General features: G+C 38.8%; 1 protein-coding gene, 1 long non-coding RNA gene and 1 pseudogene across 2 annotated transcripts; 2 read left to right on the top strand and 1 right to left on the bottom strand.

Annotated features, from left to right (window-relative positions):
- Positions 1-2,555: 2,555 nt before the first annotated feature.
- preb (prolactin regulatory element binding) lies at positions 2,556-25,293 on the top strand. Its single transcript, XM_067449340.1, has 10 exons — positions 2,556-2,714; positions 8,066-8,227; positions 10,424-10,619; positions 13,171-13,418; positions 13,494-13,574; positions 13,704-13,831; positions 17,538-17,711; positions 17,799-17,871; positions 22,101-22,260; positions 24,697-25,293. Exons 2-10 carry the CDS (start codon positions 8,093-8,095, stop codon positions 24,789-24,791), a joined length of 1,290 nt encoding a protein of 429 aa, XP_067305441.1. The 5' UTR covers positions 2,556-2,714; positions 8,066-8,092; the 3' UTR covers positions 24,792-25,293.
- A 20,927-nt stretch (positions 25,294-46,220) lies between these two features.
- Positions 46,221-47,021, top strand: LOC137083891 (uncharacterized). The gene is made up of 3 exons (XR_010906651.1): positions 46,221-46,283; positions 46,388-46,558; positions 46,792-47,021. It is a non-coding gene; the product is annotated as an uncharacterized lncRNA (long non-coding RNA).
- An 8,780-nt stretch (positions 47,022-55,801) lies between these two features.
- On the bottom strand, positions 55,802-55,918 carry LOC137083993 (5S ribosomal RNA; annotated as a pseudogene).
- Between the last annotated feature and the right edge of the window lie 2,159 nt (positions 55,919-58,077).

The following is a 58,077-nucleotide window of genomic DNA, read 5'->3' as shown; positions in this document are numbered from 1 at the left end:
TTCCCTGTGAATATCCTGAAAGCGCAGGAGTCACCGCGCTGTGCACTTGAAGACTGTTTGCAGTAATTAATATATATATTCCCAGGCTCTTGTTGCTAAGTACACAAAGAGAACCCGGGGAGACAGGGAGCATGGTAATTATTAAATTCGCTTTGCCTCCGAGGTTCATATGGGAACAATTATGAAATACTTCATTATACGTGTGGAAGTTTGGGACTTCAGCTTCAGGGAAAAGCAGAGTGAAGACACTGACCTCTTAGCACCTTGTTTAGTCATTTTCAATACAAGCATTGTCCGATTCATGCTAAAAGCTCTTTGTTTACTGCAGTGTGATCCAGTGCAAAACGCTTCCTCTGAGGGAGATCGGGGGGTTAATAGAGTAACATTGTGCTTCTGGACATTTCTTAAATGTTGATTGCTGTGCCACAGTTTCCCAGAAAAACACCATTTTGTTTTGTTTTGTAATGGCAATCAAACTCATCAGTCTTGCACTTTTTACAGCTGATAATTACAGTTGAATTAAAGCTTGAGGAGTAACTTTGAGAATGGGGCAAAGCAGAAAAATAAATAAATAAATAAAGCATATGTTCAATGTAGTATCATCGGTAGCATACTTTTACTTCCAAATATTCAATATATACAATAATATTATGAATTAATATTGTGTTGGTCCCCCATTTGCTGCCAAAACAGCCCTGACCCATCGAGGCATGGACTCCACTAGACCCCTGAAGGTGTGCTGTGGTATCTGGCACCAAGATGTTAGCAGCAGATCCTTTAAGTCCTGTAAGTTGTGAGGTGGGGCCTCCACGGATCGGAATTGTTTGTTCAGCTCACCCCACAGATGTTCGACTGGATTGAGATCTGGGGATTCTGGAGGCCAACTCAACAAATCAAACTCATTGCTATGCTCCTCAAACCATTGAACCTCCTCAAACCTCAAACCTGAACCTTAAACTCGTTGTTGTGCTCCTCAAACCATTCCTGAACCATTTTTACTTTTTGGCAGGACCATTATCCTGGTGAAAGAGCCACAGCCAACAGGGGAATACCGTTTCCATGAAAGGCTGTACATGGTCTGCAACAATGCTTAGGTAGGTGGTACGTGTCAAAGTAACATCCACATGGATGGAGGACCCAAGGATTCCCAGCAGAACATTGCCTGAAGCATCACACTGCCTCCCCACGTAAGAGACGCATAGGCACCTGACTGTCCACGCCATGTAAAAGAAACCGTGTTTAATCAGACTAGGCCACCTTCTGATGCTTACGCCCCACTGTTGGCACTGTTGGCGGTGGACAGGGGTCAGCATGGGCACCCTGACTTGTTGCAAACTGTGTATTCTGACACCTTTCTATAAGAACCAGCATTACCTTCTTGAGCAATTTGAGCTCCAGTAGCTCATCTGTTTGATCAGACCACACGGCCCAGCCTTCACTCCCCAAGTGCATCAATGAACCTTGGCCGCCCATGACCCTGTGGCCGGTTCTCCACTGTTCCTTCCTTGGAGCACTTTTGATCGATACTGACCACTGCAGACCGGGAACAGCCCACAAGAGCTGCAGTTTTGGAGATGCTCTGACCCAGTCGTCTAGTCGTCACAATTTGGCCCTTGTCAAACTCACTCAAATCCTTACGCTTGCCCTTTTTTTCTGCTTCTAACACATCAAGTTTGAGGACAAAATGTTCACTTGCTGCCTAATATATCCCACCGACTAACAGGAGCCGTGATGAAGAGATCATCAGTGTTATTCACCTCACCTGTCCTACCCACCCACACACACACACCCACACACACACACACACACACACACACACACACACACACACACACACACACACACACACACCACACACACACACACACACACACACACACACACACACACACACACACACACACACACACACACACACACACACACACACACACACACACACACACACACACACACACACACAGGATATAGCTATTTATATATAATTGCTTCAGTGAAATCAATTAATTGTGATTAATCACATCTAACATAAAAGTTTGTATTTATTTTATGTATATTATCTGTTTGTGACATCACATCCACATCAGATTCACACACACACGGAGGTAAATAAATGCTAGGCCTACATTTGCAAAAAATATAAACTCACTAAAAGTAACACATAATGCATGTTATGTAGGCCAAAACTTTACACTTGTAGCACTTTATGCTACAAATACATTCTTTAAATTTGTTTATATATATATATATATATATATATATATATATATATATATATATATATATATATATATATATATATATATATATATTAGGCTATTATTTACTTAAACAAAATGTAATTAATGATTTATTTTAATTTAATTACATATAATTGTTATAAAACTCAATTTCTGTAGGCCTATTTAACCCATCCAAAATTGTACTAGAGTTTTTAGAGCTTGGTTAAATCTGTGCAGGCCTAAGTTTACTCCACCCTGACTTCTCATGCATTTTTACTACATGTATTACGGTCGCCCGTGCGTCACAATATGCGCGCGAGACGCAGGCGCGTAGGATATGACGCTGTGCTGACGTGTATCTAGGAAAACACAGGAAGTGGATGGTGGTTCTTTGACAAATGTTGTGAAAGATCCAGTGGGAAAAGTCAGTGGCATGTCCACTAAACATTGGAGTATCTGGAGTAAGAGACTGGAGTGCGTTGGCAGACTCAGGTGCGCAGACTTTAACACCAACACTGACGCTTTAACGGACATCTGCTGCGACGCGCGCGTTTCTCGCGAGATAGACTGACAGATAGCGAACAAAGACACCATACAGAGAGATTTATGGAAGTTTTAAATCTATATAGTGTTAAACGTGTAGGTTGACAGGTAATGCGACTGTCAAAATGAGCTGAAGAGATTAAGAAGCAGATCAAGGTCCTGCGGTGAATGAAAACACAGAGTTGAAGTGTTTATATTGATGAATAACTTCATATAACCTTAGTGAAGTATGAACTCTAATATGTTAATAAGGCTCTGTGGTCTGGTTCATTCCTGTTGTGAGGTAACTTCTACTCTGTAAACTAGAATATTTCACCCTGGACCACAAAATCAGTCATAAGGGTCAATTGTTTTGAAATCACATGAAAGCTTAATAAATAAGCTTTCCAGTGATGTATGGTTTGTTAGGCAATATTTGCCTGAGTTGAAGTTAAAGTACAAATGAAGTAATTGACAATGCATATTTCTACTAATAATACATTTTTGATATATTTTTCTAAATGTCTTCATGGGACATGATCTTTACTTAATATCCTATATATATATATATATATATATATATATATATATATATATATATATATATATATATATATATATATATATATATATATATATATATATATTTTGACATAAAAGACAAATGGATAACTTGTTGGCTATTACCACAAATATATTCGTGAGACTTGTGACCTCAGTGGTCACATATATCAAATATCTGTTGTAATTAACGGAAATCTGTCTTTAAAACTATACAATGCTTTTAGAAAAAGCTCTGAATGAAACTGTATAGGTTTCAGCTTTATTAGTATTTGCGCATGATTAAAAGCAGTAACAGGATGGAAACACAGAGCTAAAGTAGGCCATTGATCTTTGCTCATGAATTTTTTAATAGGGATGCATGATATATCGGCCAACATATCGGCATTGGACGATATATGTTCGTTTTTATATCTTATCGTTATCTGCCCGATAAGAAAATTGGGCTGATATCTTAAAGCCGATAAATAATGTATTGTTTCCTTCAGCTGAGACCCTTCAGATGCACTGTTCACCATGATGGTTTTGAATAGCTTGAAATATTATTGAGATTACTTTGAATAGGAAGATACAGTTCAGTGCAACTTTTACTGAACAAATCTGTCATATCGGCGACATAACATTGTAATGAGGACATCATAATTATGTGCTTGGGACATGGATATTAATGAGGAGAGTTTTCTTTTTGTAACCAGGCTCTGAAAAATTATATAAAAATTTGGATTTAGGTCTATCGATCAATATATCGGTTATCGGCAATACTAAGTACAAAGAATTATCGGTTTTGAGTTTTAATATCGTTGCATCCCTATTTTTTTTATGTCTTTGGAAAATTTGATATTAATTTCTGAGCTTTTATCAAACATAATGAAATATTTTAGTTACGCCAGCTAAAAACAAAACAAACATCACAGAATTCATCAAATCCATTGTTAATACCTGATGATTTAGCACTTTGAGATTTTGTTTAATATAAAGTGCATTATAAATAAAATGTATTATTATTATTATTATTATTATGATGTTCCGTCTTCCCACCAAAATTGTCACTTTCTGCAGTGTAATTGAATTGAAGTTTGTTGAAGGGATATTATTATACAGATTAAGCTTATGATCGGAAGAATGCACTTTGTATTTTCTGAAAACTGTAGTATACACTAAAATTGCTTGCTATTCTTCAGCATATAAATAAAAACTGTATGCATAATTCCACAAACAGGATTTGTTTCAAACATTGGTATCTCAGTGACATTGTCACGTAATCACATTACAGTATGTAGCATACTGTATGAGTGAAGTCCAGTTATCATCTCAGAAAAAAATGCTTATTTTTATTGTTAATCTACTCTTATGCAAGCTAGTGTTGTCACAATACTGGAATTTCCAAATACGAAACCTTGAAAAATATTCGATATCATTTTCCATACCACAGGGTACAAAGGGTACCACTTTTTTTTAACAAAAAAGTCAAATAAACAGTAATAAAACAGCAGCAGCAGATGTATTAGGCTACTGTCACTTTAAGAGCGTGTGCACGGAGCCAATGTGCTGTACATATATTGTCTCTCAACAATTAATGTTACAAAACTAACTGTATTTATCTGACAACTCTGCAAGACAGGCATTTTAACATTATTTTGTGTGTATTTGGCCATTAATGCACAATAACATGAACAATGAGTCAATAATGGTACTCGTGAGCTGTTTGAGAGGCAGCTTTATGTTTGCACTGATGCATGTGCTTATGGTGTGAGCATGAAGCTGCGGGTTGTAACGGTACTCGTATTCGTAACGAACCGTTTTGGTACAGAACTTCAGGTACGGTTCAAATGTACCGAACAGTTGCGAATGCAATCTTTAACAGGTAGCAGTCGGCTTGTTTTAGGCGCCGAACAGACTTCAATCCGAGTTCCCACACGAACATATTAAGTATTCAGTCCATTTTATCACGAAATTCAAACGATAAATTCTGTTTTGACAATTTCTTCAATATATAGTGAATTCTTTAATGTGACGTGACGGATCACTGTAGGCTAAAGACGTCAGTTCGAGTGGTGGTGTTGTGTGCGAGGGAACGCGATTATCTCTTCATAAATAATGAACATGAATTAATATCTTGAGGTATGTTGAGAATACAATACAAAAACTGCTTATGTGAACTTTACATGTTTACAATGTGTTATATGAGTTATTATATTATTATATTATATCTTAAAAAAGTTACAGTAATGTGCAAGTAAAGGCTCCATATAAATGGTTTGCAGCATTATATTTAAGAAACTTTTAGCTATAATTGAATTAATAAAAAGAAGAATTTTTTTTTTGGGTAAAACTGCTGTACCGAACCGTGATTTAAAAGCAGAGACGCAGTATAAATACTGCAGAATGGTAGTATTGCAATCGTTTCAGATATTTCGGTATCAATACATATCGAGATTTCTATTTTTATCAATACTATTCGTATAATGTAAACTGAGATCTGAGGATCACTTCCTAATGATGGATTGAATTGAGCGCATTGCACGGTGAGATGAAGTTTTCTATGAATTGTGCTGATTTATACTGCTTATTTAGGAAAATGCACACATGCAGAAAATTTGCACTGTGCACAGTATACTTCTAGCAGAAATAATATAGACAGGGATATCGATGAATACTGATACCAATTAAAGCTAGCGATGTATCAGCCGATAAAGGCAAGCATTTCACTGTCAGCCATCGGCCGATTGTTTAAAAACAGCCGATGATCATTGACCTTATCCTGTCAATTAAAGACGGGGAGGAAAAACATGTTCATACTGTGTGTGTGAAGAGAACTTTTTGTAAATGTTGAATTTAGGGCAAGTTAATGAGATAACACATTAATAGTTAAAATTGTGAAGTTAAAGCAGGCTCTGTTTGACCCTATGAATCACCCATAGTTCCAGTCAGGGTTGCCAGGTCCAAAGTTTTTCCCTACATCAAACATTATTTGTAGTGCGCATCCCATCCAATAATAACAAAGAGTTTGTACCTTTTTTTCTGTCCAATTTATCACGAAATTTTGATGCCCTTAAATGTGATGTGACGTGAGAGATTGCTGTAGCGCCTCAGTGGTTTTCCTTTGCTACAAGTAATAACATGCATGAATATCAAACAATATGATCAAAAAATACAGTAAAACTTACCGAAATGAATCATGTCTCATTTAGTCCCTCAATGATCAGTGTTTCAACCGAGGAAAGAAGTTAATATTTACTGTTAATTATATACACCGATCAAGCATAGCATTATGACTTGTGAGGGGAATAACACTGATGATCTCTTCATCACGGCTCCTGTTAGTCGGTGGGATATATTAGGCAGCAAGTGAACATTTTGTCCTCAAATTTGATGTGTTAGAAGCAGGAAAAAAGGGCAAGCGTAAGGATTTGAGTGAGTTTGACAAGGGCCAGATTGTGACGGCTAGACGACTGGGTCAGAGCATCTCCAAAACTGCAGCTCTTGTGGGCTGTTCCCGGTCTGCAGTGGTCAGTCTCCATCAAAAGTGCTCCAAGGAAGGAACAGCGGAGAACCGGCCACAGGGTCAGGGCGGCCAAGGCTCAATGACGTATATGGGGAGCGAAAGCTGGCCCGTGTGGTCCGATCAAACAGACGAGCTACTGGAGCTCAAATTGCCCTAGAAGTTAATGCTTGTACTGATAGAAAGGTGTCAAAAAGGCGAGCTGGTGGAGGCAGTGTGATGCTTCGGGCAATGTTCTGCTGAGAAACCTTGGGTCCTTATCCATTTGGATGTTACTTTGACACGTACCACCTACCTAAGCAAAAAAAAAGGATGTACTTTCAGACCATGTACATCCTTTCATTGAAACGGTATTCCCTGGTGTCTGTAGCTCTTTCAGCATGATAATGCTCCTACCACAAAGCACAATTGGTTCAGGAATTGTTTGAGGAGCACAACAACGAGTTTGAGGTGTTGATTTGGCCTCCAAATTCCCCAGTCAAGCATCTGTGGGGTGAGCTGAACAAACAAGTCCGTTCCATGGAGGCCCCACCTCACAACTTACAGGACTTAAAGGATCTGCTGCTAACATCTTGGTGCCAGATACCGCAGCACACCTTCAGGGGTCTAGTGGAGTCCATGCCTCGACGGGTCAGGACTCAGGGCTGTTTTGGAAGCAAATATTGGACCAAACCAATATTAGGGAGGGGGTCATAATATTATGGCTGATTGGTAATGTATGTTAGAATGAATTTCTAACCAAAGACCGTTGTTTATTAAAAATACATTGTATGCAACTGAGTTGCATACAAACATCTCAGGTTTTTATTATTATTATTAAAAATAAATGAAAAAATAACAGTTGTATAAAATAGTTTGGGCTGTTAATTTTAACCACTAATATTACAGTCATGTTATTTTTCGGTATTGGTATCGGCAGATGTTATGAATCGGCTATCGGTAGTATCTGTGAATCTCTAATTATAACAATACCAATCATATACGTGTTTTGTTTGAAACATTTTGATTAGAGAAAGAAGAACAAGAGGAAACACCTGTAATATTTCCTATTAAAATGTCAATGGCAAAAATGTCAGCATTAACTCAAACCACTCTTCATTTCATGCGATGACTATAACTCACTAATATGATATAATCAATAGAAAATGTGTTTAATGGTTTATCCAAATATCAAGAGATGTATGCGGTTCTGCAGAACTTTATCACAGCAGCTTGGCTTGGTTTAGTGGGTTTGTAACAATCAGTAATTTACTTTCAGACCAGAGTCCAGAGATCACGAAGCAGCATGGGTAAACGAAGAGCGCCTGAGCTGTACCGAGCCCCCTTCCCGCTCTATACTGTTAAAGTCGACCCCAAGACGGGACTGGTCATCACAGCTGGAGGAGGAGGCGCGTCCAAGACCGGCATCAAGAATGGAGTGGTACTGTCTTTTAGCATTCATGCACATTTTACAATCATTCAAGACTCATTCAAGAGCTGTTATCTTGATAAAAGGAGGTTGCAAAAAGTATTTAATAAAAGGGCACCAATAATTGTTGCCAATGTGTTTTGGAGAAAAAAATTTATAAAGTGATTTTTTCCCCCCAATTTCAATTCTTTTACTTCAATGAAAGATTCAATTTTTGTCATTTAGGGCTGAAGGACAAAACAATGTAGATTATTTTTTTTACAGCCATATTTGATCATATTTACCAGGGATGCCAAAAATTGACCACCACTGTACACAAGTCAACAAAATATATAACTGTTTTAGGGTGCTTTCACACCTACCTTGTTTGGTCCGGATTTTCGGACTTTTCGGTTTGGTACGACCCAAAATTACAGGTGTGAAACCTCCCCCGGACCACGGTCCGGACCAAACAGACGAAATTTAGTCAGACGAAAAGAGGTAGTCTCGGTCCGGACCAAACAGAACAAAGGTTCGGTTCGTTTCTTGTGTGAAAGCATTTTCTGTATAGTTCGGACTTTCAGGACATTTACAGGAAGTTCTGGTGTAGGATTAGTGAAAAAACAGATTAAACTCACAGCACATGCAGTGATGGAGCGTGCAGCATTTTAAACAAAACCGCTTGGGTAGTCAGCTCGCGTGAACAGCGTGCTCTGCTTGACTAGGCAATATATATATATATTTCTAATGTCTGAGACAAGTAGCCTGTGCTGAGTTTCGGTTTATTTATGAGACCGCTCCAGTTCATGTGCAACGCAAATGATCGCTCCGTCACGGGATGTCTGCTATATTATTCATTAAAGCTTATTTATTAAATTCAGGCAAATGATGAAACATTTATTAAAATTAAGATACAATTTATACAAAGCTTTCTACAAAGCAAAACTTAATGAAGTGGTCAAAATTATTTCTGACTCGATGTCTTTGACATATATTGCACATCTGTGCACGTTTCATAATCAATATAGCCTAGATGAAATTTAAAAATAACATTATAATATTTAAACATAACTATAAAACAAAATGCGTTATTTGGCTAAAAAGCCGGTCTTCTCCTCCTTTCCTGTCAGCGCCGATCAAATGTTTGCACAACGAGGACGTTCATTTGGTGAATTTGCCTCAAGTATTGTTGGTGCTGCAGATAGTAATGCCATAATATTAAGAGTATTGGCAACGATATGCGTCTGTTCATTCATTCTTGTCAAAGTTAGCCGCTGAATTGACAACACACTGACATCAGACGCACGTCCACTAACAAACCAATCCATGTTAAGATGCAGCCCACATAGATGATGACGACAGGACGCCAGAAACCAAAACGAACCAAATGTCCAAACACAAACTTTGGTTTGGACCTTGGTGCGGACTTTCAGGTGTGAAAACGCCCTTAGTGTTTTTTTGATATTTTATTCTAAAAATCTTACATATTGTGCCTTTTAACAAGTTGTTTAAACGTTCATGTCATGGACTGAAGCAACTTTACTTGATTAACTATCCATCCATGTTTTTTTTATAATGTTCAGTTGTATCAATAGTGATCCATCAGTGATCCATCAGGCTTTTTATTTGTTCATCTCTCAATCATCATTATATTGCATTGCATTGATGTAATAAATGATTGATCATTGATGTAATAAAAACTATAGAGCTTTGATCATAAAAGTAAACATTTAAATATACTAAGACATTTTATTGGCAGATATAGAGTGATATTGATATGATTTATATGCATTTTATGTAAATAGTCACTATATACGTTTAGAAAAATCTCATTGATTTACATTACGAATTTCACCTTACTTTAAATGTCAGCCTTTGTACCAAATTGCATATTTTTGCTGTTTTTTGGGTTTTGGGTGTGAGCTTCATTCTCTTTTATATCATACTATATGAGCCATAAAACCCTATTCTTTATATTACTTATTTATTTGTCTCTTTGTCTAAAGGACAGCCCTTAGGACATGTAAGGTATTATTATAAGGGTATAAAGTAGAATTATGCATGTTCTGTTTTTTAGAGAGAAAAAGGGCTTGTTTGGCTTTAAATGTTTATAATGATTATCTGTTTTATAGAAAAACAATATAGGGTTGACAAAGATTTTATCAAAAAGCGCTGCTGTTTGGATTATGTATTTAATTGTTGGTGTTTATTGTTGCTGTTTCATTGCAGCATTTCCTGAGTCTGGAGATGGTTGGCGGTGTGCACAGCGCCACCTTGCTGCACACTCACGAGACGGACACACGAGCCACCATGAACATGTGTCTGGGTGGGGATGTGATCGCTGCGGGACAGGATGGCAGCTGCAGCTTAATGAAGTTCAGTCAGGATCTGGCCAAACAGGCAAAGAAACCTGCAGCTAAAGGGGGTCAGTAGAGGCCAAATCCAAACATTGATGGGACTACTTTGATGATGTTTTTATTAGCTTTCTGAAAATGGACAGTAAAGTGTGCATAGACTGCATATGCTCTGGGACTAAAATATAAAATATCTTAAACTGTGTTCTGAAGATGAACGGAGGTCTTATGGGTGAGGAGGACCGACATTAGGAGTCATTAAAGGTAGGGTAGGACGGACTGATCTAAAACACTTTTGTCCAAATTTGTTTAAACTTTCTTTATATGTCAATACATAATTAAAATGTAAGTTCTCTGAAAAGGAGAGTAGGCTATAAAAATCGAGTGACTAGACTTTTTAATCTGCAATAAACACTGCTCATTATTTTAGTTCGGGACGAAACAAGTGATTGGCTGGGGCGACTGTCACTCTCTCTCGCTACCATGGCGACCACCGCTTTCGCTACAGGATCTGCCCACATGCGCGCGCTCGTTTGATTTGAGCAGTTCAAGAGGCGAAATAATGGCAGAGAAAGAGCATTCAAAATTCACAGTGCAGGGTTTTTCAGTCAGCGAAGGCAAACAATGCAAAAAAGGAAGACAGTACGATAAAAGGCAATGCACAGAAAGTCTTTGGATGAACAAAGAAATCAAACGCGAGTAAAAATGACTCAATGCTGGCTTTATTTCTGCTGGACAGGTCATCTTTCATTTTGATTATTCATTTTTTTGGTTTATGTTTTCATGAAGCATGTATCACTAGCACATGAAGCTGCCTAATATAGCTAACATAGCATTACTTAGCATAAAGTTACAATGTTAGACACTTAGCCATTAGTAGAGATGATAAATACTCAATATGCTTAGCTCAAGTTGATCGCTGTTGTGTTGAATTGCGCAAAATTTAACTTTAGATAACAAAATGCATGTGTAAAAGCTAGTACACTGCATCCAGGAACTGTTTTTTAGAAGTAAGTTAGCTTTAGCTACTACTAATCAACAATGCTTTCATCATGGAAACTCTTACATGCAAAACACAGTATATGTTATGAATCTTAAACAAAATTCATCTTCATCACAGTATAACTGATGTTATTGAAAAAACATGATGCTACCCGTTTTCTTTGCCTTATAAATATAACTAGCTCGTTACCAAATCAAACAGAAATATATATTAAACTTTACCAGTATCGGTATTCTAGCTTGATAGTGAGGACTAAAAGACATCTTATTTGTTTATATTTATACTGATAAAGTTCGATTTTTTTTTTTTATTACATGTGATTCTGACATGATGTCACTACATGCACTCTGCTCATCTGAGGTAAATAATGCGTCTTCCGGCTGATTGGTCAGTGAGGCGCGTTCATGTATTTTGGGGGCGTGGCTTTGGAAAGAGCCCAGAAGGGAGAAGGTGGAGTGAATGGAAATAATGAGCTGGCTTTAAATCGTGAGAGGTCTACAGACACTTTTTAGTAGTGTCTACTACAATTTTAATACTTTCTTTTTCAGAGTACTTATATTTTAATTATGTATTGATATATAAAGAAAGTTTAAACAAGTTTGGAAAAAAAGTTTTTTAACCAATTCCTACCTACCCTACCTTTAATAACATAAATTTCATTTTTGGGTGAACTAACCCTTTAAGGATTACAGAGGCCATTGTGCTCTTATGAACTTTAAGTGCAGCAGAATGTTTTTGTAACCTTGGCCAGATCTGTGCATTGCCACAGTTCTGTCTCTGAGCTCTTCAGGCAGTTCTTTTGACCTCATGATTCTCATTTGCTCTGACATGCACTGTGAGCTGTAAGGTCTTATATAGACAGGTGTGTGGCTTTCCTAATCAAGTCCAATCAGTATAATCAAACACAGCTGGACTCAAATGAAGCTGTAGAACTGTAGATCCATCTTAACTCAGACAGTACCTGAGTTAAGGGGGTGATAAATTGAGAAATCAACTTTCCATTGAGTTTTTGATATAATGGCAATGGTAATATAAGATTATCCTCTAAGTTTCAGAGCTGAAAACTTTCAGCTAAAAGCATTAATTTCTCTCTTTAAAAAAATAAATCTTACCACAAATGTTTGAATAGTATTTATGTTTACACAAATTGTTTTCCACAAAAATATGAAGTAGCAAATACTTTTCAACATTGATAATAAGACCTATTATTATTAATTGAACACCAATAGTAATTAATAATAACTGAGAACTAAGGATCATGTGACACTGAAGACTGGAGTAATGATGCTGAAAATACAACTTTGATCACAGAAATAAATTGCAGTTTAAATGTATTAAATTAAAAACGTGTTAAACAATGTTAAATGTACATTATATTAAAATGTAATATTTCACAATATTACAGTTTTACTGTATTTTGATTAAATAAATGCAGCCTTGATGAGCAAAAGAGTTTAAAAACTAAAAAAAGTAGTGTTTTATACACTTTTAACAGGTACTGTAAAAAAACATTACAATGTGAAAACGTGTCATCATTACAGTCTGTGGAAGAGGTCCATAGGCATGTATACCTATTTTCATGAATCTGATGTACCTTTTACCATGGCACTTGTTAACAGGAGCTGGAGATAAAGGTGCAGCCAGGAAGAGAGGGGGGAAAGGCCAGAATGGAGATGGAGGAGGAGATGGAGGAGGAGGAGACGTACCCCAGATGAAGCAGGAGTCTCCTCTGATCTCAGTGGAGGATGCTGGTGCGGTTCAGGGAGACCTCAGCCCACAGGACCCCTGCGTGAAGTGTGTGCGCTTCAGCGCTGACCTCAGACTTCTGCTGAGCGGAGGGGCCGACGGCTACGTCAGAGTGTGGGAGGTCAGCTTCTCCCATGAGTCTGTGCACTTTTCCCCAAACACTGTCCTCGTCTTAACACCTTTCCTGTCTTTGCAGTTCCCCTCTTTGAAAGAGAAGTGGAACTTCAAAGCTCACAATGATGAACTGGAGGATATAGACATCAGTCCTGATAAAAAGGTAGCTTGTGTGTTCTGTGAAGATTTCTATTAAAGCAATTGATAAACGCTTCTCTATTGTGAATATAGTGCTGATATTGGCTATGTTATGATGTCTTCAAATGTGGTTCTGTTCTCTTTGTTAATCTAGCACATTGTAACGGTTGGCCGTGATTTCGCGTGCAGCGTGTGGAGCGGCGATCAGCTGGCCGTGGGTTTGTGTTGGCATGAAAGCATGCCTCACATCACAGAGAAGACGTACCGCTACAAGGCATGCAGGCAAGTTGTGCACACTGACTGACAGCTGCCGCTTTCCATGAATAGGCTAAAAAAAATAGGGCTTGAGTCATTTTTGACTAACTGGAGTGCTGAGTGACCTGGCAAAAACTGGCATCGAGATCTAGAGTGAATGAATTAGGCATTTATATAGCGCTTTCAAATGTACTATTGTACACCCAAAGCGCTTCACACTCATGTCAGGGGTCTCTCCTCAACCACCACCAGTGTGCAGCATCCACTTGGATGATGCGACGGCAGCCACAGTACAACGGCGCCAGTGCGCTCACCACACACCAGCGATAGGTGGAGAGGAGAGAGGGTGATAGAGCCAATTCAGTGGATGGGGATTATTAGGAGGCCATGATTGGTAAGGGCCAATCGAGGGAATTTGGCCAGGACACCGGGGTTACACCCCTACTCTTTTACGAGAAGTGCCATGGGATTTTTAATGACCACAGAGAGTCAGGACCTCGACTAGGGCTGTTACGATTGCTTAATTCGATTCAAGTAAAAACTCTTTGATTACAATTAGTGGTGAACGATTAATCTCATTTGCTATAATATCCCAAAATGATAAAACACGATTTTTTTTAACGGAGAAGGCTGCGATTACTCAATTACTGCAGTCACGTGACACGAGTACAGCTGTCATTTCTGAGGAAGCATCAATTTGGCACACTATACGCAACAGAACATTTTATTTTTAATCTATCTAATATTTTGTTGTCATACTATACAATAGAGGTGGGAGAAAATATCCTCTCTAATGATTCTGGATCAATTCTGAGCTTAGTTTTTAACCCCAGATGTGCAATGGACACTCACACTCACTCACAACACTCGAATTACTCAAACCTTTCATAAAGTTTGGAAAGGTTGAAACTAATTGCAAGGACATTTGCATGCTTCATTGCGCAGGATATGCACTGCGAGTGTGAAAAACGTGCACTTTGCTTGATGTTATGCGTGTGGTGCGCAGGTATTTTCCTTACAAATGCTCTATGAAGGCATGGTTTCTTTGTCTTTTGCAATGCAGTGGACCGGTATATTAAAAATATTGAACTCACTGACAGAGCCGCTTTCTATTTCAAATACTGACGTGCGCTTTGTGAAGAGCGCATGCGTTTGTGAGAGACTTGGTGTAAGTGGTTAAATGTCCTTGCATCTCAAAATGCTTTCACCGCGCAAAATGTATATGTAGAGAGTAGGGCTGGGCGATATGACGAAATATATCGTCTGGACGATAGAAAATGTCTATCGTTTTATATAAGGCTCTATCGCTTACGCCACGATAAGGCGTTTATGTCAGAATTTTACGTCAAGATGCACCTCACGCCACGGCATGCCCATGCAATACATAAACGCGCTCCCTCTGTCTCTCTCTCGCTCTCTCACTCACACACACACACGCGCTGCAGCCTCCCTTCCACTCACGTCACTTTTTTAAAATCCCCCACAGCGCGAAACACGAGTCCCGCAAACGCGCCGCAGAGGAGCTTGTTTGTAATCAGAGGACAAATGGCTCCTTAGTTTCGAAATGGTTTGGGTACAAGGTGATCGCGTTGAAAATAAAGGCGTTTGTCCAGCCTTAGAAGCTCATTTGAATCATTGCCGCGGCTCATTTAAGAAAATGACAGCTCCGAAGAGACGCCGCTTTAGTTTGAGGTAGTGCTAACAATAATAAAGAAAGACGATCAACACCTTATGTGTTACCACTGAAATGAAGATGTAATATATTTCCAAATCAAGCCCATCTTAAGCGAAATGCACGCTTCATACTGTCGTCTGCTCTGGCTCTAACCTCGAGTGTTTACTTTTTGCAAACCTTGTGAGCGTGCAAACCCAAACGCTGTGACCTCGCGCCAAATGTTTTTATTGGTTTATTAAGTACAAACAGGCGAGTTATGAAAAATTGAGTGCGAGGGATATGTTCAATCACACAAAAAGATTTTGGAATGAGACGGCCACCTGTAGTAGTGTTTAGTCCACTGTATAATAGCCTAATTTAGAGATCACTTTTTTATTTATTTTAACCGACAACTTTGATCGGTTAACGTATACGGTCAGCCATCGGTCAAACGTTCATCGGTAAACATCCCTAGGCAGGTGTTAACTTTACTAACAGTCTTGCTTTAAAAAAAGGTTCTAAATAAAATAAAAATGTAGTCCATACTACCTTTATTTGTTTTGTATATCATTTCAAACTGCATTTCCACATTGCAATTTTGTATAGACTATTCATAAACTGAATTAATAGAAAGGTTGCTATATCGTTATGTATATCGTTATCGGGATATCAAATGAGCTATATCGGGATATGAAATTTTGGCCATATCGCCCAGCCCTAGTAGAGAGTTATGTCAAGACTTAAAGGATTAAACAGACTGGACAAACCACATCTAATAATTCAAAAGAGATCTGTACATTAGTGTGAATGCAGCTTATTAGATCTCCCACGGTCTATAATATCATCAGTCATAATCAAACCGCTGTAAAGATGATTGGAAACTGTCAGATAAACAGATTACTCTAAAATACTAAAAGCACTCTTTGTTTATTGCTCGTAATATGTTTTTTTTGTTCCTCTTTATTATTTACTAGCTTCTGTTTTAAAGCTATGGCCGGCGACTGACCGGTCGCTGGTTCTCCGCTGTTCCTTCCTGCAGACCGGGAACAGCCCACAAGAGCTGCAGTTTTGGAGATGCTCTGACCCAGTCGCCTAGTCGTCACAATTTGGCCCTTGTCAAACTCGCTCAAATCCTTACGCTTGCCCATTTCTCCTGCTTCTAACACATCAACTTTGAGGACAAAATGTTTACTTGCTGCCTAATATATCCCACCGACTAACAGATGCAGTGATGAATAGATAATCAGTGTTATTCACTTCACCGGCCGGTCATAATGTTATGCCTGATCGTTGTGTATATGCAGTATCTGGAAACACACGCCAATATGTTTGAACCCTCGCTCTGAGTTTGCATGCTTTGATGTCCACATATTTCTATTGAAGGAATCACAGTGGCTTTAGCAATTCTATCACAAAGAAGTGGCCAAATATTAAAGATTGAGTGAATATTTGAATTAAATGTCTTCTGGCCAAAATCAAACAAGGATTTGATCATGTTGTGTGTGTAACAACAAGCACAAGGTGTTGGCGCCCTCTGCAGTCCTGTTATAATACATGATGTACATGATGATTGTTTATATTGTGTATTTTAACAGTGTTGTTCTATGAAACCATATGATTACTTGCTTTTGATACTTTATTTGAACCAAATATTATTGCCTCATTGTTATTATATATGTATTTTAAAGCATTTTAAAGGCTTAGGTCTGTTTTTATTATCACACACAAAAATCTGATTACTCGATTACCAAAATAATCATTAGTGACAGGCCTGGATTATGTACTTCTGAATATAGTTGCTCATTTCGTGACCATCAGACATGTCTAAAAGTGAGTTTTGATTGACTAACTAGTAGATCTGTGCTGACTCGGGCCACGGACAGTTTCAGGTGGTTCAGTCTGTTCATTCAAAAGAACCGATTAGTTCCCGAACTGGACATCACTAGTGCTGTATAAAAAAGTAATGGGATACCAAAATGTGCCCTATTTGTGGAAAGGGCCAGCTAGTAGCAAAACAAGAAGCTGTCTGATTCGCTGATGTTTTGTCATTGTGTTTTTTGCTCACTTGTTTAAATACAGGTTTGCAAAAGTAGAGGACCAGAAAGATGCTTTAAGACTCTATACGTTCCAAATCCCTCACAAACGGGAGCGCAAACCCCCACAATGCTACATCACCAAATGGGACGGACGCTCTTTCCTGCCGCTGCTCACGAAGCCTTGTGGAAATGAAGTTATATCTTGTCTTACAGTGAGGTAGAGGCAATATCTCTGGATCTCTTATGCATTAATTTATGTTACGGTGAATTGTAATGCGTTTCATGGTTGTGTGTTGTTCTTCAGTGACTCAGGAACATTTCTTGGTCTTGGAACTGTGACGGGATCTGTGGCCATCTATATAGCGTTTTCCCTGCAGGTACAGACAGCAGAATCATGTGCCATATCACCAATCAGTTACATACAATCACTGTGTTTCAAAACCTGTTGAGCTGCTTTCATAGGCAGCATTTTAAAGGTGCCCTGTGTAAAAATTGAGGTAAAAATATCCAAAAAATGACCTACACCCATCAAAAGAATGAGAAGAGAGGGGCGATGATGTCATTAAAAAAATGTCAAGTTATAGTGCTGCAGAGATATCAACCTTAATTAGCAGTAGCATTACTAGCCCCGGCCCGACAGGCGTCGTAATACCAGTCTCGGCCATGGGAGGCGGTATGCGGGCAACATATCCACCAGCCAACCTGCAATACACGAATAACTCACACAGCTTGTGGGCGTACTTAAACCTGATGTCAATCGTGTGGAAAGTACAGCTCACTACTTCATTTCAGTTCAGGGAAGAGAGCAGACGGATGGCCGAAGTCCTTGGCCCCTTAAATGTTTCTGATATGATAAATATAGCTGTTTTTACCTGACCGGAAAAAGCGGAAGTGTGCGCGCCCGGCGACTGTGTCCCGTCCCGTCATAATAAAAGTCCCGGTACTCGCGAGCCGTTTAGAATAAGCGCCCTCCAATGGACGAAAAGTTGCCTAGTGCACCTTTAAGACGGTACAGGCATAATTATGCTGTATTTTAAAAACTTAAAAAACTATAATATTCTGAATTATTAGTATAATATAAAATAGATATTTTCTGTGTGTACATATTGTAAAATGTTATTTTATTCCTGTGATCAAAGCTGAATGTTCAGCATCATTACTCCAGTCTTCAGTGATCCTTCAGAAATCATACTATTATGATGATTTGCTGCTCAAGAAACATTTATGATAATTATCAATGCTGAAAATCGATTCATACTGTGGATACTGTGACGCATATTTATTAGGATCGGGGTTATTATAACTAACTGAAACCACAACCATAAAAAACAAAAAAATATGTTGCTTTAAATAAAATAGACATTAACTAAAATAAAATAATAGATACATATAGATTAGGAAACATTTCTAATTTTTATTAAGTTTAACTTGATGTATTAAAATAACTACAACTACAACTAAACATAAAAATAAAAGTAATAAAAACTATAGACATATTTAACAAAAAACTTTTAAAGATGACAGAAAAAACACACAAAAAATACTAAAACGAACTAAAATAAAAACGGTCCAAATATTAATAAAAAACTATAAATATTATCTGATTGATGCTAAATTGATCAGGGTTATTTGATGAATAGACATTTCAAAAGAACAGCATTTAGTATTATTTATTTGAGATAGAAATCTTTTGCAACTTAATGCGAATTAATGTAACCTTGCTGAATAAAAGTATTATATTTAATATAAAAGTATTTATATTATTTAGAATTGGTAACACTTTACAATACATTTTCATTAGTTAACATTATTTAATGCATTAGTTAACATGAATTAGCCATGAACAACACCTTTATTCAGCATTAGTTATTCTTAATCGTTAAAAATCCAACTGTTCATGGTTTGTTCATGTTAGTTCACAGTAATGTTAAAGGTGCCCTAGAATGTTAAATTGTTCTCTGATATCTACATAGAGGGCATGTGGCTTATTTAAGGGCAAAAATTGTCCAGATACAGTTTTACAGGTCCATTTACAACCCTATAAATTGTCCCTAGGATGTAATGCTCTGTTTTTGACCTTATTTGGAAGAGTCATGAATATTAATGTTGAGCTCTGCTCTGATTGGCTTATTTCAGCCGCTCACAGCAGTTCAGTAAAGCGGCTCGTGAGTCCTGACAGAACACAGACCGACTAAATGACATTAAGCAAAACATCACAAACATTTTGATTTTGAAACAGCTTACTTGTTTATTTGGTGTTTTCAGATCATTCACGCGCGAGAAAGAGATCGAGTTCGTGTGGTTGCCAAATTTCAGTCACTTAAATCCCCCAAACAGAGCTTTTCTGTGAAAAGAACTCATATACTCTCCGGTTTTTACCTAAACATGTCCAATCTGGCAACCATATGCACGCGAGAACCAAAACACCAATAAACAAGTAAGCTGCATTTATTCAATCTCCATTTGAGATGTTCTGCTTAAAGTGTCATTCAGTCTACATTTTAGACTGGTCTTTTTTCGTCAACGATACTGCATGTTCATATAACGTTAGTCACAATGTAGGCTACACAGTGACTTTGATGTAGCCTAATCTGAAATACAAATAGGCAAAACATCATAGGAAACACCATACTTCAGTTCTCAAAAATATAAATATATAACTCATATTTTCACAAAATGAATAGCCTTGTCAAATGACAATCGTTTTAACTTATGGTGGAAAAGGTGACGTTTGCTAAAAGGATCAAGTGAACGATCTGTAAGCAACGTATCTACGGTTGTATTTTGTAATACAAAATAATATTACCCTTTGTCATTAGACACACTATTTAGTTTTGTATGGTACTTGGAGTTTCCTGTTGTTACTGTACTAGCATCTTGCGTCATCTAGACCAGTGGTTCTCAAACCTGTCCTGGGGACCCCTCACCACTGCACATTTTGCATGTCTCCCTCATCAGACACCCAATTCAAATCTTAGAGTCTCTACTAATGAGCTGATGATTTGAATCAGGTGTGTTTGATGAGGGAGACATGCAAAATGTGTACTGGTTGGGGGTCCCCAGGACAGGTTTGAGAACCACTGATCTAGACAATGCCGTCTCTAAAAAACCTTCAATTTTATCAGAAATTTTTTAAACAGTCAATAAGTGGATAAATCCGCTACTTACTGCTTGCAGAAATAGTCGCCCCTTTCTTCAGTTTAAGACGCTGAGCAAAGCTTTCTTGAAATGGGCAGAACAAACAAACGATCTTGAATTAAATTGTTGTGGTAGCGGATTCGGATTATAAACATCAACCATGACTGTTGACATTTTTTATCTGTGGGAAGGGTAGAAAAGTCCTCACGTATAAATGATTCCCAGCGCTTGCGTCACGGTTGGGTTTATGTTGAGAAGCACTTTTTTTTCAATGGTGTTTTTGATTTACGAGATTTACATAAGAAGTAGGAGGCAATGGTGTACTGAACTCTTATTATTTCACTATGGCAAGATTAATTCACTTTTTCATTCTAGGGCACCGTTAATGTTAGCAAGATTTGAATAATCCATTAGTAAAAGTTGAAATTAACAAAACTAAATAAATAGTGCAGTTCATTCTTAGTTCATGTTAACTAATGAACCTTATTGTAAAGTGTTACCAAAAAATCTTACTGAACTCAAACTTTCAAACAGAAGTGAAGATGAAAAGCTATCTTAATCTAAAATAGTTTCCCTCAATATTTGTGTGTAATTATTACCCAGGTATCTTTTGGAACTTTTAGTCTGATGCACAAAGCTGTTGCCTATTTAAATAATTTCAGCTCATTTACCTTTGAGATTCTTCCTCCCTCTTAGGATGCTGACTTGGTAGTTAGCTGCCTATTTACACAGTAGACAACAAGGCAGCTCACTAGGGGCCAGATTTACCAAACGGCAAATTAGCGTAAGAGCGCTATTCCATAAATGTGCCGATGGGAGTGTAAAGTTCAGCATGTGATCTACTGACAGCATGCAAATTAATGAACACAGACGCAGCCGGATCATTTCCATAATGACCAACACAATCTACCAGTGTCTACTCGTGCTTTTCTTTGGTGGTAAATAATGGCACTAACACCAGATAATTGACGAGCGCAAACCTTAGTAAATCACCTCACATGATTCATCTAAATCAGGGGTGTCCAATCCTGCTCCTGGAGGGCCACTGTCCTGTAGAGTTTAGCTCTAACCCCAATTAAACACACCTGTACCAGCTAATTAAAGTCTTATTAGGCATTCTAGACACTTAAGCAGTGTGTTGAGGCAAGCTGGAGCTAAACTCTGCAGGACAGTGGCCCTCCAGGACCGACTTTGGACACCCCTGATCTAAATACTCTCCTGACATCAATCTTTCTCCTGAAAGGGAAACTCCTACAAATACATATGCAATAAGATGATCCACAAAAATAACCCTGTGCATGTCTTTTTAGAGCTCATTTATCACTGCGTGTCTTTAGTAAATCCTGACAGTAATTTATAATGCAAAAAGAGGGTCTGAGCTGGAGCAAGTTATTAGTAAATCTGGCCCTAAGTATTGAGTCAGAGCCAGCATTTAACCACTGACCTTCTCTTCTGATTGACCCTCCAGAAACTGTACTACATCCAGGAATCCCATGGCATTGTTGTCACAGACCTGACGTTCTTACCTGACACTCCTAAAAGTAAAGCCATAAAGGGGGACAATGAAGTGGTCATGTTGAGTGTAGCTGTCGACAGCCGCTGTCAGATGCATGCGGTGTCCAACCGAAGTAAGTATGGCGTGATCACGCTTAAAGTCGCACAAAAGTGCTATGTAGCAAATCTCAACAGCTCGTATTGTCACAAAATGTCAACTATGCTATCGCCCAGCTCTGATCTGATCTGCTAAGTGCAACTAAAAGGCATTAAGATGTTATTAACATTAACATTGTGATTTTCTGTAAAGCTTTGAAACCGGCCACTTTACTAGGTACACCAATCAACTGCTCGTTAATGCTAATACATAATCAGCCAATCACACTACAGCAACCTTAATGCATTTTGCAGCCAAATTGAGGCTACAATCCACACAAGCTCACCAAAATTGGACAAAAGAAGATTGGAAATTCGCCTGGTCTGATGAGTCTCGATTTCTGCTCATTCTCAAGTCAGAATTTGGTGTAAACCACATGAATGCATGGATCAATCATGACTTGTATCAGCGCCTCAGGCTGCTGGTGGTGTAATGCTGTGTGGGATACTTTCTTGACACACTTTGGGCTCCTTATAACCAATTGAGCATTGTTTAAGCGCCCCGGTCTACCTGAGTATTGTTGCTGACCATGTCCATCTTTTATTTACCACGGTGTACCATCTTCTGATGGCTACTGGATAACGCCATGTCTCATGGCTCAGATCATCTCAAACTGGTGTCTTGAGCATAACACTGATTTCCCTAAACTCAAATGGCCTCCAGAGTCACCTAATCTGGAACGGGAGGTTCACATCATAGGCCCTGTTTACACCTGGTGTTAAGATGCGTTTTGTTTGATCGGATCACGAGTGGACGAGGGAGACATTCTTGTTTACGCCTAATGTTTTAATCCGTCTCTCTTGTCCACTTTCAACCACTTCTGTCCTGATTTCTTCAAGGGGAGGGTTTATGGGTGGTAATTGTATGGGCTTTTTCAGATCTTTTAATCAAATGGAGGAAATAAGCTCACACAATTAACATATAAACGCCTGGAGACAACAGAAAAACCACAGAGCAACAGCTTTAGTTTCTGCTCTGACAGACACAAGACCAGCCGAACACTGAGTGAGTGTGTGTTTGGCCCCATTTACACTGCATGGTTCTAGTGAGCAAATTCCGATTTTTTCCTCTCATGTGGCTCAGATCGGATATGAACGTGTAAGCAATAAAAAAACGCATGAATTCTGATATCCTAAAATCAGATTCAGGCCTCACTCATATGTGGTAATAAATCCGATATGATTTGGATACGTGTGCATTAGCGTCTGCCATGTAAGTGGTCAAATCGGATATTCCCCAGTAAATGCGAGTCGTACGTCATTGAAAAAAGGACGGAGGCGAATGACGTCAACTCAGGTGGACACAAACTGATATCCAGTGTTGCCAAGTTCACGGTTTTCATGCGGAATTGGGCTACTTTAACAGTTTTAAGTTGCAATTGGGCGGGTTTTGTTGTGAAAATCTGGCAACCCCGTCAAGGGTTCTCCTCTTTTTCTCCGCCTTGAGAGAAATGTTTTGCCGACTTTAAAGATATGTGGAACAGTGCAGACAGCAAAACATTGTGCAATCATTTTGTCTGCGTCCATTGCATATCGCGCTGTTTTACTTCCTTTCACCGGTTAAGAACGTCTTGGGCTGTTTTGCCAGTGTACAGTGTAAATGCAAATATCGGACACGGGTCGCTTTTGAAAAGATGATGTAAGCGGGTCGTCAAAAAAATCGGATATAGTCACCAAATCGGGAATTGTGCATCAAGACCTGCAGTGTAAATGCAGCCTTAGAAATCAGGAATGGTGAGAGAACATTGAGCTTGGTACAAATTTGGTTTAAACTAAACTTGGGTCTCCAGCCAACAAAGTTTAAATCCCGTCTGGCTAGAGTGCTTCCCATAATGTTTATGCATTAGGTCAGTAGGCAGAGGTGGGCGTCTTTTGTGGCTGTTTGAACACAGTCAACCACATGAGCGTTGACACTACGAAAGCAATCAAATGTGTTTTCCATTACCTCTGGAAGTGGTCGAAAGTGGACAAGCTCAAAACATTTTAGACCCCGTTTACACCTGTATTTAGCGTCGTCCACTTGTGATTAGATCGACATCTTAATACCAGGGCTGATGTGCAGCCGACAAGTCTAGCAACTGTGATGCTGTCATGACAAAATTGACCAAATGTCTTCAGCATCTTCTTGAATCTGTGCCATGAAGAATAAATGCAGTTCAGAAGGCAAAAGTGGGTCCAACCTGGTATTAGCAAGGTGTAGCTAGTAAATTGGCTAGTGAATGTATGTGTATTGTGTAAAGCACTATTACAGATCAATCAGACTTGACTTAATTATTCACAATTTTTACACCGCTCTCGTGAATACTGGTCAGTTGAGCAATTGGTAATTTGTATGACATTTATCTTGTATCATTTAAATGTTTTTTGTATATTGTTAAACAGCATTATGTGTAAATAATGCTGTTATATTTCAGGATCGTTCCCGCTATGGCTGGTGCTGTTCTTCTGTGGTCTGATGGTGGTCGGAGTCATTCTGCTCCTGCAGTCGCTCTTCCCAGGATTCATCTAGTGTTGCGTAGGAACATTTTACATGCTAAAGTGACTTGAAAACGAACCTGGATTTTGTTCTAATCAATTGGAAATAATAATGGAAATGGGAATGACAGTGTTTAGCATCATGTCTTAACTGAAGTATCATCTCTGGAGTGTGAATTTGAGCTCTGAATTCTTATGAATCAGACTTGATGAAGAATTTGGGCATTACCTGAAGTTTGAGAGAGAGAGAGAGAAAAAAAGGATAATTCACGATCATTTAAAACTGGCTGGAAACAGGACTGGATTTCCTCGTAAGGACATCTCCTGCTCCACCAGCACATGTCAAGAATGCCTTTAATGCAATGGAGAGAAAAAAAAGATATATAAACGCAGGGAATTTCAACAGTGAATTATTTTAAATATTTAAAACATGTAAAAAATATAAATATACATCTGAAAACAAATGCTGTTGCAAGCTCTGTCCAATTATTTATGACCAACGAGATTCCAGAATTAAAAGTAACTGTTATACCGACTGATTCAGCATCCCATTTTACTTTCATAATGTGAAATATTTCAGATTAAAACATGATATTTAGGGGGGAATACAAATGATAAAGGAATTGACTGGTTTGTGAAAAGCGGGTGCTATGTCATGTGTAGTGGGTTTGTGATATCATGCACATAGAAAAGTCCTCAGAAACTGAGCAAAGTATATTTTTTTGGAGTAATGTGGGCCAATGAATCATTCAGGATGACCAGGAACATGTACAGTAGTGTCCAAAAGTGATGTCTGGAGGGGATGTTTGTTCTTAATGACCCACCAATTTTGATTAAACCATCAGAAAATGAGAAAATGTTATTATTATGAGGGTAGAACAAAAGACTTGTTTAAGGTATTTATCTGACAAGATTATTTGGCAAAATAAAAGGCAAACTACAGCTATGAATAAAATGCATAGAAACACAAAAAGCATACAGTGACTACAACATAATTAGTTATTAATATTTAATAGGTTCTGTTTTATGTTTGCATGTGTTCACCATTTCTTTGTTTGACAGCCTGGACAAAATCCACATGTCAGCAAACAAATAAAACAATCGTCTACAAGCACAACTATGCAGTATGCTTACAAAAATCTTTAAACACATGCCTAATAATATTTGAATAAAGGCTGTATATGTCATTTTTCCTGGGCTGGACATCACTTTTGGCCACTACTGTAGTAGATCATTCAGATTTGAAGTGATTGTTGTGTTTATTCACGCCACTAGGGGACGCCGTGGCATTTTATTTTGAACTGTTGTTCTCGAATGGTTTTGCTCCAGGACTGGGGCATTCAGCAGTGAGTCTACAACATTATTGAATATATGGACTGAAATAAACAAAGTCTCCCTTAAATCTGACACTAACATGTAATTAATACAATAAAAATGCTGTAGTTTGATTTGAGGCACAGCCTTGAAAGTAATAAAACAAACACAAAGATTGGAAGTCAAAAAGCCTATGTTGATTTCATCCAAACAGTTATTTGGTGAGTGTTATTTTATTTTTTGTATTTAAGGATTGTTTTCCCCTGTTGTCTTCAGTGACATCGGTGTTTAGTAAGTTTTAGAGACCCTTGTGAAACAGAAATGCTTTATTTGATTGAATATGCACTTGTGTACTTTAGTTTTAGTTTAGTTTTAAGCATGTTATTTACAAAACAGAACTTGCAGATAATATAGTATCAGTGAAATAAATAAAAGGCCACTTAAGCTTACTTAAAGAGAGTACACTTCCATAACTTTAAGTACACTTTTAAAAACATATTACACCTTTTAATTCATTTTTAAATCATTACACTTATTTTTGATATGCTGAGTAACATACTAAAGCACATGTAAATAACTTGATTTTAATTGTAACTGTTGTGTGTTCTTTGATATATCATTAAAAGTTAAACTATTTTGTATAAATCTTTCCAAATGTGCAATTACAAATATACTGGATTACATGACATACAGGTTTTAATGTAGATGTATATTTTAGTTTATAGCTTGTCAGTACACTCAGCAGTAAAATATAGCCATATTTCATTTGACAATAAGTATAAAGGTGAATACTCTTGGTAAATATGAGCAAAATGACTGAACATTTGTTTCTGCCATTTCTCCTCATAGTCTTTCATTCGAAATATTCACGAAAATCGAACCTTTAAGGTCATACAGTTCATAAAACAAAAAAATATATGTGCTCCACAATTATTGGCACCCCTTCATTTAATACTTTTAACCTCCCTTTGTCAAAATAACAGCTCTGGATCATCTCTTCAAATACGTAATAGGGTCGATGAACACATGGCAGGAGATCAGAGACCCTTCCTCCATCCAGAAGATCTCCAGATCCTTCAGATTCAGAGCTCTATGTGCTGTTCTTTAGCTCATCCCACAGGTTGATGGTTTTGGTCAGAGGAGTGCTACATCCATGGCAAAACCTATTTTGAGATGTGCTTTTGATCTTTGTCCTGCTGGAAGATCCAGCCACGGCCCAGTTTTAGCTTCCTGAATGGTCAGTCAGGTGTTGATTTAATATCTGCTGGTACTTTGAGTTTATGAGACCGTGGATCCTAACCCTTGTTCTGGGTCTTTGGGAGAAAATAAGCCACACCGTATTAAATTTCCACCACCATACTTGAGGTACATTTCTACATGACTGCACCCACCTCTGGTGGTTTTCCAATAAGCTTTATTTCAGTCTCATCTGACCATAAACCCCAATCCCACTGAAAGTCCCAGTAATGGAGGTGCATGAGATTGCCATTTGATGTCACTAAAGGCTTTTTTATTGCAACCTTTCCAAACAAGTTGTGGTTATATAGAAGAGGTCTGAGGAGCTAATAAAGACAAGTATATTGTTATTATTACAGGTATCTCCAGCTGAGTTAAACTTCTTAATTATTACCTAGATAGTGGAAATGTGTATTCCAACAATTAAACTATTACCGTATAGCCATTTTAAGATTTGTGCATCTCAACAACCTTTTGTCACACATCATTACTGTATTCTCGGCTCTTTCTCATAGTGATGGATGCAGAGGTGGACAGCAACTCAGTACATTTACTTGAGTACACTTTTTGAGTATCTGTACTCTACTTGAGTATTATTTTTTCTGGAAATGTATTACTTTAAAGGGTTACTTCAGCGATTAGCATATTCTATCAGTAGAAACCCTGGAGTATATTCGAATGATCATGCTCCCCCCTCTCAGATCCCCCTGAGACGAGAGATTTATGCATTTTATTTCTGGAAAAATTACTCCGGTATACGATGTATATTTGCGTCTTCGGTAAAATGTTTGGCCAGACGCTAAAGACTACAGCCAGCAGAGGGAGCTATTTCCGCATGTTTTCAACTCGCACATGGGGGATGGGGTCGCACTCAGAGCTTAGCTCACAGCCTCAGGCAATTAAATTCAAATTCAAGGCTCTAGTTCTCGCCTACAAAACAACCACTGGCTCTTCACCAATATACCTAAACTCACTTGTTCAGACTTACACACCCTCCAGAAGCTTGCGTTCTGCGAGCGAGCGGCGCCTCGTGGTTCCATCCCAAAGAGGCATGAAATCGCTCTCACGGACATTTTCCTGGACCGTTCCCACCTGGTGGAATGACCTGCCGATCTCAATTCGTGCTGCCGAGTCTGTAGCCATTTTTAAAAAACATCTTAAGACACATCTTTTCCAATTGCACCTGACCAATACAGAATAGCACTTACTGATCACCACAGCAACGCCCAAAAGCGCACACTCCTGGATCATATCTACGTCTCTCATCCGGATTTGTGCCTTCAGGCGGGTATGTTACATAGTTATCATAACTATCAGAATCCAGTGTACTGTATTTTGCGTACGTGAGTCTTTGTTGTTGATGGCTATTGCTGCGCGTTTAGCTAGAATGCCATACAAAACCAACCCATTGGGCCACTGAATCCGCATTAACGACAACAGCTGGGGCATCAGCCTTAGACCTAATGGGTTGTTATCATAGCTATCAAAATCTAGTGTTCTGTATTTGCGTACGTGAGTTTTTGTTGTAGATGGCTATTAAAAAAAAAGAAAAAAAAGTGTATTGTGCTAATTAATTGAGATTTCTTACAGCTCTTACAGGTTTTTGGCCTTGTTTGTTTCGTTGCTTCTATTGCTCTCCCCTTTTTTGTAAGTCGCTTTGGATAAAAGCGTCTGCTAAATGATTAAATGTAAATGTAAATTAATGGAAACGGTGCAGCTGGCGGAGCAAAGTGAGTGTTTTAACTTCTCAAGTTAATTCTTATGAAAGTTAATCTTCCAAAGGCATGAACGGAAAACACGCCAGACTGAACGTGCGCTGAGAACTACTGCCGCGAGCGTGGACACATTTATCTCAGCTCTCATCACGAGAGCTCATTCAGCTCATCACGAGAGCTCATTCAGCTCATCACGTAATCTTACTCCTGCTGCGTTTGGGACACTTCCTCAGCGGCTAAATCACAAAATATTGAACAGACATGTTCAGTTTTAATTGTAGTGTCTGTTCTCTAACTGAACTGATTTTATGAAGATGAACGCGGTGGTGGGAAAGTAAAAGGGATTCATTAGCGGTGGCTGTGGGAGTGGCCTCACAGGGCAGCGAAGCATTCTGGGAATTGTAGTATTTCATCCCCATGAGACAAAAATACATTTTCTGTCTTTTCTCAGTATAGAAATTCAAATTCAAAAATAATTTCACATTCCTACTACATTAATGTCCCAGTTTAAATACAGATTCATCTTCCCAGTGCTGAAGTACCCCTTTAACTTCACCTACATTTGAATTACAAATATACTTTTTACTCGACTGCATTTCTATCAAAGTCGAAAGTAGTTTCTGTATCAGCCCTGAAAGTCAGTGGATGATTTAACCTTTCAGTAATAACTCTTGTAGGATCATATGAAGTGTCCCAACACTGGTCAGTTTATAGCAAATTGGAAGAAGGTTCCTCGGCACAGTGTGAGCACCCGTGGCCATACTTAGAACGTTTTTTTCAGTTTTCTGAAAAGATTAAAGATTAGTTTAGTTGGCGTACACTTGTTGCATCGCTCATAAAATGTTCAAAAGTGTAAATATATGGGAGAAAAAGAAACAGTTGGGAGAATATCTGGTGTATTGGATCCTTGCATTCGGCCTTAAAGTGACAGCAGCTTTGTAAAGAGCTTTGTAACTTTTATATAAGTATTTAAATGAGTTTAAGGTAGTCGTATGCTAGTACGTCAGATGGAGCGTCACTGACTGCCTTAAACCATCATGATGGCATAATGTGCATTTATACAACAATGCAATGCATTGACAAGAGAAAATTACTTTTGATACTTAAGTACTTTAAAAAAACAAATACTTCTGTACTTTTACTGTACTTTCCTCACTTGTAGCAGAGTAATATTTGACCCGTAGTACTTTTACTCAAGTAATAGAGTTATGTACTTTATCCTCCTCTGAATGGATGACTATTATGTGCATGCGTCTTTAAATGCAGTAGCTGTACGGTTGGTGACTGTGATTTTGCGGGTCAGACCTAGATCAGCACCCTTGTTGGATGTCACATCACCCAGATCTCACGTTTAGGGTCAGGCTGGTCTTGAGGCTTCAACAGCATTTATATTAAGTGCTGATTTTTGGATGGTTGAGTTTTAAGGGTTAGGACTGTTTCTGTCACAGGAATGTTGAAGACCTTTCAGAAACATATGGACACTTGGCTTTGCATGATGGGGAACATTTGGAACGGAAACAAAAAGAAAGAACGGAAAAACTACACAGCAAAGAAAGGTATAAGAGACAGGAGAAACGAGTACAACAAAACAAGGGACAAATTGATTGCAATCACAAGAACCGAGTCGGCATACATAAACATTTCAATAACGGGGATAGAGAGTAAACAGATGCGTCTTTAATTGAGTTTTAAACTTGAGAAGAGATGGAATTCCACAGAGATGTTGGGAGAGTGAATTCCAGCCTGTAAAGGTCGTAGCCCTGCTAGACGCACCACCCAAGATGAACTTGGCAACCACTAAGAAACGCAGCGAAGGACTGAAGATGAATCACATCAGATAAACTGCGGCATTAGACCATAAAGGGCTTTAAATGGTCATTAGAGTGTATTTGCCATAATCAACCTGGTGCCAGCGGAGTGGAGAAGCCTATGGGAGGTTTATCTTTTTATTAAGGAGTGGTCACATTAGCGACATTTCAGCAAGATTTGAAATTCACGTGACATGAGCAAAATCTTTTTCACCCTCTCGTGAAACTCCTAAACGTATGGAAGCAAAAGTCTGCCACATAAGGAAACAACAAAATCTTGGTAAATCATAATTATGACATACAAAGTAAAACAAAGACATGCAAAGTTATATTTATGAGATGAAAAGTGGAAATTGTGACATTTAAAGAAATTATGACAGTCATAATCAGGACATGAAGAGCTGAAATTGAAAAAAAATAAAATAAAAATTATGACATGCTAATTCATATTTATGAGATGATAAAGTCAAAATTATGACTATACTAAGTTGACACAAGTTGAAATTATAACCAAAAATAGAATTTTTTACATACTAAATGTTTTTTTTTTTGTTTTTTTACATTTTCATAATGGTCATTATGGCTAAAGTTGAAATTTGTCAACTGACATAAAAAGTTTACAAATTTGTATTTTATTATATAAAAATTATTACAAAAAGTCCTAATAATAATTTATAAATTAAAAATGTTTTGACAAAAAGTTGAAATTGAGATGAAGCTGAAATTCTGACTTACAAATGTGTCAGTTACGAGATGAAAATATGAAAATGACAATAATGACATACTAAGTACAGAATTTTTATAATTATGAAATGAAAAGTTAAAATTGACAAAGTTCAATTTATGACATACTAATTCATATTTGAGATTTAAAACTAAATTATGACATACTGAGTATATTAATATAATATTTTGTTTATGACAAAAAGTTAAAATTAGGATATGAAGTCAAAATTATGACATTCCAAGTCAATTATGACATGAAAAAATGAAATGAGATCTTCTAAGAGTCTTCAAAGTAAAGCTTTATATGTGCTCATCAATAATTTGTATTGATTATGAACAGTTGAAATTATGACATGTTAAGTCGTGTATATGAGATGCAAAGTTGAAAGTATAGCATACTAAGTCATAATTTAGATTTTTATGACAAAAAGTGTAAATTATGTCATTATTATTATTATTATTATTTTGTTTAGCCTGTCATAATTTAAATGTATTATGTCATCATTTATCATTTTGACTTTTAATCTCATAAATATGATTTACCAAAACCTTTTTTCATACCTGGTGGAAATGGCAAAAACTGTGAAACTGAGTAACGGTGAAAGTAAGCCGAGTTCTGGCAACAGACCCATCACTCTCATATGAGCAGTAAAAACAGTGATGCTTTCCTCCAATAACTCTCCTGTTCAAATAATATAATAAACCCAAATACTTCACTCTCATCATTGTGGACTGCAGACGATTTGAAATGTTTAGTCCGGGTCATTCAAAGAGTGTTTCTGTTGTGGAAACTGACACATGAAAACTGTTTTGTGTTTGTCATTCTCAGTATTTGTAAAGATTCAAACAGTTGTCCACATTCCCGGTTTAGTGCCAACATGGGATAAAAAGGCGGAGAAGATTTCAATAGCCAGTTCAGTAGCGGCCTTATAAAGAAAGGCGGATATGGAGCGGAAATAATACAGAACAGTCCAAGCATCTGACTGAATATGCCACCATTTAAACTAGGACAGCATGACCCTGAAAGCCTCAAACCCTTTGGACGCTGTTCATATGTTTTACAGCAGCGCCTTTAATATCTCAGGGTAAATAAGTCTTCTTATTTCCATCCAATTAAGCACTTTGTCTAAGTTTATATTTGCTGCTTAATGGCCTTTAAGTGAATGACTTACATTTGTGCTCGCTTTTTTTCTCTGTCACATAAAGCTCGACTGTGGTCCATGTAGCCACCGATTCACAGCAATGTTTCTCATTTTGACATCATCGGGATCAAAGACGGCAGGAAAACTATGCTGACCATTAAAGAATGATAATACGGACTACTGCTGGGTTTCCCAAACGTTTAAGTCAAACCCACTGTACCCTTAAAAATATTTACTTTAAAGGTGCACTATGTAACTTTTCCATCCGCTAGAGTTCGCCTGTTCAAAACAAAGGTGTAATTTGATGACGGCAAGTTTGAGCGCAGCTTCTTGGGACATGCGGTCTTCAGCTCACACCGGTGGGAAAGAATCGGGATAGGACTCGGGTAGAAATCATGTTGATGGTAGTGATCGACCGATATGTCGGATTCCCGATATTTTTCCCGATATTTAAGCATTTTTTCATAATCGGGTATCGGTTTTGTAATATCGGATTTCCCGATAAATGGCACCATCTTGTGGACGTTTTGAGAATTGCATACAAGCGCGCCATTAACGGACTGTCTGAGGGGAGATGAGTCAACAACGGTGTTTAAAGGTAAAATAACCTGCATCCCTTAATTAATAAACTTTGTTTGACATAACATTAATGCACAATTGAGATATGCACAAATAAGATGTTATGAGATGATATTATATAGTTTAAACTTGGCACTGTAGAGACGACTCACTGACAGAGTCATCAGATAATCCGTTATGTCACAATAAAGACGTAACTTCACATGAATGAAACAAAACAGCCATGAATGAGAGCATGTTGGAAGTAAAAGCACCAAATTTCTTTCTTTCTGTGTGTTTATGCTCAGTTGCATTCAGCCGTTCACTCACCGAGTTGTTGCTCCAGCATATATGCTAACGTTACCGTAGGCTATGTAGGCTAAACAAGACCGACTCGTTTAAAACTCCTTAAATTATATTAACGTCTGCTATATGACATTTATATAATAAACATCTTATTAATTACAGCTCCGTGAAAATGAATTATTAGGCCACCATGAATGAGAGCATGTTGGAAAGCGCTAAACGTATTTCTTTCTCGGTGTGTTGTTTATGCTCAGTCGCATTCTCTCACGGAGTTGCTGCTCCAGCATAGGATAGTCACCGTATGTAAGACCGACTCGTTTAAAACTCCTAGTTATATTAACGTCTGCTATATAACATTTATATAATAAACATCTTATTAATTACAGCTCCGTGAAAATGTATTATTAGGCCTATCTCCGCGAGATGTGTAAGTTAAACGCAGAGATGAAAACAGCGCTGTCGTCAGCATTTCATAGACCGACACAAACATTAATTTTGATAATAATAATAATAATAATAATAATAATAATAATAATAATGCGTTCGATTTATATAGCGCTTTTCAAGGCACTCAAAGCGCTTTACATAGCAGGGGGGAATCTCCTCAAACACCACCAATGTGCAGCACCACCTGGATGATGCGACGGCAGCCATATTGCGCCAGAATTGCGCCAGATACCGTACTAGATGAGATAAGAAAAAGAAACAAACCCGCGAATAAATCATAGCCATTACAATTCCAGAGAATATTCAATCTTTAGTCTATTAAACACATAAACCTTTTAAAACTGTAGTTTAAAAAAATGAATGCTTATATTTAGTTATGGGGATTTGATAGACTCAACTCTCATTTATGTTCTCCATTTGAAAATATTAGACTTTATAAATGTATTTTGCCTGTTGTTAATATGGCTGCATTTAAAAATAAAAAGTTGAAACAGCATTAATGTTAAAAGGACTGCGATGTATTAAAAAAAAAGCAAATTTTTTCAGACTATTTATTGATGTAGATGTCTTTTGTTCTGTATGTAAGGGAGTGAAACCACAAAAATTACAGTGTTTAAAAAGCGCAGTTAAGTGCTGTAGCTGTACTTGTAAAAAAACAGAAATAACACAATAAATAAATATCGGTTCTAGTTATCGGGTTATCAGCACATAAACACCCAAATAATCGGTATCGGTTATAAAAAAATCAATATCGGTCGATCACTAGTTGATGGATGTGATTATTAATGTTACTGCAGTGAAGCAGAGCAGGACCGAGTGTTGAGGAGCTGAGTGAGGCTGCTGGAGTGATCGTCACGCAAACACACGCCTCGCGAGCAGCGGGACTTTTATTATGCCACAGTCGCCGGTGGCATTTCCTCTTTTCTGATCAGGAGTGTGAGGTAACGCAGCTCTGTTTATTATATTAGACACATCTGAGTGTGTTGAGAATGATGTTACTCTGTGCGTTCGCTCAGCGGCTGATGTGACACTTGTTCACACCGCTAAGAGTAAAGAGTTTCTGCAGAATAAAACCAGAAACCGAGAGTAACGCAGATATGACGCCATTGACACGCGACTCCCTCAGACGTCCGTCCCGATTCATTGGTTAAAAAGGCAAAACAAAATATATAACACTGGACTAGTGGTTTTTAGATATTTTACTCAAATATGTTTTTACATATTGAACCTTTAAAGGGCTAGTTTACCCACAAATTAAAAATCTGTCATCAATTCCTCACCTTTATGTCTTTCCAAAACCGTAAGACCTTTGTTCATCTTTGGAACACAAATGAAGGTATTTTTGATGAAATTCATCAATTTTGTATAAATTCATTTAATGTGAATTGTAGAAAAATGTAAGATTTTTAGAAAAAAAGAAGCATGAAGGTCCACCTCTAAACACACCCTGCTCTGGGCGCAAGCAGATCATTTGAAAACTTACAATTTTGTATAAATTCATATGATGTTCATAGGATGTGATCGTACAAATTCATATGAATTAGTCACCAATTCACCAAAACGTATAGTTATGAATTGTCATGAGATTGTGTTATATGACATGGCTGCGCCAATCTTACGTTAAAGTGAGCGATCTTCAGATCCGTACAGACAGATGGCGCTGTGGATCAGACCCTGCGAGCCCCAGCGGACCCAGCCCTAGCGAGGCACAACCAAGCGGCAACCTTCCGCGATCTCTCTTGAAGCCGTTACTGAAGTAATGTAAACTGCAATTCCTCAACTGGCCACTAGAGCGGCTCCAGAAGGAGCAGAATCTCATTGAGCCCCATGTTAAAATGCCCAACTTTACAGCAGAAAAAAACATGTTTACAGCCTGGTACAAATTGTGGTTTTGGTCTATACGGCTAATTGTGACCTTCATGACAGCTGTGAGGGGGGTGGTTTTTTTAATAACTCATTCGTTTATGTTATATAAAGCCGTAAAGTTCTGCATAATTAAGGGCGTGGTTACTTTGAGTGACAGGTGGATAGCCATTTATCCGCCGTCTATAGTCATTGCGTCACATAAGCTCCGCGCACATCCCGCCTTTTCGCTCATTTTCTGTTATCCGGGAGTGACACGCGATGACTCGCTCGCAAGATGGCGACGGCCAGCTCGACCCTACTTGAGGCTTCAGAGCGGTTTATCAGAATCCTATGGGTGACTTCACGGACACTACGTCCATATTTTTTTACAGTCTATGGGCACAACCTTCCCACACTTGCAGCCTCTGAATAGGCCCATCTTCTCACGCGCTGAGACGTCTGCTGTCACCTCAGGGATGATGACGTTCTTTGTGAAGTGACACACTGTTGTCCGATCCCGCGGAAAAAGAATTGAAACCAGAAGCCGGTGTGTGCAAAAGCGCTGAGGCATCGGTCAAAAGGACAGAATGATGTCGTAAAAGGTTGGCGGCTCGTGTTTGTATAGGCCTTTGGAAATGTCATCCTTCAGGCCACATTCAGGGATTCAGACGCTCTCTAAACACGCAACACCCACCTCACACCTACTCTGGAGCCCAGCAGGAAATGAACACCCCAGACAGACCAGTGTCTCGGACGCGCTGAGGAACAAACACAATTCCTTCTCCTCTCCCTCCGCCGTTCTCATACAATAAAGGCCAGTTCAGCCTGTTTGAGGAGTCTCGGTTTATTTAAAACATCAGTGTTAGCCGGGCATGAAATCCCATAGATTTGTGTCTGGATGGAGTGACCAATTCATTGACTATTTTTGTCTCTTTGCTTATTGTCAGTTTACGCCACAAAATGAACAGCGCTGGCTTTCTGTTCAACCCTGGGAATATGTGACTCTTAAAACCAATGCCTTGATCTTTCTATCATGAGATCATAATGGACCACATGGTTCAAATAGAAGTTTGGTTCGCTTAAATGCGTGATCAGTATTACTTGTTTTTCAGCTTTGGTTCTCATCAAAGTAGCACTTTATTTTATAGTCCTGTTCCACATGTATTTTCTTATTTTAGTAATTACAATAACTGGGTAAAACTAACCCTGAACCTACCCCTAAACCTAACCTTAACCCATGTAGTTACCTTATATTGCCATTGCTTTCTTAGGTAAGTACACTGTAAGTACACACTGTAACCCTCTATATTTACAGAATATTATCATATTTAGGGGACGTTGTTGTCCTGGTGAAACCTCAATCAAATGATATCTGTGAAAAGCCCTGAATGTGCTCTATACAGGACACCCAGACTTCAAACTGTGACGTGTGGTGTCAGAGAAATTCACTAAAATATAATGTCCTCGTACCCCGGAGGTTACGATTTTTAAATATTCACATTTTCATTTTTAAGATTTAATTACATTTCTAAATTTTAGAGACATGAATGATTCCTCGAACCTTGTTGAGGAATACATTTATTTAATTGAATTATATATACACACTCAAAAAACTGAATCAGGCTCTTCATAGATAAGACACATTTAAATGATGTTTACTTTACCTAATTAAATTAAGTTGTGTCGAAATGTGTTCAATCAGTTCATGTGTTCAAAACTCATTTTGGCGTGCATATGATACGCACTTTATGGCGTATATATGACACGCTCTCTTGGGTAGGTTTAGGGTAGTGGGGTGGGGGTTCGTATGTATAATACGCCATAAAGTGCGTATCATATGCACGCGAAAAACAGCGTATCATATGCACGCCTAAATGAGTTTTGGCGTATACATTCCACGACATTGCACACTCGTACTATTTATACACATTTTTCGTGAGATCCGGCTGGAAAATTTGTGCTGCCATAACTACCTAGGCAGTGGCTCTGTAGTTCCCAGCATGCTTTGCAAGGGACTGCGCTAGGAGAGTAAATTTATGGATTAAAGTGATATTTTATGTGTTTTTCAGTAAAGGGAAAGATGTTATTAGTTTATGTTAGTGTTTAATGTTCAGTTATGTTGGACATTGAGGAGTTTCTGTAATTTTATGGTTGGCATTATGCAGAAGTGTGTGTGTGTGTGTGTGTGTGTGTGTGTGTGTGAGTGTGTGTGAGTGTGTGTGTGTGTGTGTGTGTGTGTGTGTGTGTGTGTGTGTGTGTGTGTGTGTGTGTGTGTGTGTGTGAGTGTGTGTGTGTGAGTGTGTGAGTGTGTGTGTGTGAGTGTGTGAGTGTGTGAGTGTGTGTGTGTGTGTGTGTGTGTGTGAGTGTGTGTGTGTGAGTGTGTGAGTGTGTGTGTGTGAGTGTGTGTGAGTGTGTGTGTGTGTGTGTGTGTGTGTGTGTGTGTGTGTGTGTGTGTGTGTGTGTGTGTGTGTGTGTGTGTGTGTGTGTGTGTGTGTGTGTGTGTGAGTGTGTGTGTGTGAGTGTGTGAGTGTGTGAGTGTGTGTGTGTGAGTGTGTGAGTGTGTGAGTGTGTGTGTGTGTGTGTGTGAGTGTGTGAGTGTGTGTGTGTGAGTGTGTGAGTGTGTGAGTGTGTGTGTGTGTGTGTGTGTGTGTGAGTGTGTGTGTAACAGTGACAAATTCAAATGGTTTGTATATTTACTCAAAGAAATTTTGCCAGTTTTACTTAAATTTTTTTGCTCATATAACTAAATTCAACAAGTCATTTTTTGAGTGTAGTATAAAATTATGACCACTGACAGGTGAAGTGAATAACACTAATGATCTCTTCATCACGGCTCCTGTTAGTGGGTGGGATATATTAGGCAGCAAGTGAACATTTTGTCCTTAAAATTGATGTGTTAGAAGCAGGAAAAATGGGCAAGCGTAAGGATTTGAGCGAGTTTGACAAGGGCCAGATTGTGACGACTGGGTCAGAGCATCTCCAAAACTGCAGCTCTGGTGGGCTGTTCCCGGTCTGCAGTGGTCAGTATCGATCAAAAGTGCTCCAAGAGGAACAGTGGAGAACCGGCCACAGGGTCATGGGCGGCCAAGGTCTTTGATGCACATGGGGAGCGAAGGCTGGCCCGTGGGGTCCGATCAAACAGACGAGCTACTGTAGATTGGTCAAGAAGTTAATGCTGGTTCTGATAGAAAGTTGTCAGAATACACAGAGCATCTCAGTTTGTTGTGTATGGGGCTGCATAGCCGCAGACCAGTCAGGGTGCCCATGCTGACCCTTGACCCCGCCGAAAACACCAACAGTGGCACGTAAGCATCTGAACTGGACCACAGAGCAATGGAAGAAGGTGGCCTGGTCTGAGGAGTCACGTTTTTTACATCACGTGGATGGCCTGGTGCGTCTGCATCACTTAGCTGGGGAACACATGGCACCAGGGTTACTGAGGCCCGAGGTGTTCAGCAGTGACCTTTTCAAATTAACAGGCTAAACCATTTTCAGTCTCAAATTACAATGACCCGCGTATATACAATGAGTTATGTATACGTAACCTGGGCTTTTGCGTCCCAGCTTGCGTATTGAAAATGCCTGGTCCTGGTCCTCACGTCTGTAAAACCATAAATCAGCTCTTTGAGTCGGAAAGAGTTATGGGTCAATTGAGCAGGCCTTATGACGGGATTTCAAAGGTGTGATTTAAAGTATGGGAAACATGCACGTTTCCCCCATAAATACAGGGCCTCTCTTGATGCCGCCTAACACGCACAGGAAGATCAAGCATTTCAAATTAAGGAGAGAAAAATGCATTCTGCCAGATGAAAAAGGTTTCCTGGGGTCAATTTCACATAAAAAAATCCTCTTAAATGTAGAACAGTCAAGTAACCATGAAAGCTAATGTAAAACAGACATTACCTGCTTTTGCTGGTGTCAGCAGCACCACAAACAACTGAGAAAACAGACCTGAAATACCTGCAGTCACACACACACACACACGCACGCACGCACGCACACACACACACACACACCGAGACTCTTCAGTGTGACGGATATCGGACGTGGAGCACATCTGAAGTGTGCATATTGCAGCTGCTCCACTAAAATAACTAACAGTACTCTTTGAAATATCAAAATTGATGTACTGTATAAATGTTTAAGATTTTTTATTTTATTTTCACTAGAAAGAAAAGTTCTATAAAGAACCTTAAAGGGTTTCCATCAGGGAATCATTAGATTTTAGTTTCAATTAATTAATTTCGTTTTTATTTAACATTACATTTTAGGAATTTAAAGCTCCCGTTCTTCGCGATTCCATCTTTCAAACTTTAGTTAGTGTGAAATGTTGCTGTTAGAGCATAAATAATACCTGTAAAATTATAAAGCTCAAAGTTCAATGCCAGGCGAGATATTTTATTTAACAGAAGTTTCCTTTCAAAGCCTCCAGCGAACGGCCGGTTTGGACGACACCGCTGCACTTCCTGCTTTAATGACGCAACTAAAACCGTTTGTTGACGAACCCTCCGCCCACAAGAACACGCAAAATAGGGGGCGTGGTCTTGTTGCTCTCCCACGTGGAGAAGAGCGCGCATTCAGCGCTTGCATCTCCCCGTTATGGTAAGAGGCGGGACCTTTCCGGGCAAAGTGCGCTAAGCTGCTGTCCAATCACAACACGGGAAGCGCTGGCCCAATCAGAACTCATTACGTGTTTCTGAAGGAGGGACTTCATAGAACAAGGAAATCATCAGGCCGTTTTTAGGACAGAGGAAACAGCGCTGTACAGATAAGTCAATTGTGTGTAAAATACTGTGTTTTTACACGCGAAACATGAACTCATGTTATATTGCACACTATAAACACAATCAAAGCTTCGAAAACACGCGAAGAACGGGACCTTTAACAGCTGGTAAACACACTTCATCAAAAAATGTATAGCTTATTAAACATTGGAGTATTATGCATTATTATGCGTCTGTCTGAATACTCGATTCTGATTGGTTGGAAGGTGTGCAATAAAACTAGTTCCAAGTCCAACAAGTCTCGCTCCTATTCGTCACATATTAACTCTGGGTCAGGACCCTTCAGCGTCACTTTTAAACACACAGTGCACAGGATTCCCCATTGATTTCAGTTGTTTGTCCAATGTGTCAGATCAAGACATTTCATTCTTTGCATTTGTAAAACTAGACATGATTTTATTAAATATTGATATGCTTGTAAAGGCCATCAGAGTAGTTAAGCATTATTTTGATCATAGCTACATTATATGGTTTTATTATTACGGTATCAGGCTTTTATTTTGATAACCAAAAAACCGGAAGTATGAGAACGGAAATGTACCTGGCGAGCGCCGAAAAGACGAAAGGAAAGTCGGAAAGGTTCATGGTTAAAAACAGTTAAAACTACAAGGTTTAGCTTCAGTCAATTGGAGAACAAGGTTTGTAAAGAAATATATTTGAGCTATTTGAAATGTTTATCGTAAAATGTATAACTTTGTAATGCTATCGGATTGAAACTAGTGTAATGAGCTGTGTAACATTCGAAATGTGATGGTAATGCATGGTTTATTTGCTTTTACTCAGCTCTTACGTTGGTTAATGACAAGGACGGCAATAAAATTCACTTAACCATCAGTTCTGGCCTTCTCAATATTGATTGGATGCTACAATGCTACTTTTACATTTTGGAGCAGTTAACTCCACTCCTATGCTAAACCTACCCACTTCTCAACAATATAAAACACGTAACAGGCAAATGAAAGTAGTCACAGATATTTATTGCAAAAACTGACCCATAAAAGTATTAACTCATGTAGCATTCCAAGTCTTCTAAGTCATATGATAGCTTCAGCTTAATGTTTTAGTCGCTGAAATGATGATCCTGCCGCTCCGTGAACGCACTCAGTCATACCTCATTCAAAAGATACACACGCATCTTAGGCATGACGCGATCGGTCACGAGACACACAAGAGACATGCATCAGCTTTTTTACGGGCAGCAATTTATTAAACGTGTGCATGACCTTCCGTGGATGGAGACGCTGATCGCTTTTAGGGATTTTCTTCACACAATTCAACTGTTTGTCACGCGTGGAATATTTGTACTTTTTGAATAAATTATGCCTGCAGTCGTATCTGGCTGTTACATCCTGTGTTTTATATCATATTACACACAAATGGGTAGGTTTAGGGATGGGGTGGGGTTGGGTTAAATGTCCAAATGTGTTTAAATAGCATAAATAAATAAAAAGTTATGTTATGATGAATCACACTCCAGGATGTCATAATGGCAAAATCATAACCCAATATATAATTTCATCATGACGATAACATGCCCAATGCGTATGATGCCAAAGGTTTCTCATTGAAGTCAATAGAGAATCCTGTACGTTGGAAAATGATGCTAAACGTGTACCCTGCGAGTTAAAAAGTGACGCCGAGGGGTCCTGACCAAGCGCCTATATGTGACGAGTTGGTAGTGAGAACGTGTTAATTAAACATTCAGGAGCACAGCAACTTGTTTTTAACGCTGCCCCAGACTTTTAATACAATGTTATGCTTCTGAATCAATACATTATATAGGATGAAACATCGCTGGTTATGATGTAATTAAACTCACAGCTGTTTAGACGGGTGTCCCACAAGGCTCTATAATGCCACCACTTTTTTCTATTTTTATGAATGAAATAGGGCAGGGTATAAAATCAGAGAAGTAACATTATTTCATGCCGACGATGCTGTTATTTTTCTCTTTTTGTATTTTTCAGTTTACTTTATTAAAACTGAAATTGGATTTAAGTTGAAACAAAACTAAGAATATTATTTTTAAGCACAGCCGTTCTATGACCACTTCTCCACTTCTATCCTTACTACTGATGACCTGCAAATAGAAAGAATGACAACAGGAATATAGATGTACGAAAAGTTGACCATTTGGTTACTGGGTGAAAAAACGTATAATATCAAGATTGGGGTAAAAAATTATTATACCCATTTTAGACTATGGTGATGCTTCCATATAAGCTCTAGAAAAAATTAAGAGGCCACTTAACATTGATAAATCAATGTAAAATGGTCTCCTAATCTTTTTTCAGAGCTGTTTTTACTGAAAAGGCTGGATGGTGTGTATCAAGCTGCACTGCGTTTTATAACTAATGGTTGCTCACGTACTCATTGTTTGCTGTACAGCTCTACTGGTTGGTTCTCCCTAAAGAAAGAAGGATATCACATATGTTAGAATATACTGTCAAGGCATTGCTGGGTATGCTTCCAGCTTACATCACTACTCTTTTATGCTTATGTAGAGATAACTGTAGTACTAGATCATCAAATGGATTTAAATTAAAAGTGAAAGTACCTGGGGTACACTCAGTCAGAACACGGAAAATCAGCTTTCTCTTATTATGCTCCATGGCTCAAACTGTTATTCATCTAGAAACAATTCCTTCTTTGAATAAGTTTAAAAATGTATTGCAGTGTAAAATGAATAAATCATGCCGCTGATTTTATTTATTTGTTGATTTGTGGTTAATTTTTTTGTTTTTAATGTTTAAAATTTGTCTTGTGTGTTATATGTTTATGTGGAATTTTATTTAAAATTTTAGTATAGCCATCTTGGTCAGGACTCCCTGGGAGAAGAGATTTCTTTTAATCTCAATGGGACCTTCCTGAGGACAAATAAAGGACAAATAAATAAATGAATAATAATAAAGAGAGATGCTGAACAGATGGAGATAAGCATCTCTCTCTCTCTCTCTCTCTCTCTCTCTCTCTCTCTCTCTCTCTCTCTCTCTCTCTCTCTCTCTCTCGATAATTATTTCAAATAAATCCTATAATTCATTCATTCAAATAATTGTAATCTTGTGCACTACTTTATCTCTGTGTTTGATTCAAAGTGGGCTGTAACTGACAAAAATAACCATAAAAATAAAAAAAATCCAGTAACCATAATTGTTACCCTTCCGGTAAAATATCGCACTGCAAACATCAATAACAGCTTATAGTTGTCAAGGTTTGCAAATGACCATGGTATAAGCGGGATGATCCACAACTAGCTGTGCATTAAAGGGTTAGTTCACCCAAAAATGAAATTTATGTAATTAATGTCGTCCACACCCGTAAGACCTCCGTTCATCTTCAGACACAGTTTAAGATATTTTATATTTAGTCCGAGAGCGTATCTAAGTGTATGCACACTATACTGTCCATGTCCAGAAAGGGAATAAAAACATCATCAGAGTAGTCCATATGAGACATCAGTGGGTTAATTAGAGTCTCTTGAATGCCTTGACTTGAATGCACTCACTTTTCGTTGGATGGTTCTTTGCCTCCATGTCGTGCAAAGCTAGCCATGGTTTATCCCTTGCATAATTTAAAACATTTCTCCTTTTATAGAACCTTTTGGCATTAAGGGTTCTCTAAAATTGAGTCAAGAACCCTAAGATTCTATATAGAACCCCATAGAACCTTTTTTTCTAAGAGTGTTCTTTTTTATTTATTTATCAACCTGCAGCTTTATAAAACAATGCAAGTTATTGAAATGAATATATTAACTTAATATTCATCAATGAATCCTGGAAAAAATGATCACAGTTTCCACAGAAATGTCAAGCAGCACAACTGTTTTCAACATTGATAATAATCATAAATGTTTCTTGAGCATCAAATCATCATATTAGAATGATTAGGGAATGATCATGTGACACTGAAGACTGAAGACACTGAAGTTATGATGCTGAAAATTCAGCTTTGATCACAGGAATAAATTACATTTTAATAGAAAACTGTTCTTTGACATATTTTACTTTATTTTTGATCAACATTTTTATTGTCTTAGTGAGCATAAAAGACTTTCAGAAATATAAAAAGCCCGACCCCAAACTTTTGATCGCTATAGTATATGTCCTCATTTAGATCTAGGGAAACATCCATATGTGAAATGTGGGGGAAACTTCTCAGTATAAGACATCAACAGTAGATCACGGCTAGGTAGTTTTAGGGCTATACGTTTGAAGGTATGTTGGCGCGCGCGCGCGTGTGAGTGTGTGTGTGTGTGTGTGTGTGTGTGTGTGTGGGAGGGAGAGTTTTGTGCTCGTATGAGATGGAGGCGTCGCCAGAGTGGCACCAGGTACAGCGCTTTATGAGAGATGGAACACATTAGAGGATTATTGCTTCAGCATGTTTAACCCACACATTATTTCTGTCTCACCGACTTCTATCATAACCAGTGTGCATTGGATGAGTTAGAGGTTAGGTTTAAATTTCACAGATAAAGCTGTACATTTATTTTCATTTTATCTGTGTGTGTGAGTTTGTGTGTGTGTTAGACTGAATGAGTGTGGCCCTGCTGTGCGCATGGAAACTCAAGATAAACAGAGAAATACCGCTAACGAGGTTGTTGGTGGTCGCGTGTACAGTAAAATGTAATCTGCGCGGCTTCATGTTGTGGTGGGCAAAACCCTGAAGAGCTTCCAAAAAGAGTTTGTTTTTGACTGAGGGCTGCAGGGCATGGCATGGAAGAAAATAGCAAAAATGTGTGTCAAGAACTTTAATTGCGGGGCCTAATCTGGAGTGATTCACCCCCGCCCGGCGTCTGGGTGGCAGACAGTGACTCGATCTGTAAACGTGAGCGAAAGGCTCATCACTGTCTCAAAGTAACCCTGTTTGCTCTGGTTTGGTGAACCGTTTCTGTGGGAGTCATTCAACTCAGCTGGTTGGACATATCTCTTCAAATTGAGTTAAATACAGTGCTATTTTAGTATCAATTATATATTTAGTATAGTTTTTATGTTTATATTTAAAGGTGCAGTATGTGAATTTTAGCGGCATCTAGTGGTGAGGATTAGCCTGGATGCCAGCCGTACTCAGCCCCACCCACAGCTCGTACAGCTCAGTCTGGACTTGAGAAAAAGTCGGTTCTCCAGAAAAAAATGGTGTTTGGGGGTAAAATGTGTGTTATTTTGTCAAGGTTTCCTGCTAAAGTTTGCTTTCCCGCTAAAAGTTTTCCTTTGCGTTTTTCACATACAGACGACAACATCGTCAAAATGATCCCGCTCGAATCGGTCTGAATGAACAAAATGTTGGCGTTAATGGGAAGACAAATTAAAAAGTAAGTAAACAACTCAGCCAAAATCAAACTTTAAATGGCCTGCAATCATCATGGTTTTTGAGAGATCAGCTTGGTAAAATTAGAGTTACATTTCTGTATCTGTGAACAGTGTTTACTCAGCTTTATGACTGATGATCTGAAAATAAGTCACATTTTAAAGGTGTCATGAACTGGTTTGTAAAAAAAGTTATACTGTTGTCTGAGGTCAACAAAGATGTTCGTGTGATTTTTACATTCAAAAACATTATAACTAATAAGTAATAAGCTATTTTCTACACTGGTTTTGAGGCTCTCTCCTGAACGCTGGGTGTTGATGGGCGTGCAGCACTGGAGACTTGTAAGTAAACGCCCACAGCTAGGATTGGAGAAGATTTGAAACACAATGATTTATTTCTCATCGACCCGCGATTGATTGAAATATTATTTTTACATTACACATAGCCTGCAAGATCAGACGATATAAGCGCGAACCGCGCGCGCACATACACGCTCGGCCCGCGCCGCCCTTCAGATGTCAACTCGAGAGAGAGAATAGCAGAACAAGAATGGAATAAGAGATTCATCGGCCTGCCGGGCCCTGGCCCATACGTGTCTGAGTCCAGCGTGCTAAAGGTATGCTCTGTTAGACACGTACACATAAGCAAAACGATCAAGAGCAATGCAGTTGTCACAGAGACGCCAGGCTCCCACGTCACAGACACACAGCGCACGCTTTCACCGGAATACTAATCACTCACACTGCAACCCATCACCACCCCAATCACCCACAGTATAAGACTCACACACACACAGTATTTGTCCAGTCTCGTTTGAGAAAGGTACTAACCTCTTCTGCTTACCTTAAGGACTCCCCCCGATGATACTTTCCCGTCTCCAGTGTCTTCTCCCCAGTCTCCAGCGATCTCCAGTGTCCATCGTGTGTGTGTTTAGTGTTCTCCATCGTTCCTCTCCTGCGAATACTCCTACGATCTCCAAGTGCACCCTGAGAATCAAAGACCAGAACCCTCACCAGCATATCTTCACTCCGTCAAGTTATTACTCTACCGGTTGCTCAATAAACCTGAATAACTCATCATCTTGTCTCCGTAGAATCTGTACCGTAACAGCAGTACTATCACATATAAAAACATATTTTACTCACGTAAGTGTGTTGCACCATTCCTGTCGGATCCAAATCCAGCATCGACCAGAGATTTTTTTTACAAACGTCGTGAACTGAAGTGAACATGTCTTCCCCCCTTGAGCTGGAACTTCATTAAAAATAAAGCAACCACTCATTCCTAATATTAGGACCAGAAGGAAGCTTATGCAGCGACTGTGTTCTTCCACAATCAGGAATAGTGCAATATCTTAATCTTCCTCGGCATGTTTATTGTTGTTGACCAGCTAGCACAAGCCCTCCATGAGTCGGTGGGCGGGGCTACTGGATTAGACGCGCTGTAGAGGTGTGTGTTTCTTCGCTCACTGACGTCAGTATGAAGCACAGGACCGTTTGCGGAGCCTGGTGTCTATAAAAGCTTTTCTTTGACTAAAAAGGAAGTTTTCAGCTCTGAAACTTAGAGGATATTCTTATATTACAATGACCTTTATATATCAAAAGCTCAAGCCTCAATTCATCACCCCTTTAACTTAACAACATTAAGTGTAACTGGGACATGCATTTATATTTGGTTTATAAAGAAAATTGAATTGAATTTTTTTGAGGTATTATAAAGATGTAAACTGTATAGTATTATTACTATTTTTTGATATTGTTGTGAATTTAAATCAAATTGTGAGTTGTAAAAGTGTTTTGTGTTTTCTCAGTATCTGTGTCACCACACACACACAGACAAGGAAGCAGGCAGTGAGTAAGCTGGGTGTTGCAGGGAGAAAACCCAATTCTATTTACAGACCATCGCAAAGGGTTTGCGGAGCTCTGACGTCAACTTACCAGTCGCCACACAGCCAAAACGGAAAGCTGTTGCATGCAGCTAAAAGTAGACACAGCAGTGTGTAAACATGATTAATGTAAGAGTACCAAAAATATACAGATTCCTTTCACCCCTGTCTGAACTTTATCTTTTAGAAAACAGCAAATTCTATTTAGCTGCAGTATGACCCAATTAGTAAAACACAATGTTAAGAAATCAATGTTGTCTATTTCTTAGCGGTACACTTGACATGTCTGATTAAAACAAAACCTGGTGCGATTGCTCTGATAGTTCGGTTCATTTGAATAAGTGTGAACGCTGCCATCTGAACCCTAGTGCGCAAGTGGACTGAGAACGCTGAAAACACGAGTTTTGATCCACTTCCAAACGAACTCTGGTGATGATTGACTGAAATATGAACGCAACGACATCTGAGGATCTGTTTACGCCTGGGGTAAAAGGGTTAGTTCACCCAAAAATGAAAATTATTTAATTAATTACTCATGTACCCTCATGTTGTTGGACACATGCAAGACCTTCGTTCATGTTCGGAACACAAATGAAGATATTTTTGTTAAAAGCTGAAGAAAGGCTTCAGAAAGGCCTCCATTGGCATTCAGTATATTCCCACTGACCCACTCACAAGACCCATAAAGGCACTGAAAACATCGAGACAAAGTCCATCTCACTACAGCGGCTCTACAATAATGTTACGAAGCGACGAGAATAGTTTTTGTGCGCAAAAAAAATCAAAATAATAACTTTATCCGCCAAGTTATTGTCTTCCGTGTAGGTCTCGGACATGATCCCACGCGATAGCGGCTCCTTCTCTTCCGGGTCATGAACGGCAGATCTGCATCATATTCTTGCGCATGCGTCAAGTTCACATCAATAACTTGGTGGATAAAGTCCACAAAAGATGAGGAAGACAGATCCCGTTAACACCGGTGTGCTAATCCGTCCCTTTTGTCTTCTTTCAACCACTTCTGTCCGGTCAAATGTAAATGGCTATGGACTGCATTTATATAGCGCTTTTATCCAAAGCGCTTTACATTCTTGCCTCACATTCACCCATTCATACACTGACGGCGATGTCAGCCATGTAAGGCCCCCATCCAGCTCGTCGGGAGCAGCTGGGGTTAGGTGTCTTGCTCATGGACACCTCGACACTTGGTCAGGTGGAACCGGGGATTGAACCACCAACCTTCTGGTTTGTAGACAACCTACATGAACCACTGAGCCACTGCAAAATGTGCTTTACGTGTTGGAGCTCAAAGCGTTTTAGATCCCGTTTACACGTGTATTTAGTGTCGTCCACTTGTGATCAGATCGACCAAAACGCATCTTAAAACATGATGTGATGTCACAAGATGTGTGTGACAGAGAGATTACTGCCACTGGTTTTGACTCCTTACACATTCTCAACTGGTCAAAATGTCGTCATATGTAGCTATACGCATATAGTGAGAATGTTTAGTCCAGAGCACAGCATTTTTGGGATGTTCGGTAAGTTCCGTTGCCAAATATACGTCATAAAATTATTACTATTTTTGGGTCATAGTTAAAAATGACGATTAATGATTTGGATCGCATGTCAAACCGCCAAACTGTGATCCGAATCATGAATCGATACACTGATTCATAACGGTTTGAAGTTTTGTTTTGAAATCGGCCCATCACTTTAAGTCGTTATTTCGTTGGGTTTTTTTCGCGCACAAAAACTATTCTCATTGCTTCATAAAATGATTGTAGAGCCGCTGTAGTGAGATGGGCTTTGTAACGACGTCTTTAGTGCCTTTATGGGTCTTGAGAGAGGAAATGACATTGGTGTCAATGAAGGCCTTTCTGAGCCATCGGATTTCAATACTAATATCTTCATCTGTGTCTGAAGATGAACGGAGGTCTGACGGGTGTCGAACGGCATGAGGGTGACTGGAATAATTATCTGTGCATAAGTTAAGCATTAATTAATGCATATAAGTGCACCCATATTGTAAAGTGTTACCAATATTTCATATTATGGGCACACTTTAGTTTAGAGTCCATACGTTGAGCCCTCAAACAATCAACCCCAGACAATAATTTAAAGCCCAGTGTCCACAAACAAACATACAAAAATAAGCTTTTCTATGTTCCATCCAGAAAAACAGCCTGACTGGCTAAATGGTTTGACTATGCCTTGTGCGGAGAGACTGATGTGGCGTTTTCATGGGAGAACTGAAATATACATGCTGTTTAATTACATCTGATATGGTACTGTTTCCGATTTTGGCCATTACAGCATACGAGGTCTGACCACAATAAAGCACTGAGCAGCGTTTAGTGGTTCTGACTGAGACTCTGGTGTTTTGCTGTTGTCTGACCACTCAGCCATGACCCACCCCTCCGTCTCCCCACCGGCCGTCCTGCCCAGAGAGCGAGGGGGCACGCTGAGGGCCCAAACCTCGCAATTTGTCTTCCACTGGCTTGGAGTCGCACTAATGAGTCAGACTTGCGAAACCCCAAACCTTTGGTGGGGGGGAAAGAAGGACGTCACCACATTTGGCCCGGTTTATGTGAGCGTGGGAGAGAGAATTTTTAGATGATGAGTTTAGTCAGGGTGCACACACGACCAGAGGGCAATTCACCTTTTAAAAGACTCTTCCGATGAATACCAGGGGAAAATCAACACATTTGTATTGAGAGTTTCTCAGGTTTCTGGACGAAAATGACAGGGTGAGCGGAACAATCGTGTCCCCGCATCTGACATCTTTCCACTCTCTCCTGTTGCTCCCAGAAGGGTCTGGAAAGCGGGAAATATTCTCTACCGAAGCCAGACAGTTGGAAAACTGATTTTGTGGGGTAACGGGATCACCATGCCACATCACAATTCAGACATGTCAAAGGATAGACACACTTCTCTTAAAGTCTTACAGAGCTGACATCACAAGCTTAAAGAGCTTGAAATATAGGACGCTGACAGGGAGAGGAGAATGAGTGATTACGCTAATGATAAAAATGAAGGGTGTGTGTTATAAGATGTAGGCTAAGATACCCCATTTGTAGAGACACCCAGAGACATACAGTCTGGCCCCTAATGCTCCCAATGATGAGGGAGATGTGCCTGACCTCAAAGGCAGCTCGGAGCCAAAGCCATGTGTAACATTACATTTTCGGCTGCTGGCTTTGCGGTGGGGGCTCCTCTCGCGCTCATGACATCACTTTCCCTGCCGCCTGCGTGCACACTCTCGCAAATATAATGAAATTATACGTCTGGTTCGTGGTGCAAACATGTTGTGATTCGGTGCGGCATTTTGCCCTAGACGTGTGCTTTCGCGGGAGTTGCTAACTTTTGCTCTCACCACTGAGAGTTCAAGGTCGGTTGAGAAAACGAGGGCAGGGGTCATTTCGAGTGGTGTGACGTGAAATAAATCGGAGCTCTGGTCCATCTGCTCCAGATGTGGGCAGCCTCATTATCATGAGGTGAATTACAGTAAAACATTACCAATCTCGGGCCTGTAATGAGCTTTGCAGATGTGGCTCAAACTTGTGGTCTTGTTTCCCCACTGAGCACTCATTCCGAAAGCTCATTTTACCTGGTTAACATGCCCCTCGGGCTCAGGCAGGGACAGGACAGCGAGAGAAACCCTCATCAACGGCATGCATTGCTTAAGAGAAATAATGCTTTCAATATCATTGCACAGGTGCTCACCGACATTGTCTGAGATAAGTGAAATCGCCTTCACAGAGTTCACATGCACAGCCAGCAGTATCAGAGCTTGTGGTTGCTATTTCTGTAAAGGATTGTTCAGTTTTAGACGCATCTGTCATTTCGGTTTCATCTCAAAGGTCAGCGTCACCAGCATTAGCTGGATATTTTTTTGTCTACTCTTAAAGATAATGGCATAGATTTACTTTAACATCCATAGAACCTTTCCATTCCACAAAAGGTAGCACGAAGAGGTTCTTTTGAAAGGTTCTTTGAGGAACTCGGAATGGTTTGTCTATGGCATTGCTGTGAAAACTTCCTTTTAAAACCTTTTTTGGGACATTTAGCTACAACAGAGAACAGTATCTTGAGCTGAGAGGCAGTGCCCACAAGCCTGAAGCTCAAACCTTTGCCAGCTTAGTTCCCATGATCCTGGGAGCTTGGGAAACCCTCAATTGATGACTGAAAAGTCTGTACATAAGCAAGCGGCATATGTATCTCTTATTAAAAACTTTAGGCAAAAATGTCAAAATCGAAGAAAGATCTGATGTGATGTTCTTTCGAACAAAATCAGGCCAAAACAAACTTCATTGGAGTTTGTTTGGGGAGTTTGAAAAAGCTTACTTTCCAGTTCTGGCTGCTAAACACCTTTGTACTACCATTAATCAGCGGAGTCTGTAGAGGTCTGCGAGTGAAAGCATGAACACACAGGAGAGCTGCTTTAAAGTAGAAATTAAGTTGTACTTCTAATTAAATGAGATACCGAGACAGTTTTTCACATTTAATACGGTAATGCTGCTTGATTTTAAGCTATCTATTGTGTAAAATTTAACCTGTTAACCGTCACGAGGACGAGGACGTGCTGAAGCTCTCTTTGCTTAAATTAGCTCAAAATTACTATCAGGTGTAAGTAATTACCTTGACAAACTATACATCATTAAAAAGATCTAAGACTAAAGTTTAATTTTTTTTTACCTCTGTTTTATTCTCAAAGTCTTATAGTGACCGTAATGTGTTAATATGTGCCAGGAGTTATGAATATGATCATGGGCTTCGCTACCTTTTGATTGTATTATGCGCGTCATTTGCTCCCATTTATAAAAAAACTCCTCTGTGGTTGTCATGAAGACACTCGACAAAACAACTTCCCTCAGGGCTTTTACTTCAAATGTGTGCAGATGTGGAGAAATATTGATAGATTCTCACATGTTTGAGTCAAATTTCTATACAGAGAAGTATTATTTATTAAATCTTTATCCAAAATCCGCGGATGTATGATTATGAGCGCAGTAGACTGTGATATGCTGTGTTTTCAATTCATTCTGGCAGCCGGAGGGCGCTGGAAAGCTGTACTACTGAAAATTCACTCCATATGGAACACATGAAGAATAGACACACCATGTGACATTCAGGAAGTATCTGACATTTCCAAAACAGCTTCCAGAGATCGTTAGATCGCTATTTTATGCAGACACAATCGCGGCAATATATGGTTGGTCTGTGTTCTTTATGCCATGTTGGGTGGTTTCATAATAGATGATATTTATAATGCAATGCTATTCCACATAGCTTTTAGCATTGTATATTTTCTGTCAGATTTTTTGACCCGAAGCTATATGAGATCACATATTGTTATATAAAACACTCTACATATAAATTATAAAGTGATATGAAGCAAGTTTTGAATAAAACATGATTTTAATCGTATAAATTGTTGTTTTGCTGGTGTGCTAAGCTAACATGCTAGCTTGCCCTAGATGCACCTGCCACTGAGTAAATACTTATTTTTATGAACATTTTCTAAATGTAAAACTACTGAAATGCTTATTTGGACGAAATGCATTCGATAGAGTCTCAGTGAGGGTAAAGTGAGAGGTTCGATTTAGAAATGAGGTTTGAATAGAACAGTTTGAATAGAGAATCGTTAGTAATTATAATGCAGACAAAAGAATAATAATTAGAGCCATAACCAGTCCGCAGAAGTGTGAATGCCGGGGAGACAAACTGAATGGGGCAGTTTGCACCTCTAAACAATAGAGGCAATATAGCGAATGAAAGCTCAGAAGACATGGCAATAAACATCAGTTGATATTTCAGCGATATCTCAAAATAAAATCACATGAAACGATCTTGTAAAACGTTTAATAAAATTCAGAGTTTTAGACTGATCATCTTCAGATCTGAAATATAACATGGTCAGACTTGTGGCTTTAGCTGTAGTGCATTTCTAGATTTCTCCAAGGCCCACTTCAATTTTATTTTCATAAAGATATTTCATACAAATAACTTTACAAAACTTTGAAGCTTATTATAGCTTTTTTGATTATAAAAAATATTATCATTTTGACTTTACAGTAAACAGCTAGGTGTCTGCTTTCAAATGAGACCATAATTATGCTTTTAGAGCAAAGGATTCACAAACTGTATTTGTTTTAGTCTGAGTATACATTTCTTAGGATTTTTTCAAAATTTGGAAGTCAGCTTAACAGAATAAATAAATAAATGTCTCATGACTTTACTAGAATGTATAATTACAAAGCTGGCCAAACATATCCACATTGCTATAATCAGATTAATTACTTATGCCTTATTAAAAAAATGCTTTTAGTGAGGGTGGCATCAGATGTTCAATAACAGTAGCTGTACTGCTGGTCACAAATGTCATTTTACCCCTAAAAGCTAAGAATGAAAAATGACTTTTTTTTGTGAGTATATTGGGGCCTTTAGTCCATTTAAGGGTCCATTTAAAAAGTTTAAATCTTAAAAAAAAAAAAAAAAAAAAAAAATGCAAAAGTCTGTCAACTGCACACAGTTCCATATCATTTTGCCAAATTATTTAAATTATTTCAAAGGTCCTACAACAGCAAATGAACCCAAATCCACAAAGACATTTGACTTGAAGTGGCGATGCTTTGCGTTGTGGCCTTATTGCCACCTTGGTATTACTGAATTATTAGTAACACTTTATTTTACAGTGTCCTTGTTACACGCTACATGTACTTACTGTTCTGTAGCAATAACAGCAAATTACTCATAATTACATGTCACCAGGGCTTGACATTAAAGGGTTTTGTTTTTCAAAGCTAATTGTTTTTCAAAGTTACCAGACACTCAGCATTTTCACTGGCCAAAATATTGTTGTTGGCACTATGTAAATGACCACTGTACATAACCAAATCAAGTCTAATTGAAATGTATAATAAGGTTGTGTGTAAAGCTCCTTAATCTAGACAGAGAAATAGTTTTTTGCCTGTGAAATTTATATCTATATTTTAAGGTGATATGACAGTTTATTTTATTAAATATCACAAATCTAAAATGGGTGCATCATTACTGACATCTGGATGAATACTTTACTGTTGGTTTTGTGTTTGTAAGTAATTCACTTGAAATGCTATTGTAGTTAGCGTGTGTACCAATCAGTGTTGCCACAGTTACTTTGAAAAAGTAATCTGATTACTGAATACTCCTTTAAAAAGTAACTTACTTTCTTTACAGATTACTTGATTTTAAAAGTAAATAAGTAAGATTACGAGTTACTTTATTAGTTACATTACATTATGTTACATTATTGCAGTGGTATGTGGGATAGAATGAGTGCACTCGATTATGTCCACTATGGTTTTGAACCCCACTACAAATTGCTGTCCCCTCAAATAACACCCTAATTAAAGGGAATAGGGGCAAATTCGGATTCAGCCTGAGTATACTTTGGAGGCGTGTGGACACGACTACACGCGAGATGCGGAAATTGAAGTGTAACCAGCCCTTAAACCTATAGTAAGTGCATGTTATATTAATAATAATAATGTGTTCAATTTATATAGCGCTTTTCAAGGCACTCAAAGCGCTTTACATAGAAGGGGGGACTCTCCTCAAACCACCACCAATGTGCAGCTCCACCTGGATGATGAGATGGCAGCCATATTGCGCCAGAACGCTCACCACACACCAGCTGATTGGTGGAGAGGAGACCGATTGATGAAGCCAATCAGGATATGGGGATTATTAGGAGGCCATGATGGACAGGGGCCAATGGGCAAATTTGGCCAGGATGCCGGGGTTACACCCCTACTCTTTTTCCGAAAGACATCCTGGGATTTTTAATGACCACAGAGAGTCAGGACCTCGGTTTAACGTCTCATCCAAAAGACGGTGCTCTTTGTCAGTATAGCGTCCCCATCACTATACTGTGGCGTTAGGACCCACACAGACCACAGGGTGAGCGCCCCCTGCTGGCCTCACTAACACCTCTACCAGCAGCTACCTGGTTTTCCCAGTTGGTCTCCCATCCAGGTACTGACCAGGCTCAGCCCTGCTTAGCTTCAGTGGGAAACCAGTCTTGGGCTACAGGGTGATATGGCTGCTGGTTGTTCATTAATTTTACTCAGTACTTAACTGTATAATTACACCGTAACAAGGACACCTTAGAATAACGTATAACCAATTAATTTTCAATAACTGAATGTCCTGTGTTCAGCTTTTCCTTAATTACTTATAATTTACCGTTTTTGGCTGCTATTGGCTATTTATTGACTCTAGTGGCAATCTAGCTTAAATAGTACATGCATTAGTGGACCTCATCATCTTATAATGTCATAGTTGGTGGACTGAGAAGGATAACCAAGATAATGGGATTCATCTTCTAGACCCAGAGGCCAGATCTGCTGTCAAAGAGTAGGGCTCTGGCAAAATCACAGCAGTTTTTCGAGATCACTGACAGAGTATGTAACCAAAGATGCATTAGGGGGAACAAAGGTAATATTATGAGAACTGGCTATTGAAAACATAATCATCTCATGACTGCATTTATAGTAGTTACCAAAGGGTTATAGTTTGACTAGTTATAATGGTCCAGTTAGCCCTGAAGGTAGATGTGAATGTAAGACTGCACCAGCCAAGCAGCTGCTATTGAGATGAATGGGAATGTTAGCTTTCTCCAGGAGTTAGAAACCGCCTTGGTGGTTCCAGCCTTGGCCAAAGGGCCTCATCTTAATCAACTGGTACTGATTTGAAACTGGGATCCCTTTCCATTGTGTCTTGATTCATATGCTTTCACTGACATTATCTACCTATGTGATGTCTTGCCCATTTTGCTAGAGTTTGAGTGTTTTTACACTTAGTTGTTTTGCATAAATGTTCCTATCGACGTCAAACTCTCATATTTGTTGTTTGCAGTTTCCACTTTGCTCTTTTGAAAGCGTGCATGGATTTTGTTAGATGTTTATAGGCACGCATGGTTGGTCACACCCTTCCTATATTACATTAGTAAAGATGTCAGTAATCATCTCTCAACATATGAAATGCATTAAATGGCTTTTCACTTTAAAATGGCTTAAACAACTGCTCCCTGTTAAGAATGTATTACATAACAGTTCAAGTTTTTATGACACTTCTATAAATAAAGCAAAAATAAAAAAGAAAATGCTCTGGTAAAACCATCAGTGGTCTCATAAACAACACACCCCTGAACACCCTGTGAATCTGGCTCAGAACGTCACAGCCCATAGAACCTGGCAAAGACGGCCTATCAAAAATCCATGACAAATACAAGAACAGTCTGTCTGTAATGCAATGCTGTGTGTCAACCACTGGCTGGATTCAGACTGCTGGAATGCTCTCTAGAATGTCTACAACTATTGGCCAGATCACTCGTGCTATTAGTCAGGCAATATATGATTGGCTAAAGACATTATCCCAGCAGCACTTTGTATTTTTAACTCATTCTCAATAGGAGTGGCATTTCACAAATCTCTATGTGGTGTATCCTACTGTCTAATCTTTCACTGTTCTTTCATTAATCAAGTCAAGTGAAGTCAAGTCACATTTATTCATATAATGCTTTCAGGGCTTGACATTAACACCCACCAATCCGCCAAAATGCGGGTGGATTTCAGCAGTGGCATGCAATACAGTAGCTCCTACTAGCCACTTGGCGGGTTGAAATGTATATAAAATATACATTTTTCAAGTGTAGTCTTTTAAAAAGGCATCTGAAATAAAAAACTAAGTGCAATGTAGTGCTGTCAAAAATCTAGATTTTTTTCCCACACATATGATACTGAAATACACTATATTGCCAAAAGTTTTGGGACGCCTGCCTTTGCATACAGTACATACAAACTTTAATGACATTAAAGTTTGTTAATCTGTAGGGTTTGATATGGAGTTGGCCCACCCTTTGTAGCTATAACAACTTCAGCTCTTCTGGGAAGGCTTTCAACAAGGTTTAGAAGTGTTTTTATGGGAATTTTTTACCATTCCTTTTTTAAGTGTATTTGTGAGGTCAGGCACTGATGTTGGACGAGAAGGCCTGACTCGCAGTCTCCGCTCTAATTCAACCCAAAGCTGTTCTGTCGAGATGAAGTGCAGGCCAGTCAAGTTCCTCCACACCAAACTCATCCATGTCTTTATGGACCTTGCTTTGTGAACTGGTGCGCCACTGGTCTTGTTGGAAAAGGAAGGGGTCATCCTCAAACTGTTCTCACAAAGTCGGGAGCATGAAATTGTCCAAAATGTCTTGGTATGCT

Source organism: Pseudorasbora parva, chromosome 7 (genome assembly GCF_024679245.1).
Source record: "Pseudorasbora parva isolate DD20220531a chromosome 7, ASM2467924v1, whole genome shotgun sequence".
NCBI classification, from domain to species: Eukaryota; Metazoa; Chordata; class Actinopteri; order Cypriniformes; family Gobionidae; genus Pseudorasbora; species Pseudorasbora parva.
The sequence above is the reverse complement of the archived record's forward strand: the minus strand, read 5'-3'. Positions and strand labels throughout refer to the sequence as shown.

Bases quoted from the DNA above. Each gene is read 5' to 3' on its own strand.
- preb (XM_067449340.1), top strand. From the start codon at position 8,093: ATGGGTAAACGAAGAGCGCCTGAGCTGTACCGAGCCCCCTTCCCGCTC. The intron at 8,228-10,423 runs GTACTGTCTTTT...GTTTCATTGCAG, and splicing joins CCGGCATCAAGAATGGAGTG to CATTTCCTGAGTCTGGAGAT. The intron at 13,575-13,703 runs GTAGCTTGTGTG...TTGTTAATCTAG, and splicing joins ACATCAGTCCTGATAAAAAG to CACATTGTAACGGTTGGCCG.